Source organism: Populus nigra, chromosome 16 (assembly GCF_951802175.1).
Source record: "Populus nigra chromosome 16, ddPopNigr1.1, whole genome shotgun sequence".
NCBI classification, from domain to species: Eukaryota; Viridiplantae; Streptophyta; class Magnoliopsida; order Malpighiales; family Salicaceae; genus Populus; species Populus nigra.
Window position 1 is genome coordinate 8,609,304 of NC_084867.1, and position 60,948 is coordinate 8,670,251.

At 32.4% G+C, this 60,948-nt stretch overlaps 4 protein-coding genes across 7 annotated transcripts; 3 read left to right on the forward strand and 1 right to left on the reverse strand.

Annotated features, from left to right (window-relative positions):
• Positions 1 to 3,596: 3,596 nt before the first annotated feature.
• Positions 3,597 to 8,171, forward strand: LOC133675846 (pentatricopeptide repeat-containing protein At1g18900-like). Of its 2 annotated transcripts, XM_062097363.1 has the most exons (3): positions 3,597 to 3,780; positions 4,417 to 4,612; positions 5,183 to 8,171. In XM_062097363.1, the coding sequence occupies exon 3, from the start codon at positions 5,196 to 5,198 to the stop codon at positions 7,908 to 7,910; it is 2,715 nt and encodes a 904-aa protein (XP_061953347.1). In that variant the 5' UTR covers positions 3,597 to 3,780; positions 4,417 to 4,612; positions 5,183 to 5,195; the 3' UTR covers positions 7,911 to 8,171. The 2 variants fall into 2 exon arrangements, with proteins under 2 accessions (XP_061953347.1, XP_061953346.1); XM_062097362.1 differs by lacking the exon at positions 4,417 to 4,612 and having other exon boundaries at positions 3,598 to 3,780.
• A 3,409-nt stretch (positions 8,172 to 11,580) lies between these two features.
• Positions 11,581 to 22,810, forward strand: LOC133675110 (uncharacterized). Of its 2 annotated transcripts, none has more exons than XM_062096387.1 (15): positions 11,581 to 14,435; positions 14,526 to 14,654; positions 14,744 to 14,935; positions 15,043 to 15,095; positions 15,246 to 15,543; positions 15,739 to 15,799; positions 15,887 to 16,033; positions 17,402 to 17,515; positions 19,336 to 19,526; positions 19,669 to 19,884; positions 20,024 to 20,302; positions 20,431 to 20,578; positions 20,673 to 20,806; positions 21,822 to 21,908; positions 21,981 to 22,810. In XM_062096387.1, exons 1-15 carry the CDS (start codon positions 11,856 to 11,858, stop codon positions 22,065 to 22,067), a joined length of 4,716 nt encoding a protein of 1,571 aa, XP_061952371.1. In that variant the 5' UTR covers positions 11,581 to 11,855; the 3' UTR covers positions 22,068 to 22,810. The 2 variants fall into 2 exon arrangements, with proteins under 2 accessions (XP_061952371.1, XP_061952370.1); XM_062096386.1 differs by having other exon boundaries at positions 11,582 to 14,435; positions 15,733 to 15,799.
• A 4,490-nt stretch (positions 22,811 to 27,300) lies between these two features.
• Positions 27,301 to 28,298, forward strand: LOC133675478 (LOB domain-containing protein 27-like). The gene is made up of 2 exons (XM_062096871.1): positions 27,301 to 28,013; positions 28,196 to 28,298. Exons 1-2 carry the CDS (start codon positions 27,301 to 27,303, stop codon positions 28,296 to 28,298), a joined length of 816 nt encoding a protein of 271 aa, XP_061952855.1.
• A 959-nt stretch (positions 28,299 to 29,257) lies between these two features.
• On the reverse strand, positions 29,258 to 39,785 carry LOC133675477 (zinc finger protein BRUTUS-like At1g18910). 2 transcript variants are annotated; one of them, XM_062096870.1, is made up of 12 exons: positions 39,263 to 39,785; positions 38,252 to 38,467; positions 36,674 to 36,868; positions 36,256 to 36,599; positions 35,861 to 36,086; positions 34,032 to 35,737; positions 33,223 to 33,444; positions 32,989 to 33,126; positions 30,779 to 31,013; positions 30,636 to 30,695; positions 29,653 to 29,724; positions 29,258 to 29,572 (listed from the first exon to the last, which is right to left on the reverse strand). In XM_062096870.1, exons 1-12 carry the CDS (start codon positions 39,572 to 39,574, stop codon positions 29,471 to 29,473), a joined length of 3,828 nt encoding a protein of 1,275 aa, XP_061952854.1. In that variant the 5' UTR covers positions 39,575 to 39,785; the 3' UTR covers positions 29,258 to 29,470. The 2 variants fall into 2 exon arrangements, with proteins under 2 accessions (XP_061952854.1, XP_061952853.1); XM_062096869.1 differs by having other exon boundaries at positions 29,258 to 29,581.
• Positions 39,786 to 60,948: the final 21,163 nt, after the last annotated feature.

Here is a 60,948-nt window from a genome sequence, read left to right on the forward strand (position 1 = left end):
TTTCTTAATATGCTATGGATAGTTTGTATACAGTTAGGAATTATAGTTAATATAGGATTTGAAATATATATATATATATATATATATATATATATATATATATATATATATGCAATTTGCAGCTTTATGCATTTTTTTTCTTTTATTGCTTCCTTTATAGCTTTGCTTTATATTCCAGTTTGTTTATATTCTTTTTTCTTTTACTGTTTTTTTACTTAGCATTTACTTGAACAATATATTGTTTCTTCGGGATTGAAATATTACACATTTACACTTTATTTGATTTGTGAAATTTGTGAGGTTGTTATTTACCTTTACCTTTACCTTTACCTGCGATTAATTTTTTTTAATTGTGGTTTCTCTTTATTGGATGGAAGAACAAAGAAAATATATCATAATTGATCCATAAAATTATATGATAAATCAATAATTCTCTTGTTGATTTATGACGTGTGTGACATGTAAAGAAGTCTCACCTTGAGCAATCCTCAATGAATTTTGTTTTTTGTGATGTTCATCAATGATATATACATAAAAGACATTAAAAAAAAAACTCTCTCAAACTTTGCAATGATATAAATATATCCTAATTGTTAATTATTGTGAAAGATAATTCAACTATTTTATACGGTTCAAAAATAAACAAGCTAATTTCATTATAATCTTCAAAAATTATATAAAATTATTTGTTAATCAAACATGTTTATTTAATAATTTTTAAAATTTATTAATTTATAAATAATTCTAAACTGTCTTTAAAAAATAAAAAAAAATATTATAAATTAGTTAAATAATACACATGCTCAAGTGTAAAAAAAAACTAATATATACCAAAACATATATAAAAACAAACAATTCTTTTGATTCAGTTATAATTCCGAGTTTCAGTTCAATGACCATGAAAACCACAAACAAAACAATTATTCGGTTATTATCCATAATTCAATTATATTCATTTTTCAACTAAGAAATCTTAAACAGCCGATTTGTTCCGGGTGACGGAACCTTTCCAGAAAATCAGTAACCATCGCCATCCGCCAGCGGTGAAAAAATCCATTTGCTTTCTCAAAAGACGAGACCGAAAGTCTAAAGTTGGAGGCGTTGAGACCACCAGAGTGGAGGGAAGCTGGCTGCATATTAGCCAGTCAATCAGTGTTCCGACTTCTTCTGAGTTCCGGCGAATACTACATTTACCTAAAAAAATGTGTGGGTAAGATCGCGAGTACAATGAGGAGTAAACGTAGCAACAAAATATCGGGCCCTAGATCACGAGATTTTTAAAAATGATCTTTTTACTGTATTACTAGACAGCGGACCTTTGTATTATACGTGTCGTGTTCTTATATCTTATATTTGAGGATGATAATGGGTACACGAAATATCTAAATTCAAACATAAATTTTTTATTTAAACTCGACGAATTTGATTATTGAGTATAAATCATCAAATTCGATCTGAATAGTGTTGAGTATCCATGAATATAAAAAATCTATATCGTACTAACCCATAAGAATTTCTTTTCTGATCTAAATTGATGATATATAAAAAAAATTACACATATATTTTATATAATATATGAACCTGTTTATTTTTACGTTTCAAAAATATTTTAAAAAAAATTAAATTTTTTTTATTTTTTTACTTCAAAGTAATATGTTTTTGGTGTTTTTAAATCATTTTGATGCGTTGATATTAAAAAAAAATTAAAAAAATAAAAAAGCATTATCTTGATACATTTCTGAGTGAAAAATACTTTAAAAAGCAACCACTATCACATTCCCTTTATAAATATTATAGATATTTTATATAAATATCTTATAACTTATATATATTTATAAGATATTTATATAAAATATTAATATTAAAAAAATCTATATAAACAGAGTTTCATTTCTCTAGTTGAAGATGTGTTAAAACTCATCTTTCTAGACTTTATCATTTATATAATATATATCTAAAAAAAATAAGTCTAATACAAGATTTAAACAATGCTTAAAAAACATTTCAACTTGAAGAATATTTATTCTTCCTGTCACATGAACATATATTATATTAATTTTAAGTTTTAGAATGTTTTTCTTTCATGTGTTATTAGTTCCACCAAGTTTTCCGGGTCTGGTTTTATCTGATTTTTTATATAGGCATTACCCTAACCTAAACAGGTAAAAAAATTAATTTCCATTCAAATTAATTTAAGTTAGTTTCGAGCAAATTCGGGTGAAATTTTCATCGCTGCTGATGTATAAGCGAATATAACGGTGGTAATAATTTGAGCTTGAGCAACAAGAAACGAAACATTTGACATTTCGACTACATCTCTCAGCCCTCCACGTGTAATCGAATCTATTTCATCCATTTTACAGAGACAACATGGTAATTGACTATCTTTTATTTATTTTCTTTTTCCCGAGAGAGAGAAAATTATTAAATGAAATGGACTGGCACTCGTGGGGACTTGTTCAACCTTAGATATTTTAGAATTGACCACGTAAAAATAAATTAATCAAAGGAAATAATAATAAAAAAAAAAAAAGTAGGAGCAATCCCGCGTGGGATGCAGCCTCCCTCAACGGAATAAAAGGAAATGCCACTTGTCATAGAAAAAGGGTTCCAAATTAATATTAATTAGCTTGCAAAAATTACCCTGACATCTTGTAATTACATATATTTTTATTTTAATGAACAAAACAAATTATCCTATATTATAATATATCACCACATAAATAACAAATCAATTTCTAAACCCTAACCCCAACCCTAAATTCTCAATTACAAATCACAGCAAAGGTCTCCAAGTTAAAATTATATTTTTTAAAAAATTTTAAAATGTTTTATAAAGATATATTTGAGAGTATGGTCAAACCATGATTTTGAAAAAAAAAATTATTTTTACTTTTTAAATTTATTTTTTAAAATATTTTTATGTTGATATTAAAAATAAGTTTTAAAAAATAACAAAACATTATTTTAATATATTTTCAAATATAAAACACTTTGAAGCCTTATTTTTATCGCATTTCCAAATAAATTCTAAAAGAAATGTTTGAGGATAATAATTTTATTCTTTTATGAAGTTGAATTTGATTTTGTTAGATTTAATTTCAATTATGAAATTTTAGTTTTTTTTAAAATTGTAATACTAGTTTGATGGCAAAATAGTAATTATAAGTTTAATGAAAAAGTTATAATATTTAATATAAGAATTTTTTAGTTATTAATTGGAATACAATGAAAATATTGTAAATAATTAAAAAAAAAATTATTTGATTGAAGATGTAAAGTGTTATGTATTAATAAACTATAATTTTTTAAAAAAATAAAAACAAAGTGAAAAAAATAACCTAAAGGATGTTCAAGTAATTTTTCATATTTGTTTTTTTTTCGAACTCGTATGAATTTTATTTTCTTATGTTTATCCACAGTTTTAAGAAAAAGTAATCTCTTTCTTCCCCCATAAACCATTTCCTTATCAACGAAATTTCTGTATTTATTTAATGCAAGGTTTCCTTCACACATTAATGGGTGAAAACAAATCAAATTTCAAGGTAACTTGCCAGTCACGAGTTTCAAATCACAACAGTGCATATAAAAGATAAAATGTAGGGTGAGAAAAAAAACCAAGGTCAGTACAAAATCAAAAGGTTAAACACCTTACGCCCCCCCAACTTGCTTGGAAAAAAAACTCAGTTGACGCCAGAGGGAGCAGAGCCGCTTCTCTCTCTGAAACCTCTTAACGTTTCTCTCTCTACAACAACTCAGGAGCCTATACACCAGCTTCAGGTGCTCCCTTTTAATATGTTTTTTCTTGCCTTGCTTTCTTTACCGGGTTTCCATTGTTGTGGTTGCAATCACCCTTTGTTTGTTATTCTGGTAGTTTTTTTTATATATATGAAGGTTTGAGAACATGGGTTTGTCTTATCTTGTTTGTTTTTTCTCGTATGTGGAAATCTACTTGATGTGTTGTATTGATTTTTTTTCTGTGCTAGTATATGAAAAGATCAATTTCTTAGGGGTAAAGATCTGTTCATTTTTTCAGAAAGCAACTCTGGATGTCTTAAAGAATGCAATTTGATGATTAATTGAGCGTGTGGATTTTCTGTCGATTTATGATATAAACATTAGTGGTTTCACAGGTTTTCACGATTGTTTTTTCACTCTTTCTTTGTATGTATTTGAAATGATTGCTTTTCCCAGCGTTTTTTGTGTAAAAGAAATGAGCTTGATACAGATTCGAGACATTCGCATCATTTAAGTTGATGAATTTATTTGCTTCTTGGTGTTTTGAAGTAGCTCCGACCGTTCTGAGACAGGAAATAACTTCTAAATTCATCTGTTCATTGTTCACTTAAAGTTTCTGTTTATTTGAGGTTTGATTGTCTAATGTTGCCTTTTCTTTTTTCTGGGTTGGCTGGATAGATTTGAACAACACAGTGACGGTGGAACGAGACCCAAAATACATACACAGTTTTTGGAGTAGCAGATTTATATGCATAGAGTCACAACCTTACTTGTTTGCAGTGGCGTCTTGATTTTTATATACATTGAGTAACAAGCAAATTCGGGATCGTTGATGGTCCCCTTTAAAATGGTAGTTTTGGAGCTAATTGAGTAGGTAAAAACTGATCTTTTGTTTTCTTTAAGCAATACATCACTGCCCTTGAGAGATTGCGGGCAGCGTATTCCTCATGCTAAAGTGGTCACCACATCACTGCACTGCTTTTGTGACCCTGATTTTATCCACTGCGTAGCCTCTTCTTTTCCCTTCATGCATGAAAGCACATTAAATTGCTTCCTGCTATATTGTCACTGTATTCATGTCTGCTACAACGGCAACGTACTCATGCAGTGTGCATTGCAAATAAATTTACTTGTTGGTTTGTCAAATGTCATACATGCTTTAGAAGTGTTCATCTTCGTGAACCCAACTCATAAATTTGGTTATAAGCTATTGCATTTCCAAGATTCCTTCTTTTATTTTTTGATGGAATTTTAACTTTGCATGCTGCTCATTTTGCATATTCTATGAGCTTTTGGCTTTTGCTGATCCTTGAGCAGGCTATCCTTATATTGGTGGTACAGTAGCACACAGCAACCAAGAAATACATCCTCTTCCTGGAGATGTCAGGGTGTTAGTATCATGATATCTATTTTAATAATCCTTCATAAAAACCATTTTGTGCAGGGGTCAGCAGATCATGTTAAGGGCAAAGCAACTCGGTAATCTTTCCAGCAGTGCAAGGTTGTTTTTTCTAAGTGGTTCGCGGTGCAGTGCTACAGATGGTAGTTCTTCATGCAGTTGCTCTGAAGATGAAACCTGTGTTTCAACAAGGCAGCAACCGAGAAACAGTATTCTACTTGCACAGAAGCCATCCAATTTTGGATCTAAAACTTCAGCAAGAGTAGAAGCCTCAGTTTCAGGAGATGGAAGCAGTTTTCTACTTCCACAAAAAAGGTCCTCCATAGCATCCAAAACATCAGCAAGGGTAGAAAATTCAGTTTCAGGAGATGCCGTAAAGTTATTGGGCTCTCAAAAAGATGCAAGTGTTGAACACCCAAATTCTTTACCACAAGTTGCATCTACTCATAGCTCTTGTGGAATGTCAGGTTGTGTTAGTTATGCGATTGGCATTGATATTGCTGAAAAGGATGTAGGACACTCTTCTCCTCCTATTTCAGACCAGTTTATGAGAGTTGGTATTGCAGCAGTCAGCTTTCTGTCTGATTTAGTGAACTACAAGCTTCCTACATCAGATGGAACTGTAATAAACTCAACCATCAACTGCATGATTGACCCTACCAGGCAACTTTCCAATATAAAGTCTTCAAATGTAAAACCCATCAGGAGAGAGAACTTCACCAAGGCATATCCAAATTCATCTGCAGAGATACCAGTGGGGTCAAATGCTGCTGTTAACTACAACTCTATGAAGGATAGGGGCAACAAATCAAGTTTTGTTAGAGGTTTCAAACAAGTTTCAAGTATTGCTGCTGATAGTTCATTGGATAGTCATAGTTTACCTTCAGATGCATTTGATAAGAGGAGAACCATACCTCAGAGGTTAAAAGCTCAACCAAATCGGTTAGTGTCAAAATTTCATTCCAATGTAGATACTTCAGATGTAAATGTTGGGAAGCCATTCACTGATGGTTACAGAAGACCCTCGAGAGATACTAAAATGCCAGCTGTAGTAGCTCGAAGTGCTAGGCAGTTTGTAAGCACTGGGCATGTTGTAGAAAATGTTTCTCAGATATTAAGACAGTTAAGGTGGGGTCCTTCAGCGGAGGAGGCTCTTGTAAATCTTAATTGTCATATGGATGCCTATCAAGCTAACCAAGTTCTAAAACAGCTTCAGGATCATACTGTTGCTCTTGGATTTTTCCATTGGTTGAAACAGCTACCTGGGTTCAAGCATGATGGCTACACTTACACAACCATGGTTGGCATCCTTGGCCGTGCAAAGCAGTTTTTTGCAATTAACAAATTGCTTGATCAGATGGTCAGGGATGGATGCCAACCTACTGTTGTGACATACAATCGTCTTATTCACAGTTATGGCCGTGCGAACTACCTGAATGATGCAGTTGAAGTGTTCAATCAAATGCAGAAGGCTGGGTGTGAACCTGACCGAGTCACCTACTGCACACTCATTGATATCCATGCAAAAGCTGGGTTTCTTGATTTTGCTATGGAGATGTATCAAAGAATGCAGGCAGCTGGCCTTTCTCCTGACACATTCACTTATAGTGTTATGATAAACTGCCTTGGAAAAGCTGGCCATTTAGCAGCTGCTGACAAGCTATTTTGTGAGATGGTTGAACAAGGTTGTGTTCCCAATTTAGTAACATACAATATCATGATTGCTTTGCAAGCCAAGGCAAGGAATTACCAGAATGCATTAAAGCTTTACCGTGACATGCAGAATGCTGGATTCGAACCTGACAAAGTGACTTACAGCATAGTGATGGAGGTGCTTGGACACTCTGGATATCTTGATGAAGCAGAAGCAATTTTTTCTGAGATGAAACGGAAGAACTGGGTGCCTGATGAACCTGTCTATGGCCTTCTGGTTGACTTGTGGGGAAAGGCTGGAAATGTTGAAAAGGCTTGGGAATGGTATCAAGCCATGCTCCATGCTGGTTTGTGCCCAAATGTGCCAACTTGCAACTCCCTGCTCAGTGCTTTCCTGAGGGTGAATCGTCTGCCAGATGCTTATAACTTGCTGCAAAGCATGCTGAACTTGGGTCTAAATCCATCGTTGCAGACTTACACCTTGCTCCTCAGCTGCTGTACAGAGGCACGATCACCTTATGACATGGGATGTTATTGTGAGCTCATGTCAGTCACTGGCCACCCTGCACATATGTTCCTTTCATCTTTGCCGTCAGCTGGACCTGATGGTCAAAATGTGAGGCATCATGTGAGCAAGTTCTTGGATATGATGCATAGTGAGGATAGAGAGAGCAAGAGGGGACTTGTAGATGCAGTGGTGGACTTCCTTCATAAGTCAGGGCTCAAGGAGGAGGCTGGCTCGGTCTGGGAGATAGCTGCACAGAGGAATGTATATCCAGATGCAGTCAAAGAGAAAAGTTCATGTTATTGGCTTATTAACCTCCATGTTATGTCTGACGGCACTGCCGTAACAGCTTTATCTAGAACACTTGCTTGGTTTCGCCGCCAGATGCTAGTCTCAGGTGTTATCCCCAGTCGTATTGATATAGTGACTGGATGGGGCCGTCGGAGCAGGGTGACAGGATCTTCCCTTGTGAGACAGGCAGTGCAGGAATTGCTGCATATTTTCAGCTTTCCGTTTTTCACAGAAAATGGCAATACTGGGTGTTTTGTAGGGTGCGGAGAACCTCTTAGTAGATGGTTGCTCCAATCTTACGTGGAGCGGATGCATTTATTGTAAGCGATTGTTTGTAGTGTAGGCACAATTTTGTTGTGGCGGGAGTACCAGTGAAGCTGTATCACATGCCTAATATGTGTTGTTATTTGCAGCAGCAATTTTAGTTTTATTCTGACATCTTGGTAGCTATGTTCTACCGCAGCTTTAGCTGCTTCTGTGAGGGCTCTATTCTACCGCAGCTTTTGCTGCTTCTGTGAGGCCCTTGCGGTTGATTATTTGGAGTATTTGCATTGTTGTAAATATTTGGCTATCCTTCTATCTTCATCCTAGGACTGTAATTGTTATATCTTCATACTTCTATCTTCATCCTAAGACTGTAATTCAGTATTTACAATTAGATTATTACAATTGTATTTCATAAAAAATCAGAACTGTATTTTATAATAATCTTCTTAATATTTTATATTCACCATAATCTAATTGTAAATTATTAATTTTATTTTATTCAAATTAAAAATTATCATGAAAAAGTTATGTTGTTAACGCACAAAATAAAATCTTTATATTAGAATTACAATAAAAAGTAAATTTAACTAAATATAAAAAATAATTTTAATCTTTTGCTTGTATATAAAAGAAATCTATATATATATATATATATATTGTTCATTTTTTTTATTTTAAAAAAGGTAAAAAAAACTTGTAAAAAAAAACTATAAAAAACCTCTAAAATATGTTTTCTAAACTTGGTATAAATTTGGAAAAGTAGTTTTTTAATTTTTTATATGGAGAAATATTGTATTTGAATAAAAAAAATTCTTAGAACAAAAAAAATAAAGATAAAGAAGAAGACATATAGAATTGTGATTGGTGGTGTTATTCAAAAGAAAATGACTATCTTTGCATTATATTTGGTTATAGAGACAAAACAAAATAAAATATATAAAAATATATAATTTATTCTATCAAACTTATATTTTTTTAAAAACTTATATATTTAAAAAATAATTAGAGGTTACTGCAACTTGCAACCACCGCACTAGTTCAAATCCACCGCACTAGTTCAAATCAACGCCTGTAAAAAAGTCAAATTGGAAATTGGAAAAATTATCCATGATATTTTATTAATTTTCTTTTAACCGGACGTGCTTCACACAATTTTTTTACAGTATCGGTAGTCCTAAAATTCAGATGGTCAATCTTTTGAAGGTTTCTAGTCCAAAGGTGTTCGTGCTATGTCAATGCATAGGTAGTTTTTTTTCCAAACATGAAAAAATTGCTTAGATAATGATAGTATTTTTAAATAAATAAAAAATATATAAGATTTAGTTATTGATTTGAATAAGTTTAATAAAATTGATTATTTTAATAATATTATTATAAAAAACCAATGAAAAAACAATTATGACTAATAAAATAAATAAATGCTTGTCAATATTATAAAAAAGATACTTTCTAGATACTATTAAAAGATTTTAAGGACCTTATTTGATAACAAAAAAAGGAATTAAATGAGTATAAAATAACATCACAAAAAGAAAAATAAAAAAAATCTTAGGCTTAATTACCAATAAATCAAATACTGAAGGACGAACAAAAAAAATCAGTTTTAAAAAAGAACAATCGAGTCAGCATGCCATATTCGCAGCTCGGTTGTAAGATCAGGATAACCTCATACATAAGAAATTGAATAAAATAATGAAGGTCAACTCTCAAATAAACTAAATGATGAAAGACGAAACTAAAAAAAATATCAATTGAAATTAAAAAAAATTCAATCAACCCGAGTTAACTTGACTAACTTGCGACCTAGCACATGAGATCGAGATAACCTCATGGAAAGAAAAGTAGAAAAAATCATGAAGCTTAAGGCTAAATAACCTAATATTGAATGATATAATTAAATTAAAAAAATAGATCTTAAAAAACCCAAAGTCAAATCACAAAGCAAAAATCTTAACCTTCCAAATATTGATGGATGAAATTGAAAAAAAAATCAATCAAGAAAATGATTAAAAAAACAAAACAAATAGCAATCAAAAGAATGAAGACTGAATTTAATATAAAAATGAAATGAAATAAAAAAATAAGGACAAGATTGAAAAATAGAAAAAATCAAGAAAGGGATAAAAAAATATAAAATAACAATAAAAAATTGATAACCAGATTAGATAAAAAAAATTAAATGAAGTCAAATGTTGAGGGGATGAAATTGAAAAACAAAATAAATTTAAAAAAAATAAATCAAAATAAATAAAAAGAAAAAAAATAACCAAAATTGATACAATACAAATTAACATAACATATTTAATTTTTAAAAAGGCAAACACCAAACCCGAGACAGAGAGAAAAGGAAGAAGATAAAATAGTTAATTAGAGTCATCCCATTACTCTTTTGCCAACATGTGCCCCATTACATGGAAAAGCCTGGTGCGTCTCTCCTATAACTACTATGAAAGTTAGTATTTGGCTATCGAGAAACATCTCATGCGACGTCTAAAGATAATGGAGGCTCTTCATACATTGGTGTATGTGTCACACATGTTAGTCACTTTTTAATTTTTAATGATATTTTATATTTATTAAAATACTAACTTGCTCCTTCGTCAACTCGATTATAGCTAAAAAACCTATGATGAAAATACAAAAAAAACATCTAGATGTTAATTTTAAAAATTTTATTTTTAAAATAATTTAGTTATTATACCTTGTTTTTAAAAAGATAAAAGATTAGTTTATTCATAATCAACTTAATAATAACTAATAAATTTTAATAAAACACTGACATGCTCCAATAAGAAGTTCAATGATATATATATTTTTTTGGAAAGGAAAAGACATCAATGTACTCCAGCACACGGTGTTATGTATTTGTGTGTATAGTAAAACACTATATAGCCTCTTATTTTTTTTTTTTTTGATTATCGTGGGTGTCCGGGCCAGCTTGTGCGCACCTCGACTAATTCCACAGGTCCTGAAGTTAACGACCATGTAAGCCTTCAGTGGCCATCATATGAGCAGTCATAGGGTTTGAACCTGAGACCTAAAAGGGAACAAACCCCTTAGTTCCAAGCTCTTACCACTGAAAAAAAACACTATATAAGCTCTTAGTTTTTTTAATAATGCAGCAATTAAGTCCATGTACACAGCAAAACACTGAAATCTCTTGGTTTTTTTTTTAATAATAATAAAAAAGCAATAAACAAGAGTTTTAAAAAGAAAATGTAAATTTTAATCATAACCAATACAATTAAATTAAATCCTGTCCTTTTCTTATAAACTTCTCTTTGTGCACAAGTAAAATAACCGTTTATTTTCCTGAATAAAACATGTTTAACACTAATTTTTAGAATTTTATGAATTAAATTGAATTTAAAAATTTTAATGAAATTTCATAACTGTTAAAAATTGAATCTCTAAAAATATTATAAAAATAATTTAGAGGTAAACCCATTTGATTTATAATTTTAAAAAGAAAAAATTAATATTTCTAAAATACCCATCTAATCTTTTTTTTAGAATCATGTTTTTTTAAAATTTAATTTTTTTTATATTTTTAGATTAAAGTTAATATAAAAAATAACTCTAAAAAAATAAAAATATTATTTTAATAAAAAATACTTTAAAAATTAACAATTTCAAGGCATCCAAACACATGATCACACCTAACCTTCTTTCACCCTGAAATTAAAAAGAAAAAAAAGAGAAGGATAACACAGTTTTATTCTGTAAAGTAAATCAGAAGAGTGGGTGCTAAACAATATTATGAATACCCTTAATTACTCAATTTCCTCGTCAAAACCCATCCTCTTTCCCTTGCTCCTTCTTACTCACCCACCCTCTCCCTAGATTTCGTCGCCGACCCCGTCACCGGAACCCCCTAGTGAAATCCCTTCTTTACCCCTACGCATTTCCAAGTAAGTCTCTCTCTTTTTAACTCTATGCTCACGCATCTTGTACATTTTTACATGCATCCGTTCTTTTCGTAACAAACCCATTCAAATTTCCATGGGGAATAGAAAACGCCCACCAAACTCTCTCACCAAACACCCTCCCTCGCCGTCGCACGCGGCGGCGTCGGAAGAACCCGACCACCCGAATTCGGTTACTCCAGAATCGGACGGTTCAACGATCAAGCAAGAGTGCGGCCGCGCCTTGAATGCGCTACGTCGCGGAAACCACACGAAAGCCCTACGTATCATGAAGGACTTGTGTGCTAAATACGGCGGCGACGCCTTAATCCACCGTGTTCACGGTACGGTGTGTGTTAAAGTTTCTTCGATAATCGATGACCCTAACAGTAAACAGCGGCACTTAAAGAACGCAATTGAAGCTGCTCGTAGAGCGGCGGAATTGTCTCCGAATTCAATCGAATTCGCTCATTTCTATGCGAATTTGCTCTACGAGGCGGCGAGTGATGGGAAAGAGTATGAAGAGGTAATGAAAGAGTGTGATCGTGCTTTGAAAATTGAGAATCCAATTGATCCTGCGAAGGAGAGTTTGCAGGAGGAGAGTCAGCAGAAGATAGCTACAGCGGAAGGGAGGATCGCTCATGTGCAAGGTGAGTTGAAAAACTTGCAACATAAGTCCAACATTGCTTCGATCTCTACTTGGATGAAGAATTTGGGGACTGGTGAAGAGATTAGGTTAATACCTATAAGAAGAGCTACTGAAGATCCAATGGAAGTTAGGTTGGTGCAAACCAGGCGGCCGAATGAGATTAAGAAAGCTACTAAGACGCAGGAAGAGAGGAGGAAAGAGATTGAAGTCAGGGTTGCTGCTGCCAGGTTGTTGCAGCAGCAGAAGTCGGAGATGGGTTTGGGACAGAGTGAGGGAGAGAGGAGTGATCAAGGAGTGGCGGTAACGCCAGGGAGTGATAGGAGAGGAGAGAGGAGGAAATGTGGGAGTAATGCGAGGAAGAATGGGACTAACACCGAGAGAAAGGACTGGGTTCGGTCCTATTGGAATTCGATGACCTTGGAAATGAAGAGGGAGTTGCTGAAAATTAAGGTCAGTGATTTGAAGGGTTATTTTTGGTCATCCAAGGATGGATTGGCCAGTGACGTTTTGAATGAGTTGTTGGCTTACGGCTTGGAGAATAAGAGCTGGAGGTTTTGGGTGTGTTGTCGATGCAATGAAAAGTTTGTGGACGCAGATAGTCATTTGCATCATGTTGTGCAAGAGCACATGGGGAGTCTTATGCCCAAGATGCAGGAAGTTTTACCTCAGAGTGCTGACAATGAGTGGATTGAGATGATTCTTAATAGCTCCTGGAAACCATTAGACATTTCCTCTGCGGTTAAGATGCCTTGGAATCAAGGGAAATGCCATAATGGAGAGCTTGGTGAGGATTTTTGCTCAGAGCACCATAATGAGGACAGTGATGATTTTTTCAAAGATGCACGGGATTCTTCTCCAGAGAAGGAAAATTTGAGGGATGGTTATAACAGTTGTCCTGTGAGCAGTAGCCACTCTGACAAAGTTTACAATATTGAAGGTAAAGAATTTGATGGGAACCAGTCGTCTATTGCATACACTATTGATAGCTGGTCAATATCAGAGGATTCTGAGCGAGCGAAGCTCCTCGAAAAAATTCATGATGTATTTCAGGCACTTATTGGACATAAATATCTTGCTGCAAGCCATCTTAATAAGGTGATACATTTAACAATGGATGAACTACAGAATCTTGCTTCTGGTTCTCGGCTTCTGAACCGTGGTGTGGGCCAGACACCCAATTGCATTTGCTTTCTGGGAGCATCCCAACTCAAAAAGATCCTTAAATTCTTACAGGAAATATCTCATTACTGTGGTTTGGGCAGGTCTCCCGAGAAAAGTATTGTTGTAGATGGCTCAAATTCTGGTGCTAAAGGTCCTGAAATTAAAGAGGAGATTGTTCTAAATGGTGATGAGCCTTGTCTATGCTTGGATGAACGTTTATTGTCTTGGGAATATGCTCCTAGCACATGTCCTGACAATGATGCCACCACAGCAACTTCGACTATTGCTGCCTATGGAAATGGGGTTCAACCTGACGCTGATGCTTTGCTATCATGGATATTTGCAGGCCTTTCTAGTGGAGAGCAATTACAATCATGGATCCGTACAAAAGAAGAGAAAATGCATCAAGGTATGGAAATTCTCCAGACTCTTGAGAAAGAGTTTTACCATCTGCAGAGCCTTTGTGAGAGGAAATGTGAACATTTAGGTTATGAGCAAGCGTTGCAGGCTGTGGAGGATCTCTGTCTTGAAGAAGGTAAGAAGAGGGAGACTGACATGCTTGTTGAACATAGAAGCTATGATTCTGTTCTTAGGCAGCGGAGAGAGCAGCTTGTTGAGAATGAGCATGATGCGTTGTTCATTAGCAGTAGATTTGAGTTAGATGCTATATTACATGTGTTAAAAGAAGCAGATACTCTGAATGCCAATCAATTCGGGTATGAGGATACTTATGGTGGTATAACTTCTCAGTTTTGTGACTTGGAATCTGGTGAAGATGGTAATTGGAGAACCAAGGACCACATGCATCAAGTAGAAACTTGCATAGAAATTGCTATCCAGCGACAGAAAGAACACTTGTCAATAGAGGTCAGTATGTTAGTTCTAGAACCACTTGTTTGGTAAAAAAATAATTGATAATGATCCTTGTGACTTTAAATCACCTTTATTGTTGCGCAGCTCAGCAAAATTGATGCCCAAATCATGCGGAATGTCTCTGGAATGCAGCAGTTGGAACTCAAGCTCGAGTCAGTTTCTGCCCTTGATTATCGATCAATCTTGCTACCCTTAGTGAAGTCCTACATGAGGGTTTGTATTGGGCAGTGATAAATAGGGTGTTTCTCATCTCTTGTGGTTGTAACTTTGCATATTATCTCATGCTAATCTCTCTTTTCCAGGCACACTTGGAGGATCTAGCCGAGAAGGATGCCACAGAGAAGTCTGATGCTGCAAGAGAAGCATTTTTGGCGGAGCTTGCCCTTGATTCTAAGAAGGGTACCCAAGGACGCAGTGATAATTCAAGAAATACATTAGAGAAGGGGAAGGATAAGAGAAAGAACAAAGAGTACAAGAAAACCAAGGACTCAAAGGTTTCTAATTTCTTTTTTTGGTTGTGTTTCTTTCTCTTCTGGCTTCTGACTTCGTAGAAGACATAGACACAGTCCATTGTCCCAGTCTAATGTGTTTTACTTTGTAGGCTGTTGCTGCTAGCGAGCAGCAATTGCTTCAAGATGCGACTAATGGGAGGGGGTATGCCTATCTATTTGTGTTGCTTTGCACTTCTATATTTCTGTTTCTACGATAAGTGCTTCCATTTTAATTTGTGCCATTTTGTTGTAAATACAAATAAGTAATGCATACTACTTGTTTTTATAATGTTTTATTCATTCCTCTCTGCAGTTCCTTTCCAGATGCATCTGATGGCAACTATCCAGATTCTCAGAGTCATCTTTCTGTAAGCGATGATGATTTGAAACAACAGGAAGAGGAATTTAGATGGAAAATTGAGATTGAAGAGGAGGAAAGAATGCTCGAAGAATCTTTAGAGTATCAAAGACGAATAGAGAATGAAGCCAAACAGAAGCATCTTGCTGAGCAACAGCACAAGAAATCTAATCTAACTTTTCCAGAGAAGTTGTCTGCGGGACTACACGATTATTGCTTTGATCCTGCTGCTGCTGATTCCCGTGAGCCATTGGTAAGCATTAGTAGTTTGAGATTTATTTGTTCATGATATTGTAAAGGGATTGAGAACCAATATTAGGTTCATATCCATTGGAAAGCGCTTCTTGAATAGAGAAACAGAGGTTATTCTAAGAGTTTGAATGCCGTGTTTAAAAAATTCCTATGAAATGCCAAATGTAATCTTATCAAATTTCACTTTCAGGAGCAGTTGACGCAGAAGAGGGGGTTGCCCAACAATTTAGAAGGCATACCCATGACAACAGCCAGTGGTGGGATAGCATTATATTTAAGTTTCTGAATGAGACTGGGGTTGGCTGTAATGTTTTTAAATGATTTTCGTTGTCTTTATTTTGCAGAGCTATCTACTGGAGGAAGTGTGGAGGGTGGTCCTTCTGATCGACGGCCAGGAAGGAGAAGTAGGCGGCAGAAGAGTTCCTCTCGATCTTCTGATGGAAAAAATCAACCCATGTTATCTGAAACAGAAAATACTGAAATCGGAAGCAGTATGTGCTTATCCCCTTTGATTATTATTTTTTTATTCTTAATCAAGCGCCATCATGCATGGAAGCATGCATTTACAATGGATTTTAATCTTCTAAATTGCTTTAATCATGGTTGTGGATTTAAGATTACCCAAAGTGGATGACACATTATTATTTTTTTCCATCTAATTTATGGTGATATCTTTATTTCCCTCTACCTTTTTTACAATGTCACCTCACCTCATTGAAGCAGCAGCTTTAAGCTGTCTATTTCTTTCTTAGATCATTTTATTGTTTACTCCAGCTTTTATTAAAATGACAATACATGGAATACTTCCTTGATGGCTATTGAAACTAAAATTTTAATCCAAAGACACGATACCCTTGGAACTATACTGATGGAATCTGCTACTAATTTTATGATTACTCAACACTTTTACTCATTGATAAAAGTTCGAACTCATTTACAAGAGAGTGATTCATTGAAAAACAAAGACAAGAAAGTGCATCTACAGAATTTATTAAATGAAAAGACAATCTTCCAAATATTGCTCTATACAACTAAAGTTAATATAGAGTTTTAATCCACCTATTTAAAGTGGCAGAGAGAGGAAATACTCTCCTTCAGAAGCCCTCTTGCTACATTGCCTTGCTTGAGCCAAAGAATTGTTGGAAGTAATTAAGGCTAGATTTTTCTTCCCCCTATTAGTTCTCTCCAAGCCCACACTTCTCCTTAGTTGAGCCATTCAATAGATCCCTGACATTGAAAAGACATGCTAGCATAAAATCCAAGTGTGGTGCAAAAGGAAGTAGCGAACCACTTTTACAAAGAGAAGATGTTGTGGGTGTAGACCAAGATAATTACCCTTCTTTTTAAATATGGTATTAGTAAAAAAAAATCTAGTGTTGATGGTGTGCTGTTCTCTTCCTGCATATCTCTGTGGAAAAATTGTTCATGACTCATGATATCATAAACAGACTAGGTTTAATTTCACATATAAAATTTGATTATGCTAAACAGTATTGGTTTGTTGAATTGGGCTTATTGAGAGGTTTCTAGTTTGTTGGAGTGAAGTCTGCATAACTTAATGGATTATTTGTGTGTTGTGCTTGATGTCTTCATATGAATGTTAAGTGTAGCATACACTTTTTGCTTTTGAGTTGTTTAACATTCTCTTCTGCTCTTGCACTTTGCTGGGATTTTTAATTATACTCTCCAAGATATAGTAGTTGTGTGATGATCGCTTTGGCCTCTCATTCTGCTTGCTTGCTTGCTTTGTACTAAGGGCTTCCTTACATGCTTGTCAGCCATTATACCTTGAGCAATTTTGTGGTTGATTATTTACATGTTGTACCTAATTTTATATGGGTTTCCATATGTTAAACCAGTTACTTCAAATTTGGGAGACAGTGCAACTAAGACACTGAGACAGTTAAAAGTAGAGGAGGAGGATGAGGAAAGGTTTCAAGCTGACCTTGAAAAAGCCATGCGCCAAAGCCTTGGTAAATTTCTTTTGATCATTTGCTTGCTTTCATTTTACTTCACTACATTTTATGATTGTACATTGTTAACTATACCAACTAGATGAGCCTTAAGGGAACATGATATACTGTCTTTGTTGGATGCCCTTTGTCCCATGAAACTCCACTTATCTACCAGTTGTGCTTTTCAATCTTCTTTGATTTTGTAGACTTCTATGTAAAGCTCAGATAACTTTTTATGTAAGAGGATTTCTGCATCTAGGTTTAAACCCTGCAATTATATATATATATATATCCTTTTGATAAAGGATATAAATCCTGTAATAGATTCTGAATTTATGTATTATCTATGCTTCTTTAAGGTTTTTTAACATCACTGTATGTCAGACATTGTATAGTTGCATATATTCAACTTTGTCACACATATATATATTCTTTTGATAAAGGATGTAAATCCTGTAATAGATTCTGAATTTATGTATTATCTATGCTTCTTTATGGTTTTTTAACATCATTGTATTTCAGAAATGGTAGAATTGCATATATTCAACTTTGTCACGCATATATAATTCTTATTCATCTAATTATTTTAACGGCAAGTTCAGCTTCCTGTGCCAAAAATAAAAATTGCACTTTGTTTCTGTTGTGGTCAACTAAATCAAAAATTGGTGTCACATGTGGGTCAGTCTATCCCCAGGCTTTATTTTCCATTGAAGATATTGTTGTATTTGGTTCTGCCTCTGCCCATTTGGTTCAGGGTATAATTTCTTTGAGAATAGAAACAAGATGTTCTAACAACAAAAACCTAGAATTTTATGGAGGACGTCTATGTTCACCAGAATGGGTTCCATCTACAAAACCTAGATTCTCTTCATTTGTTTTAGTGTGTTTGATTTTGTGGTGCAAGGTGTTTTTTAAAAGTGCTTTTCGCTTGAAAATGCATTAAAATGATTTTTTTTCAGATTTGTTTTTCATTTTTGCCATTAGCATATCAAAACCATTGGAAAGCACTAAAAAAACATCAATTTGATGTTTTTCAAGCCATACGCACTTTTGAAACACAATTTCAAACATGAAAACAAACAGTCACAGCTATATGTAGACAGGAGGAATGGTGTCTCCAACAATCTTTTTTAAGTGAATTTCTTTACTTCTTTCACATACATTTCACACACCACTACAAAAAGAAGGCCATAAGGCTTCCTCTGTTTATTGGGTTGATTGGCTTTGTCAAATAATCAAGATTATATGTTTTGTTTACTTAACTAATTATTTGTTGAAAAGAGAATGGTTTCACATTTAATTTGCCTGCAATTCCCCCCCTGGTTGGGTTTCTGGGTATGCTAATAGTCACACTAGGGAGCTGGGATGTGAGTTGATTAATTAAAAAATTGATTTTCTGAACTCAACCGTGCATTTGTAATTTTTGCTAGCTTATGTAAAATAATAGTTATTATTATGTTAGTGTATGTGTCGGCACCGTACCAGTCAGGTTTAGAAAATTATGTGTGGCTTTATTTGAGGTGGGCACTATGAGCATCGAGGTCAAACAAATATTTTATTCATATGATGTGATAGTATTTTGCAATATTGTCTTACTCAATATCTAGCCATCCCTCATCTTACTGAATCTGAATCAAATGGGTTCTGACCTAGTCTTTAGATCAGTTGTTTGAGTTTGGATGAATCATGCCAGGTAGCATTTGCCTTAGGCAATTGAATGCATTTACCATCATGTTCAGCACTTCTTTTCCTTTCCCTAATCTCTAAAGTGAAGTTAAAAACGTAATTTGTATCCATTTATTTGAAACTCTATTAATCTATTTGCATTGATTTTCCAGACACATTTCAAGCAAATCAGAAGATACCAATGATGTCAAGTTTGAAGCAAACAATTTCTTCTGAACTTGGTAATTCTGGTACTTCACCATATGAAGTTGCAACTGTAAATGTGGATGGAACTGATGTATTTGGCACTGGCTTGAAGAATGATATTGGTGATTACAATTGCTTTCTGAATGTTATCATACAGGTATTTTGAGCACAATGCCATCTCTGCTGTTTCACTATTCTATTTATATATGCTTTTCATTGCTATTTCACCATTTAATCTGCGCTTTTCATTTCACTATTCAGTGCCTAACTGTTTCTTGTTGCTTCTTTTATAACTTCAGTCCTTGTGGCATTTAAGACGGTTTCGAGATGAGTTCTTGAGTAGATCACGATCAGAGCATGTTCATGTGGGAGATCCATGTGCTGTTTGTGCCTTGTATGATATTCTTGCTGCTATGAGCATTGTATCCATGGATACACGAAGAGAAGCAGTTGCTCCAACATCACTGAGGATAGCTTTGAGCAACTTGTATCCTAATAGTAATTTCTTCCAGGAGGTAATTTTTAAAAACTGTGTTTGGCCCCCTTGGTTTTCATAACTTTTTACTTGACTGATTTTTCATCATTCACTTTTTACAATACAAGAATTTGTATATGAGGATGTCTTTGCTGAGTTAGTTGGAATTGAATTTACAGGGACAGATGAATGACGCATCTGAAGTTTTGGCTGTGATATTTGACTGCCTTCATCGAGCATTTACCTCTGGTTTGCATGGTTCTGATTCTGAGGCAGTGGAACACAGTGGCATGGAGTCTTGGGAATGTACAAAAAAGAATGCTTGTGTAGTGCACTCTCTTTTTGGAATGGACATTTCAGAACAAATGAATTGCCAGAGTTGTGGTGTGGAGTCTAGACACCTGAAGTACAGTGCTTTCTTTCATAATATAAATGCCAGTGCCCTCCGAACAATGAAGGTACGTGTTGCTGCTAAATAATTTTATGCAACCTTTTATTTCTCCTTACTTTGTTTTTTTTTTAATTTCAATTTATATGGTGTATTAATTTACTTTACCCCTTGAATTTTTTTTTTCTTTCCTTCCAGGTAATGTGTGCTGAAAGCTCTTTTGATGAGCTTTTAAATCTTGTCGAAATGAATCACCAGTTAGCTTGTGATACTGAGGCTGGTGGTTGTGGGAAGCCCAATTACACCCATCATATTCTGTCAACTCCACCACATGTTTTTACAACAGGTGAATATTTTTCTGAATTGTTTAGAGATTTTTGCTTAGTGAGAGTGGCACACTCTTTTAGAAACCCAAATTTATGTACATCTTTGTCCTGCAGTTCTGGGCTGGCAGAAAACCTGTGAAAGCATTGATGATATAACAGCAACATTGACAGCTCTAAATACTGAGATAGATATCAGTGTTTTTTATCGTGGTCTGGATCCAAAGAACATACGCAGCTTGGTTTCAGTGGTACGTAAAGTTGACAGACCATTTATCATAACTTGGATTCAGTCATACATAAATTTGACTGACCATTTATCATGTTATCTTGATGGAGATATTGATAATCAAGACTTTACATATGCAGTTAATTAGGAAAGATTGGTTTGGTTGTTCTGTTAAATCATGCCAGAAGGAAAGATGAGTTTTTTATACTAGGGTGAAAGATAAGTACTCAAAAATACTAAAAGTGACAACATGCAAGCACCAGTTTACTAGAGACTACAGGAGAAAGATATAAAAATCAAATGCATCAATTGCTAACATGGGGAAACCTTGAGGGTGTAGTTGTTGAAAATTTCATAACTTGTGGAAAAATTTAACTAGAAAGCACAACTGTGGAAAACATGTTTACCAATTAAAAATGTTCACTGTTTTTTTGAAAACAAGTATTTTATACTTTTTGAGTTTCATCGTTAAATGAAAACTACAAAGAGTCACTTTACAAAATTTTCTGCTTTGAAACGAAGGGCCCTGTATTCATCAATTTCTTTTTTTTCTCTTTTCTTTTGTTGTCGTAAATGCAAACCTAAGGAGGCCTTGTTTTCTATTTTAGAAAACAAAATAGAAAACTAATGTTTAGTAATTGTCTTGTTATTTTTCCTTAGAGAAACATTTTCAAAATACAGATGAATTAGAAAGCTGTTTTCTGAAAGCAAATACACCCTAAGCATTTGATTAGGAAGATAGATGTGGCTCATCAACTAAAAAAAGAAACAAAATGACTATATGCAAGCTGTGCATTTTTATGGCAGTTCAAGGAATCAAATTAAACTCTTTATTGGGAACACTGGGGAAAATTCTTATAGAACTTGAATGTTTTTGAACCAGTGGGGAATATGAGAAGAGCAGTAATTGTTTAATTTTTTTTTAAACTGGAATATTCTTGCTACTCCTGCTTATTTTCTGGATGTCTGATTTAGTCATTGGTTGCTGGGATATGAATTTGTACTATAATCATTCCTCATGATCCTTGTATCTTCAGGTGTGCTACTATGGGCAACATTATCATTGCTTTGCCTATAGTCAAGATCATGATCAGTGGATTATGTATGATGACAAGACTGTTAAGGTACCTTTTGATTTGTGTCTGGCCATTGTTTTATCTGCTATCTTGTCTTACAATTTATTCTTTGATTAATAGGTAATTGGTAGCTGGACTGATGTTCTTGCCATGTGTGAAAAAGGACACTTGCAACCTCAGGTTCTATTCTTTGAAGCTGGAAACTAGTTATTTTGGAGGAATTTGTGGAATTGTTTGTTGACCCAGAGAGCATCAAGTTTACCATGGCTTGCCATTTTTGTAGTGAGGAGTTGTTTATAGTAATATAATGCAATTGAACCCGATACTGCAGCATTGGTTTTGAAAACAATAAGATTTTGACAGGAGAGACGCGGCATGTAATCAAGAGTCTTATGATACAGTCAGGCGGTTTTTGTAGGAAAAACTTAATTTGTGCAGGGAAAAACCATGTATACTTCATTTGTGCAGGGAAAAACCATGAATCAAGAGAGATTTTCTTTTCCATGAAGAATAGGTTAACAGAAGAGCTTGAAGGGTACTTTTTGGCACCGCACCCTTGAATCTGAATATTTTTGTCAGGGTAATTTGGGTTTCTGTCCATGGAATTTTCGCATGGGATGGTGGCTTGGTACATAAAGAGCAGTAATTGCTTGGTTGCTGGGAGCAAATGCATTGAAGGAGCCATATGATACCATAATGCAGTGGCTAATACTGTCCAGTTGCAGGCAGAAGCATATATTGTGAAAGTTGTAAGCGGGGAATTTCTGTTAGATGTAGTTTTTCCTTTCTTTTCAAAAATTAGGATTCCCCTTTGAAGAGTTTTTGTATAGATCACATCTTGATCCCAGGGTCTTCAACACTAAATCTGCCGCTTATGGTTATTGTTTATGATCTGCATGATGCATAATGTGCTATAATGCTGAATTTCCTATTGCTGATTTTTGTTTTTAGATACCTTGCTGGATATAACTTGCACCAATATATATATATATATATATATATATATATATATATATATATATATATATATATATATATATATATATATGATGATAAATTCTGCCAGAAACTTGGCCGAGCACGACTCAATCTTGCTGTAATCTGATGGAATTTATACTTTCTGAATTCAAAAGATTCCGCGGCGTCTCTCTCGATCTCTTCTTCTTTATTTACGGAGATTCTGCTGCAGTAGAGGATTTAACTCTTTTTTGTGCTCTGATGTGTTCTAACTTGTAATACTCTGTATCTGAAATGTTTCAAGTCACTGCATAGTAGTGAATTCTGCGAAGCAGGAATGTATTTGTGACTTATCAATTGAACCATTGATGTAGGTTTTTTTATGGATGTGATGACAACTAATTATTGATTTTCATGTGTATTAGATTGTGTTTTTTGTACTAGTTTTCCTGTTTGAATATATATTTAATATTTTTTTTAGGAATTGATTTAATGATTCATAATTAGAAAATACAAATGTCATATATATATTTGTTATAGGAACTCCTCAAAAGTTATCTTCATAGTTTTTGTATATTTTTCTTAAGCTTAGTTAAAAATTTAAAAAGCACTCGTATATTTCATGTCTTGGAAAAAATAGAAACTGAGTTTCATTTTTTCTTGCAATGCACGTAAATAATTATTTTAATTAAAAAAATCATGCTATCATTTTTATTTAAGACTAAAGTTATTTAAATTATGGAGAAAAAAATTTAGCAAGAATTTCTCTTTCCAATTCGTGCTTTTTTTGGAAAAAATATATTTTATTAACTTTTTTATATAAAAAAATTTAATCCTTGGTAAAGGTAAGTAGCATCTTTGTAAAATCAAGTGCAATGTAGGAATACTTACCACCAAATGAAAAAAGAAACATATAGAAGAAGAAGAGACGAAAACTATAGAAAAAAAGAAGAAACAAAGGGTACTGAAAAATAATGAATGTAATAAATAAAAGTAAGATAGATAAATTGAATGAAATTAAGAGGCTGGTGATCATTTACCATAATTGTATGTTCCTATTTCTATTGTCATAAGTTTTTATAATCCTAAGTAATCTCTTAAGCCTAATTCTAGGAAGAGAATTCATATTAAGTAAGAAATTTACATGTTGAATCTCAAAACAAAATATATTCAAGATAATCATATGAGTTCTAATTTATTACATAACCCTAACTTTTCATACACATTGATGGTTCCTGTTCAATATAGATCCAGATACTCTGGTTGATTAAATGAACTTTTCCTTCATGGCCGATAATTTTATCTTGGTCGATTACATAAACTCTTTTTTTATGGTTGATTAGTGTTATGTTTTCCTTGTCTTTAGTTGATTTTGAACTTTTTAATTAATCATACTATTTATAATTAATTTTAACTTATCTTTCTTGTATGAAAATAAATAATTAGTGTTCTTATACTATGATGACATGTAGATATTTATTTTTAGTATAAATAATGCCCTCATGTTTATTTATTTTTTCGAATGACGGAATATTTTCCATGTTATATTTACGCTGAAATTAATCTACCACGTTGATAAAATATGACGTGGCATGTGACATTAGTCATCTAACATGTCAATCGTTTTAGTTTCAGCTAGTCAATTCACATTTCAAACAGTGCGTGATTTGCCTCTTAAGCGCTAGGTTTAGGTTTCCATAACCTGCAACATTCTTTACAATTAATTCTCAACACACTCATTCCTTCTATAAAAGCTTCAATCCCCTCAATTAGAAATCACAAGGACTCCGCAGAGAAATGAACCAAAAACCCCGAATTCCCCTTTCTCTAATCCCTGTAATGACATCTTCAAATTTTACTCCCACATGGCGTGCTGTCACTATTCTAGACTAGATTGGCTGGCCGAACAAAATGTAGCAATACTCTTGACATTGGGAGATTTTTTAGGAGATTCGACTGTCTAGAATCCCTAAAGACTGTTTGCTGTCATTTCTCTGTTCTATGTTTATATGCACAGACTTGACATTTTGCTAGATCTTCTTGTTGATGGAAGATTATAGGCATTTGATCGTATTCCAAAAGGTTTGCTTGTCTTTAATGTCGTCGTTACCACTATCAAAACCCATTTGAAGATTGTTTTTTAACTGGGACTTCACGGTTGGCTTGATCTTATGACCCATTGACATTACTGAACCAACAAAGCGAGAAATTTGTTTGAAAACCAGATTCAAATAGAAACAGAAACCACATAGAGAATCTTTAGCTTTAGCAATAAATCTTTCCTAGCCTTTTCTACGAGGAGAATATTTTATCTTGGTGTATTAATTCCTGGATAAAAAAACGCCTACAATTTATGAAGAAAGCTGTTCGTTCAGCTTTAAATAACTGGTCATACTAAACTAGCAACTCAAATCCTTCTAAAGGTTCTTTTTTTCGAGCATACAAAGAGAGCAGGTCGCAGAAGTCACCGCTTCAAGGCTCTATCTTTAAGATCAAGATCTATCATCAATATCAAAACTATGAACGGGAGGTAGCAATCCGTACCGTGTGTCGATTTAGCAAACCAATCCCTCAAGCCACTTAGCCACCCCTTAACTGGATACCGCCTGATAATTCACTGTTAGTATCCAGTAGTCTCTGACTTGGTCGTGAAATCCTAAGCTGCTCGCTCTAGCTGCCTGCTTCCATGGCGTGCTTGAGGGCTTGGTGGTCTCAAGAAAGGTTCGGGTGGAGTTCTATTAAGAATAAAGAGGATGAATAGAAGATAATTCGTCTCCATGCTAACAAAAGAGCAGATCCAATAAAAATAGGGATTCCTAGTATGGAAGCCCTGCGCGAGAAGGATCCCAACCCAGAAGATTATACTGGGCAAAATGCTAATGCTGGTTTAGAAGCACCGCCTGATCATTTACGCCGCCATAATCATGAGCCAAATCAATTTTGCCCCTATCGGACGGTGAATGCAGAGGCCAGAAGCCAACCAGTTTTTCGTCAGATACCATCTTAATCGTATAATCTCTTTAATCGCAAATACTTTCGGTCTTTTCTTAGCGAATGCATTTGAACGTTATCTACAGCGATAGATTCAGAAAGAATCGCTATAATGATTCAGAACTGTACCAAATCTGTGTGATTGTGTCTTCTAAATCAAGAGGATATTTACTCCTTGTTAAGGATATAGATTTTAACAAGTTGGGATACTTATCGATAGAGAAAAATTCAAGGGTCTGGCAGAGAATTTGAATTAAAAAACTAAAAAAAATTAAGTCAAACTCTACTCGAGCTAGAGCTCAAGCTCAATTTATTTAAATGAACATTAAAAACTAAATTTAAAATGGCCAATTAACCTTACCTTAACAAAGGAACATTCTGAAGTGTGCCCTTGACATATATATATATCAACTGAACTTGTAGTAGCTCTTTGTATTTGTTTCTCAAGTCGTGTAAGCTGCTTTTCCAAAGTATTGAGGTTGGTGTTTGTAAAGTTGTTTTGGTTATTGATGTGTTTTGTTTTGGAAAGGGTATCATCAGTGGATAATTTGTAAGGGGCTGCCTCGACAGTCTGGTTATTATGGATTATTTGGATATTTCTCAAAGGTGGTTGTTCAGACTCAACTATAGGTCCACTGGTGAAGTTCCATACAGGGGTTTTTGACCTTGATGTGACCGGGCATGCATGTTTAATGGATGCAAAAGGATATGAAATGTGATGTTCTAATGCATAATATAATTCGAACCAATCAAAGAATAGAATCTGTATTTTATGTAGCTCAATGAAATTATAGAATTGTTTTCGTATTTCAATATATATATATATATATATATATATATATATATATATATATATATATATATATATATATTCAATTGCAAGGCTTCCTATAGCAGAGCTTTATAACTCCATGGCACCCCCATGACAACCTTAAAGACGGGAAAGACTTTTGGACAGGCCAAAGGATTCCCCGCACCTGGTAAAGCAGTCCAAACCTGCAGGCATGAAGAACTATTACAGGCCACGTAAACAGTACACTAATTAAGAGTAATCAAGTGGCAGAGTTGACCATTCCATTCCATATATAGTGATAGAAAGATGAGGCAGAAAGATAGGAGCGGTGGAAGCTAGAATTGCTACGGTTGTCCCTCCCCGTCATATGATAACAATAATAATAATATATGCTTGAAATTAATTAAGAAAGGAAAAAATAAAAACCAACCTCCGCCATAATCGCTCTCTTTGATCTTCGTTAATCTTCTCTTTTTACCCAGTCTCTTCACATCCAGCAAATCCGCTCCTATCAGACTTGTTCAGCACCAAAATGTTTTACGTTTTAACCATTTCAGTTTAAACAACTACTAAAACAATCACACGTCTCTCTCCCTCTCCCTCTCCCTCTTCCCCACTGTTATTAATAAATTTCCTTAATGTAAACCTTCTCTCTCATTAACCATTCATGCTCCTATCATCTTCTTTGATGTTCACAACATGACTCTTAAGGGAGGCACCAGCCAAGCTTGTGCTTCGTGCAAGTATCAAAGGAGGAAGTGCTCCTCTGAGTGTCCTCTAGCGCCTTACTTCCCTCCTGACCAACCGAGGTTGTTCCAAAATACTCATAAGTTGTTTGGTGTGCGCAAAATCCTCAAGATACTTGAGAATCTTGATCCTCACCAACACGAGGAAGCAATGCGTTCTATCATTTACCAGGCCAATATTCGCGACAGGTTTCCTGTTCATGGCTGCTGGGGCATCATCTGTAAACTGCATTTCCAGATTCGGCAGGCTGAAGAAGAGCTCCGTGCTGTCCTTGCACACCTTGAGATGTACAGGCAGCAGCAGCATCAACATCAGATTGCAGCTTTAACTGAGGATGTTCCATCCCAATTAGAATTAGGAATGGCGCCTCCTCAGCCTTGCTTGGCGCAACAATACTCCTACTCTATTGTTGGTAGTAATACCGGTTACAGCTCTAATTACTTGGATTCTAATGATAATGCTGGGAACTCACTTTGGGGTCAACATCCTTATGCTACTAACTATAACATCAATTCCATGCCAATTATTCAGTCTCAGCTAGCTGCTTCACAGCCACTAGCCACCCAACAAGAAATTGTTCAAGATTATGATGAGATGCATCCATTTTTTGATTCTATTGATGACAGGCAATCGTATATTGAAACTAAAGAACCATACGAATCAAGGTTTGTTATCTCTCTTCATTATTTTTCTTCTTTCCTTCCACGGGCTGCGATTCGAGAAGAGAGTTGTTTCGATTAAACTTACTGTGCTAAAAGCTATTCGATCTTCACACATGTCTTAGTTTAATATCATACTGGTTTCCTGATTAATTTATGGTGAAAATTTTATGCATGCATGCATGCAGCTCAGAAGAATCATTGAAGGACACCGCACCATCTATGGAGCATGCTGCAGAGAATGAATTGAAGAGTGCTGCTGCATGTTTTAGTCTTACCAGTATCAATTGATTAGGAACAAGATAAGAGAACTGAGATAGCTTTTTATTTCAATTACATTACTGCCCCCCCCCCCCCCCCCCCCTTCTAATTAATGCCATAGAGTACATTCCACAATTTTGAGGTTCTGTTTTCTTTTCACTGTTTAGAATGCATAACTTGATTTTATTTTAGTCAATTATATAATCCCTCAACGCGTTAGTTTTCAGTGATCAAATCCATGGAGAATATGTCGATCAGGTTTTTGTGGATCAATATATTATGAACAATGACGGCAAACCCTACCCGGATTACTTCAAAATTTCTTTACTAGTATGAATTTATTCTTATACGAAACCCATTGGTTGTTGAAGCACTATGGAATTACTAATTTGCAAATCAGGATATGAAAACATTAAGCGGCACAATTTCTACAGCAGCGGGCCACCGATTTCTAAATCAATGACCGAGTTATCAAGATCTTTGAGAAGGGTGTCGTTGAATGGGCTAGTTCAAGATTTTCAGTATGTGGTAGATGGATAATATAGTGGTCGTTTTGATTGAAGGTGTTCTGGTGTAAAGTTCCATGAAACAGATTCAAGATGAACAGAAGTAAAAGCAGACTTCGTTGATTGACATTTCATTAGACAGACGATGGAGGTATTGTTAGCATCCAGCAGGGAGTAGGAACAGGATGAGAAAATACAATGGAGGTGGCTTAGCTCTTTGTGCTTATTTAAACTTCATGGCTCCACTATATGACGTTCTAGTCAGGAAGGGGTACATAACTACAGAAGGATCTAGTCAAATTATATGCTGTATCAGTATATAAACATAGTTTTTTTTTTCTAAAACAAACAGGAAAAAAAAAAATCAAATGCGATTATGTCAAAAGAAGTTTCAACTCTTCTTCTCATTACTGTAGTATGTATGAGCTATATTTAGAAGAACAAGAGAAAAAAGAAAATCCAAGCAACTTCATAAAAGCAGTCTTGAAAAAAACGGCTATTCTTTTTAGCAAAGAATTTTGGATTACTACATATCTCATCGAAGAAAGACTACCTTAGAGCAAGTTATGAAGCTGCAACAAAATTATTATCACTCTCATCTAATGCAAGTGACAGAAACAATTATAAACAAGCTCATCATTCCATGCGGTATCTTGAGGAAAGAAATTGTTGACACTCACTTTGCATCAACAAGAGTCATAGAAGCCTGGTGTTGTATGAGCCACAGTATGGGCATTTGCGATATAGCCAATGGAAACGAGCAGCTCCTTTCTTCTCACAGTCATTACAGAGTATAAACTGCAATCCCTTTAACAATCCATCAAAGGATATATTTTATAACATTTCTCAAGAATAATGAGGGAAGGAGATCTATAAACCTGAGTTTGTCCAGAGTATTCATCTGGAATTTTTTCTTCAGCCAGTAATGCATCCAACATCTGAAAGTACACCTGAAAGATATTCGAACAATTTAGTGAATGAAATTCCAGACGTCCCACAATAGCAAAGCAGCTGAATAAAACTAGCATGTGAATAGAATATTCAATGGCTTACAAAGAAGCCTGTTAAGCAGATGACCTTTCATAAGATCACAAAATTGTCAAAAATAAATGCAGAGAAATTCAAGACTGTCGAGAGAGCCACATCTATGTACACAGAGAGTTGTTTCTCCATAGAAACGCATGTCTGGAGCAACAATGAAGATAGTTTCTTACATTAAAGTTGAATCAGAACTGAATACAAACTAGAACCTTGCCTGATCATTTATTCGCTGATAGGAATTAATTCATCTTGGAAATTATACACACTGATCCTTAAAGTTTAAAATGATATCACTTGAACAATTTCACAGCAATTACTGAGTTGTACTGATTTATCAAACTTAGCCACAGAAACAAGAGTTTTTCATGGTTATACCACTGCCCTGGTTCTATCCTGAAATTCAGAGATGAGATGAGCCCTAGAAGACAGGTCATACTAAATTTTGACCACTTGATCCTCAAAAGTGGTCAAATATATGTTAGAACTGCTTTAGCTTGAAGAACTTATTGTCAATAATCATGAACTTTTATATTCAGCAAATCAGTTTCCTTCTTTTCCAAATCAGTAAATTTTATTCAAAGTAAATTTCAGTTTTAGCATTGAACAAGTCATCTTTCAGAGTGCATTGATTACTTATGGAAAAACACAATAAAGTGGAAATGATGATGAAGAATATGTTATAAGAATATGATATTAGTACTTCGGCAATACTTCAACCATCAAAAATACAAACTGCTTAAGAGAGAATGGAATATAACGAGAAAGAAAAAACAAGAAGAAACTGACTACGAAAAAGACAGAAAAACATAAGGTAACTGACCTGCATGTCTCCAAGTGACTTGCTACAGATTGGGCAGGTGTAGTGAGTACAAGTATATTCCTAGCAGAAGCATAAGAAACACCAGTAAAATTATATAAATATACATTATTTGAAGAAAATGGCAGGTTAGCTTAGCCAGGCACCTGAAAACATGTTGAGTGCATCAAATGACCACAATAAAGGGCTTTCACAGGAGTGCTTGATGTGAAAATGTATTCATGGCAAATTGGACAGTTGTCCTCCAGACATTTTTCTCTGCATACATGAACGGAAAGAGACCTTGCCATGCAGGCATTGCAATTCATGCAGTGAAAGTAATCGATGCCCAATCCCTTCCCCACTCGGCAGAGGTTACAGTAAGGGCAGTGGTAGATTTCCCTATTGAACATATTCCATGTTAAAAGTTTGACAGTTTGGACTTTACAAAAAAAAACTCAAATAAAATATATAGACAGAGACCTGATGCAGGTGAGCACTATTACCTTATATAATTGTCAACATAAAAGGAAGATGATGAACAATAAAATAGAAAATGTTGGAGTAAAGATTACAAATATTGAAAGCACATTGAACTTCCTGTTTAGAGAAGAGACACAGATTGCCTAAATAACAAGGAAAGAATGTCTTTTACTATATGTTTTGAGATTATGTGGAAGATCAAAATTTGGATAGATCTGAACATTGAAGGGGAGGGTATAATTTTGTTATGATGAATTATGATGGGATTATCTTGCAATGTAAGTCCCGAATTATGATAATATACTGTAATGAAATTCTTGTAGAAATCTAGCCACTGAGAAAGCAGACAGGATATAATTGTTTCTTGCTGCACATCCATTTTAACATCTGCATCTCAGCTACATTTAGAAACATGGAGCATATCTGAATGGGGACCAATCCAAATAGAACTACAATTCTTTTGTGTGACAGCATTTGATGAGTGAAAATTTAAGTTTGGCATATCTGAATTAAGGTTCTGCTACGCCTATATCAGCTTTGTTGGACAGTGTTTGATATATGAAACATTGAGTGTGGCATTTCTTTCCTCTTCTAGATTTCAGGAATCCGAATTTATTGTGAGCCGAAGAACCCTTTGTGGTTTTCAAGGTTTAGCCTAGTGGATTCTGGTCAGCTAAGTAGATTCAAGGTTTCATATCTTTTGCCATTCCATCTACTTGTTCTATATCAATGTCTACTAACAGGTTTATTAAATTCACCTTTAAACTATTAGGATTTTCTATGCATAAGATTATAATCTCATTTCTCCATTTAATCCGCCTATCCAACTAGGGCACCCGTAATATCCTCATCTTTATTCTCCTCTTGTTTAGTGACTAGTTGAAAATGATCAGACTCTATCGACTTTACTGTATATTGGTTAATAACCACCACATAACCATGTCATTGCTAAAATTGCAATGCATATACTTTGTTTTCAAGTTATATACTAGACAGGGTTCCTTATTTCTCCAACACCTGCCAAAATATTTCCTTCGCATGCTTATCATAAACATTCTCTAAATCATGAAGACCATAGGAAAGTCTCTTCTTCCTATATGTCTTATTCTTTTTTAGAGAAAAATAACCTCTGTAGACAATTTCCCAAGCATTAAACCTAATTTATTTTTCAGATCCTGTGGCATCTCAGTTAATCATACTTAAGCACCCTTTCGCAGAACTAAATACAGTATCTATTAAGTTTAGTGCCCAATATTTTGTGCAACTTTGTAGTTTGCTCATCCAACTTCTTTTTATCTAAGGGATAAGGGAGTTCCTCAAATTATCAAGTATCTTACTCGTTTTTAATATCTTTTTGAATGCTTTCACCAACCACACCCCTCCCACAGTTCCACTTTCACTTAGCTTTTCCAAACTTCTATAGGAATTCAGCCAGGACTGTTTGCTCTCCTTATCCTCATCTTCTTCGGAGCCTCTCTCACCTATGACATCCAAATGCAACATGTATATTCAGAGTTTCTTGCACCTAATGAGGATGTAAGATCTCAAAGATTTCCCCAGAGTGACCACTATCAAACAACTAGTCAAAATAAGTTCTCTTCCTTTCCTCAATCTTGTGTCTCTGACCAAGATTTGCTGATTTTCATTCTTGATATGCTCACCGTGTTTCTTCAAAAATTGGAGTTGATAATGCCTGATTCAGTTAATTTTAAGGAAGATTTCTGACTTCTAGATTATCATACTTATTGCATATCTACCTTCTGGCTGAAGAAGATTTTGATAACTTTGGGGAAAAAGAAAAATTAGAAAGCTTATCATTGTTTGAAGATTACCAATTCAACAAGATAAATTATTGTAAATTTGAGAAAAGTTCAAGTTTGTAAGGATGCATCACCTTTCATCATCAAGCAATTTGCAGATCCTGCAATAGTATCTTCCCATCGATAAATTATTACAGGAGACAGTTGAGCATGTTTCTCCAATTGGCTGTATAATCAAGCATTTCATGCACATCATCTTTGTAATAGCTCTCCTGCATAAGTAATATAAACATGTAAAGAACTGAAGGAAAAAAGGCCAACAAATTCAAAGGGCCACAAATAGAATGTTATTCAAAGTTCTGTCATACCTATCAGTTGAATGATCAGCCAACTCATCATGGCAACGTATGCACGTATAAATCTTGTTACAACAAGGCATGACAAGCTTACAGTTTCTTTTATAGTGTTTGCAACCCAGGATTGGTTCAGGAGAATCCCGATAAGATGGATGCTGACCTGGAATTTCTTCCCCACCATTACTTGAGATGGTTACTTCTGTATGAGATATCTTTTGATGAACAATCCAACGGCTGAAACAATATGGAGGCTGCTGTTAATATTCCATTAGCAGATAGGGGCAGAGGGGTCACAAAAAAGAAAGAAAAAGAATGTAGTGCCTGAGCTTAACAGTATCTGCCAACATTGATGACTGTAATTAGCAAACATCAATAGATGTGGTTATATGTTTGCAATCATGGACAACTTCAAGTGTCATTAAGTGTTTGAATCAAGTTCTTTTTTATTAATTGTAAAGTAGCCATATACTATTGATGTTTGACTGGGGTTAAATAATTCTTGCTTACATCATCTTTTTTTGGTTTCTTGATGTACCAAATAGCATAAATTGGTCTGTTGCTCCAACCTAGTGCACTAAATCTTAAAAGTAATTGATCAGACAGAATATTATCTTTTTCAATCAAGGGAAGTAAAGATTCTGGTTGAAATCAAAAGCATAAGTTTTATTGGTAGTCTTTCCTCAGTATGGAATGGAGGCACTAATGATGCCGTGTAAGCCATTTTTCTGGTAGACTAACACATTATGCTTATTAAGTATCATAATTTTTTTCACTATGGTAAAATTCTAAAATTATAACAATAAAGACAAGCTTAAACCCACCTCATTATCAGGTTCTGGATTATGAATGATTTCTTCTGATGATCCAAGGATGATTCGCGAGATACTCTTCTTATTGCTGCCTCCATATCGTCCTGACTCATTTTCAGAAGCCGCTCGTGATACTTGGACTTCAGAGTTAATTGAAAAGGCTGGCCTGGTTTATCAGTCTTATTTGTAAGATTAGAAACTTCATTAAATCTCTCCTTGTCACCCTCGCAAAGTAGTTTTTTACATTCTGAACATTCATCATTGTTTCGATCTCCATTATGTATATTTACTTTATCATCGAAACTTTCTTCTTCTTGCTTCTCAATATTAACACTATAAAAGTCTCTTTGTGAAAACTCAATGGTATCATAGAGATCATCAACTTGTTTGTCAAGGGCTTCTGTTGGCAGATATCTTGCAATAATATCCAGAGGATCAGTAGTACATGAAGTATTCAACTCCGTTGCCACATGAGCTATGTCATACCCTTCCCACCATTCTCGCAACCAGTCATCAAACATTGTATTTTTTGTCACATTACGCCATAAAGACATCATTTCACGTTGTTCCTCAGGTGTTAAAGAACCAAGAAGCCAGGGTATCATATCTTGTAACGTTTCGGCTTTAATGTTCCCTAGCATGCGTCCAATGATCTTTTCTTGCTCTTGGATGGAGAAGCATTCTCTAAACATGGGCCAAAGTTCAACTTCTTCTCGATGAACATGGTCAGACAATAATTTATGCATTGACTTGCATGTATAATGGAGTTTCATACATAGTCGATTGTGTTTCACCAGTATCCGATCCTGCTTTTCCAAATCATCAGTAGAAGCGGAAATGTGCAATTCAGACATCTTATCTAACAAGTGGCTAACTTCATTAAAGTATTCAACTTCAAGCTTGTGGTCAATGGTGTAGGAGCGGCTAATGTTTCGAACTTCTTCCTTAGCTTCCAGGGCTGGAAAGACAATTTCATCCTCTGCATCACTATGGAATTGATACCAAAACTGCAGGAGATGGAAGTGTCGGTGGAACTCTGTTAGGAATCCGATGTTTTCAGCTAGTTTAACCGAACCAAAGACAAGGTCTTCCAAGTCTTTCATGAGAGCCTTGTGGAAGAAAAAAATGAAATCCATCGGTATTGGTTGATTGATAGTTGGAGCTGCAGAACTCTCTCCACCAGGCAATTTAAGAAAAGCATCCGATGCCCATAATGTTCCAGGAAAAAATATGTGCAGATTTATTTCGCTAGTGTAGGATGTGTCACATGCCTTAACTCTGTGGGAACCAGGAGATAAAGCATAAGAAATAAAATTTTTACCCTTGTTCGCAGAGACCGGTTCTATATTATTAGATTTAGATTCTTTACAAGTCTGAGTCTGTGAGGATAAGGAAACTACATCCTTGATTTGCTCAGGTAGAATAGAATATCTGCTCCTGAACACTTTCTCCAAATCCTTGCAGAAATTTTCCATGGAGGTTTTGCCTGAATAACCAATGTGGAACCACTCAAGTAAAAGGAAAGTGAAAGATTTGTTGGCTAAAACATCCCCCAAATTCATGCTATCAAGAATGGACCTGGATTCATTTTTAGACAAGTGAATTGCAAACCAAGTGATTGCACACTTCAGTAACCCCAGTGGCATAACATGAAGGCTCATGTACAAAATCTGCAGCTGTGTTTCAAGGCTGCAGTTGTTGCTAATAAAGGGAAATACCTGATAAAGACAGGAATCTGTCATTTGACAATGTGGTGAGTGGTATGTAATGACTAATCACTGACTAGTGTTGGATCAAGACTTCTGCAACATGACAAAGAAAAGAAGATAACAAAACAGTACCTCGGTTTCATAAAAAATAAATTGTTTGGTAAGATCCATCGCCAAAGATTTCATTTCTTGGCAAAGCTTCTCTACAAACTTGCACGATGGTAAGCCCTTTTGACAATACAGCAACTTGTGTAGGCTTTCTATGTGATTTTCAATGGAGGACTGCTCACTGGAGGAAGGGAACATGTGTTTGTTCGCAAGCTTTAACACAGGGTAAAAGAACCTCTTCAATGCAATGCTGTTTACAAGAAAACATCCCGTAAGAAATATATAAAATGACCAAAAAGATGATAGATATTTGCAAGAAAAAAAAAAGAGAAGAAAAAAATCAAAATATACAACCTGGAACCTTATGAAATTGAGTTGTCTAGTAAAACTGAAATTTCTGAGTTAGCTATGATAATTACCTGTAAAAGATAATCACATCAGCGAGAAATTTCAGCCTGAAGAGTATTGAATCTACAGTTAAAGCACTGATTAAGGTTCTAATCTGATACAACTCTTCCAAAATTTCTTTCCACTCTTTCTGGATGGCAACATGCCAAAGATGTAGATAATCAACCAGACTTTTTCCAACGTCAGTTTGGACACAATGTTTCCTTCTTTGTTGATTTTGTTCCAAAAGCCTCTTAGAGGATTGCAATTGCAGTGTGCTTTTCATCTTGTTGGTTACATCCTGATTTCCTTGTCTAATACTGATGCAAGCCCTAGGAGAGGATTGATCATTTTTAAGGAGCCAAGAAATTACCACCTTCAACACCATATGAGGTAATCACAGTCAGAGAGTTGATTTATACTAGGAAGAGAAATTAGCTCAGGATCTACCTCTTGCAATGATTCTTCCTTGGGTACCATTTGTCTGATGCATTGTACAGTCTCCACTTGTTTTTCTGGACAAAAAAAGGAGTACATCCATGGCAACAAATCCTCCAGCACAATCACAGGGACGCTGCAAATGAACTGCCACACAAGTGAAGCCTGTTCACTGGGAGAGAACTGCTGCATAAGCAAAGGAAAAACCTGTACCCCGAGGCATATACATACACCATGGTTATGATATTTCTAATACAAAGAACAAAAGCTTGAATCATGTCAAACATGATGTGCAGTGCATGAAATTATCAGATTGAATGTTGTTCAGAGAATTGGTTAGATAGCTAGTTTATTTTGAACTCATCCTAGTCTTGCAATTCATTGTAAGATCTTCCAAAGAACTCCTGGATGGATTTAGTTCAACAATTATGGAAGCTAGCAGGAGGCAACATCCTGTTGGACATCAGTTGTGGAATGAAGACTAAATGGAAGCTGCATCATGAAAGAAGTAAGTAGTACAATCCTTTTTCCAGGTTTTTTTCTAAATTGAGTCCTTCATCTTCCTCGCTTAAATGAAAATGTACAGTTGGAGCCTTGGATGACCCTCAGTTTTACCTAGAGAGTCTCTAGCATCACAACACTGACTATTACTTTATGTGATAAATTATTGCAAAATTATTTTTTATGTTTCCAAATAAATTCCAAAAGGGTAGGAATAATCTACAGTTGCAGAAAAGGAAATGCTTGCTCTAATTTGTTGTTGATAACAGGTAGGCTTAGTTGGTATGCTCGTCCATTAGTGGTACATTGAAGCACATATTAAGGTGGTTACTAGGTGTTGCATCTGACATGAGGCATATTTATGAATTAGTTTAGTATAATGTTGAAGGCAGTAGACCAATTGTTGTAGTACCAAAACCAAGAGCAGAGAACTGCATAGGAAGCTGCATCATTTTTTTGCCCCTTTCTTTTGCAATTCTTGCATGTCTTCTTCATCTGTCTTTAGGATGCCAAAAAAAACAAACTTGGTGCCCAAAGTTGGCCTCTCATTCATTTCTATTTTTCACCATAGAAATTCAAAATTTTATTGAATATAATAGGAGATTTAGCTGCCAATTAATGATCCAGATGGCGCACCATGGTGTTCAAGAAGCTTTCTGGTCCACGCGCAAAGGTTATTCAAATTTAGAATAGAGGTATATTAGACAAAAAGCAAATTCTGAAAGCTTCATGAGTGATTATTGACTAAGCCAAAAATGTCTGAAATGCAACGATAGTAATTTCAAGTGATTGCTCTTTGACATCCAAAAGAGGCCTATCCTTTTCCATGCAAACCGTTCATGTACAGAAATGTACCCAAATGGTATAGCAATCAGAATTTTTTTTTTATTTTAGAACCGTGTTTCAGTTCAAAAGCAAAAAACAAAACATGTTAGTGCAGTACCAGTGAAAGCAATTGATAACAAAGTGAAGAAGAAAAATTCTGCACGTTGTCTGGAGAGTGCACCAGGAAAAAAAAAAAAAACCATTGTTCATGGTGAAACACAGTAATTCATGTGACTAACAGTATCAGGAAAAACAAATGGTTACCTGCTCTTCTTCTTTCAGCATATGCTGACAAATGGAGGACTGCATGGTGCCGATGCAAACTACAAGTTCCTGGAAGGGCTTCAAACCACTTTTATTTTCCTCCAATCGGTCCAACCAATGAAAAATAGTTCCAAAGAGGTCATGGATGCTTTCATGCTCAAGCGAATATGTACGGGCAACATTTTTAATGCAGGTATCTAATGCAAGAAAGATAACCTGCCACATGAAAACAACTCATAATTGCTAAATCATAGACATGAACAAGAAGCACAAACTTAAGAGCATGAAAGTCAAAGTACATGGCGTTTTGAATTTTAAGAGATCAAAATCTCACTCCCCTGGTTTCAAAATTATGCCCCAAGTAAATATCGTTACTAACGTGCATCAATCAAGCAAATTAAAACTCTCTTGTTCATTGGGTACATAATATAAACATGTTTAATATGAGGATTAACGTATCTTTCCCTTCAGTTATACAATCTGTGGAGTATTTACATATGTTGACCATCTATCTTAACAAACCCAACTATGAAGGGATGAAGCCCGACTTATTAGCATTCCTAAAAGCTTTGACTTAAGGAAACTTCTCCGCAAATAAACTGTGGTGGCTATGAAAGTCAACTTCATGTATTTGTTAGCTCATATTCTTTGATTAAGTAATTAAATAATTATTCAGAAATGAGAGAGGCTGCTTACCTGAATTTTGCCAAGTAAACATTACAATCCCCCCCCCCCTAAAATAACCAATTGCTCATCGGATTTAGAAATATCACCAAAATTCAATTGCATGTTCTGCTTGTTTGCTTAGAAATCTAGGGCACAGATAATAAATTCTATCTCGATCAAGCCTAATTCTGACAAGTGCTAGAGCTAAATTTTACTTTGCATAACTAAAACGAAAAAAAAAACCTTTTTCATTTATTTCTCTTCTTCAATTTTCTCAGCAACCACAACAAAAAAAAAATCACAATAGATAAGCTTGTGGTCTGTTATTCATACACACACACACACCTCATCTTCGGTAGCTGTGTGATACTTATACGCAAGTTTGAGAAAATCGAATCTTCGACGGAGCTCAACTACCAGCTCGGGTCGACGAGCCTCACTCTCAGCCTCGGAGGCCGTGACTGCCAGACGGCGGAGGTCAGCTATCTCCGCCCGCAGTGCCTTGTGGAAATGAACAAGCAAAAGTATGGGAGCGTCTGTGAGCCGGACATTGGAGAAACACTCCGCCTCCTCCACGGCCGGCGGCCATGGCGACTCCACATCTCTCTCCTTATCCGGCGGTAATTTCGGAGAATCGCCGACGCCGAAGCTGTCCATATAATTGTAACATTAACGGAGGCGATCGAGAGAGGGGGGGGAGGTTTGGCATCGGAGAGGGAGAGAAGGATATAGCTGCAGGAAAGTTTGGGATTAGGGTCTCTCTGTAGTAAGATTGATAGATTGATTATTTAAAAAATTATGATGATGTATTGATGATTTGTATATTTGTCTGCCACGAAGCGCGATTGGGACGTTATACCTAGCAGCTTTGTTTTTTCGCTATTGACTTTGGAATCCCAAGCGCGCGCCAATTCTAATTTCTAAATAAGTTTGTAGAGATGTTTAGGTATTTTCCAAGCATCGGTTTCTCACGCCCATGATAGTAGGATCCATTGTGATCATCATGGTGGATCTCTCTTTTGTGCTTTTGGAATCGGACCACCGCATGGATACCTAACAATTTCTCATAAATGTAATTCGTACCAAGTTCATAGCGTTAGAGGATTAAGGAACTGTTTTCCAAAAAATTCAAAATTTTTTTTATTAAAATTTAATATAATTTGTATGTTTTGGATCGTTTTGATGTGCTGATGTTAAAAATAATTTTTAAAAAATAAAAAAAATATCATTTGCATGCATTTCGGTACGAAAAATTATTTGAAAAGCAACCACTACCACACTGTCAAACATACTCTAAGCTAGGATCGAGTCTCTGGTTGAGAATGGATTTGGAATTGAGCTAGTACCAAGTCTAAAGGTGCTTGTAGATCGGGTCGAGTTAGGGTTAGTGATGGCAAGGATTGAATAAAAAGCAAAGCGTTATTGAATCGAGATAGCAGGGGTTGAGCTATGTTTGAGTACGAGACACTAGAATATTGGATTGATTAGGTTCAAGGTTCCTGGGAGTTGCTCAAGAACTCAAGGTTTGAGATGGATTTGGATTTATGTATCAAGTATGGAACGCCAAAGATACATTCAAGATCAAGTTTGTGGCATTTGAAGTCAAGTACGAGAAACTTAGGTATTGATTCCTAAAAGCCTAAGGGGCAAGTTTAAGGTGTTGAAAGGTCAGGCAAGGACTATATCATGAGCAATAACAAGGAGGGTCGAGCTAGGACTAAGAGTGTGTTTCAAATTATAGTAGATGTTGCATTTTAAATTGTTTTTTACTTGAAAATATATTAAATAATTTTTTTAAAAAAATTTATTTTTAATATCAGCACATCAAAACAATTCAAAAATATTAAAAATATATAATTTTAAGCCAAAGAAATCAAAATTTCTCAAAAGACAGGTTAGACCGCAAAAACAAATATTATTTATGTCATGAGCAGTAATGAGGCTATTCAAGTTTGAATATAGGGCACCTTAGGTTTGAGAGTGGATCAAGTTCACAATGTCCAAGGATTGGATCAAGTTCGGATTAGGATGATGTTGGAGCAAGAACATCTCAAATTGAGTTAAAAAATGCTTCAAATTAGCAAAGACTAAATTCAAGGCATCTAAGATCAAGATCGATGTATTTTTAGATTAAATAGAGAATGGGTAACGAACTCTTGAACTTCAAATAACATAAACATCAATATCAATAACTTGAATATTCAATTAAGACTATATGTGTTTTATAAATAAAAAAAATAACTATCCAACCAAACAAGTTTTCAATTTTTGAAAAAACAACTTAAAAAACAAAAACAAAAAATGGAAATGATATAAAATGCTCAATTTTTTTAATGTATTTACTTCTCGCATTTTGGATTTTGGATTTGAATGAAAAGGAAAAGGTTGGAAAGAAATTTCTTGGAAATTGTTATAAAATTTATAATTATATATATTGAATGCTCATTAGAATCTCTTGAACTTCATGATCTTGGGTTTAGTCTCTTGGTTTTTCATGACACTTAGGTTTTCTAGTGTCCTTTAATGTTCTCATTTTCTTCTCTTATAATAAGACTATTTGTCTTGTATTATGTGTATTGAAAAAATATATAATAAAATATATGAATTTCTCTTTTAAGTTTTATTATAAAACATACATGTTTTTACTTGAAATCTTGGCATGCATGAAATCCTATGTTACGTGGCTTGTATCAATTTTCATATATATTTTTTTCATTATTGTTCATACTTTATGAAATATATTTGGTTATTGTATATTATTTTGGCAGATTTTCTTTTCTTTTATTCATCGAGATTTAAAGTTCTTGAAGAACTAGTATTGTATGTCCCTAAAGAATTAAATAAATTAAGTACAATTCTTGAAGAACTAGTATTTTGAAAAAATTAAATAAATATCAGTCTTAAAATATTGATTTTTTTTTCTTTTTATATTCATGATTTTATTTTTTATATAAATAATATCTAATTTGATGAAACTTGAATTTACCGCTCTTGATATCTCTAAGAATGATTATTTGTCATGGATTCTTGGCATTGAGATTCATCTGGAAGCTATGAATCTTATAAAGACCATCAAAGAAGAAAATAACACATCTTTGCAAGATCGCACAAAAGCAAAAGCAATGATTTTCATTCGCCACCATCTCCATGAAGGATTAAAAGTTGAATATTTCACAATAAAAAATCCTCTTATTTTGTAGCAAAATCTAAAGAAAATATATGACCATCAAAAGTTTAACATACTTCCTCAAGCTTGTTATGATTGGTTGCATTTAAGGTTGCAAGATTTTAAATCGGTTATTCTGCTTCTTTTAAAATTATCTCGCAACAAAAACTGTGTGGTGAAAATATTACAGAAAACCAAATCTTAGAGAAAATATTCTCTACTTTTCATTCCTCAAATATTATCCTGCAACAACAATATAAAGAACGTAATTTCAAGAGGTACTCAGAACTAATTTCATGTATTCTTGGGCTGAACAAAATAATGAGTTTTTGATGAAAAATCATAAATCTCATCTCACAGGTTCTAGACCATTCCTTGAAGTGAATAGAACCTTTGTCCAAAAGACAAGAAAGAACCAATGGTATAGATATGGAAAAAATAAATAGAAATAGAGAAGAGATAATCTGTTAAAAGGCAACCCACCATGTAACACCCCACCCCACTAGTAAGATATTGTCTGCTTTGGCCCATATACCTCACGGATTTGTTCTTGACAGCCACGCATGACCTCAAAACATATCTTACTAGTCAAGGTGAGCATGCTCATATAAGCCTCCCCCAAGTCTTCACCTGCCGATGTGGGATATTACAATCCACCCCTCTTAAGGAGTCCAACGACCCCGTCGACACTACTAGACAGCGAGTGAGTCGGGCTTTGATACCAATGTAACACCCCACCCTACTAATAAGATATTGTCCGCTTTGGTCCATGGACCTCACGGATTTGTTCTTAGCAGCCACGCATGAACCCAAAACACGTCTTATTAGTCAAGGTGAGCATGCTCATATAAAGCCCTCCCCCAAGTCCTCACCCGCCGATGTGGGATATTACACACCATTTACCAGAAGTGGAGACATAATGAACCCAAACAAGAAAAGGGAAAGAATCTGCATAAACCTAAAGATAAGTGTCATAGGTGTTGTATGCATGGTCATTAGTTTCGTAATTATCGCATGCTAAAACATCTTACAGATTTATATCAAGCCTCTTTGAAACAAAATGTAGTTAAGACTAATTTTATTCATAAAGATGATTTTGAATATCATAATGTTTATCTTGATGTTAATGCTTATCTTGATGTTAATGCTTATCTTGATGTTTTTTTATTTCTTTGAAAACCCAAATAAAACATATAACATGCTTAATGGTGGAATCCTTGAGGATGATTAATATTCTTTATTTGCATTAGGATATTTATTTTATTGTATTTTCAATAAACAATGTTAATTTTATTTCAATTAAATAATAAACTTGAATTATATTTTGAATAGAATGGAGATTTATGTTTGGTAGACAGTGCAACAACACACACAGTTCTCAAGAAAAAGAAATACTTTGAATATTTAACATTAACCAAAGATAATGTCAATATAATATCAGGTCCAACAAACATGATTAAAGACTTTGGAAGAGCTAATATTTTGTTACCAAATAATACAAAACTGGGCATCAAAGATGCATTATATTCACCTGAGTCTAAAAAAAATTACTCGGTTTTAAAGATGTACATATTAATGGCTATAATATTGAAATAATAGATGAAGATAGAAAAGAATATATTTATACTATTTCATGTATTTCAATCCAGAAGCTTGTTCTTGAAAAACTGTTTGCTTTCTTTTCTGGAATTTATTATACGATCATGAAATCTATTGAAATAAATGTTGTCATATATTAGTAGTGTTCTGATTCAAAAATATTTATGTTTTGGCAAAATCGACTTGGACACCCAGGATCAATAACGATGAGAAGGATTATTGGACATTCATATGGGCATCCTAAAAAAACCTAAAGATTCCTTTTACCAAGTGAAAATACATGTGTTGCATGTTCTCAAGGTAAATTAATTACCAATCCATCTCCATTAAATTTTGTTATAGAATCATCATCTTTTCTCAAAAGAACTCAAGGATACACACACACACACACACACACTTTCCTTACTTGTGTTATGCTTAGAGAAGACTCCAACCAGCCCTTTTGAAAAAAAAAATTCCTTGCCAGTCTGCTTATATATTCATCCACCATGCAAACCTTTTAGATATATTATGATATTGATTGATGTATCAAGTATATGATCACATGTTTGTTTACTTTCTTGTTGAAATATTGCATTTATTAAATCAATAACATAAATTATTAGACAACGGGTGCAATTTCCTGACTATCCAATTAAGGAAATTCAATTGGACAATGTTGGTGAGTTTTATTCTCAAGCATTTGATAATTTTTGCACTTTTATTAGAATTGATGTTGAACATCCTATTGCTTATATACATATTCAAAATGGTTTAGCATAATCATTTATAAATCACCTTCAAATAATTGCTAGACTATATCACATATTGCACTGTTAGTTAGAATTAGACCAAGTTCTTACCATAAATATCCTCATTTGCAACTTGTTTTTGGTATACCACCAAATATATTTCATCTATGAATCTTTTGTTGTATGGTATATGTGTTTGTAGCACCCCTATAAAGAACTAAAAGTTCATAACGTTAAATATGAATTATGTTGGTTTTGATTCTCCATCTATTATTAGATTCATTGAACCTTTGACTGATGAAGTTTTTCAGGCATGTTTTGAAAACTGTTATTTTGATGAGAATATTTTCTCGTCATTAAAAAAAGAAAAGTTAGTGTCTGAAGCACAACAATAAATTACTTGGAATAACCTAAAGTTATCTCATTTTGATTCAATGACAAATCAATATGAACTTCAAGTTTAAAAGATAATTCATTTATAAAATAGTGCAAATCAATTACAGGATGTTTTCATCAATAGTCAAAAAGGTGGTTAAGTCCCACATTTCAGCTGCAAATGCTCCATCTAGAATTGAAATCTCTAAAGAAAAAAAATCCAACATAGCAACAAATGAATGTATACTAAACCTGAAGCATGAAAGACTTATTCGCGCTAAGGATAAAAATTCTTGAAAAGAAAAAATAAAACAAATAGATGATGTTACTTTTGAAGAGTCCTCGTCCACAAAATAAACAATAAATATTATGTTCAAACCATCTCCTAATATTGATCTTTATGAAGAGAGACCTTCTGAAGAGGCATCTCCTAAAGAGATTAAGGTGCATGGAAATAATGAGATCTCCATAAACTATATTCATAGATGAGAAATTTTGGATTGAATTTCTTTTCCATAAATGATGTGTTTGCATTTAAGGTTGCTTTTGGCATCACCAGAAATGATGATGAAATTAAACCACAAATTGTGAAAGAATATCAACATAGAAATGATTAGCCAATATAGAAAGAAGCAATCTAAACAGAGTTAAACTCGGTTGCAAAACTGAAGTATTTGAACAGGTAATTTATATACCTAAAGTTGTTATGCTTGTTGAATATAAATGAGTTTTTACTAGAAAACAAAACGAGAACAATGAAATTGTGTGATACATAATTGAATTCTTGACTAAGTCTGATAAACAACCAATAAGACCATTACAATAAACGTATGACGCATACTAATTATCAAAAAATTAAATTATTATGTTGTTGCCAATTTTCTACTCTAGCCCGTGTGTGGGGGGGCTGGTTTTCGGACACTGGCTACTATCGCAACCAAATTAAAGTTTGAGAGGATTTAGTTTTTCTATTGTAGCCTTGATTACTCCTTTAAATCTTTAAATCAATCAATCAATCTCTTATTCACTGAGTATTAGGCACTTCAAGATTTATTTAAATAAAAAAATATAAAATATAAAATTCCAAATAATAATGTCATATTATTACCTTTAGACCTTGTCAAAATTATTTAAAAGAATATGAAAAAATCAAGGACCCTCCATTGTTTTTTCACATATCATGTAAAATGTAATAACCCATTGCAAACAATTTTACCATCAATCATTTAGTGATTGTTAGTTTAGTTAGAAAATAACAAATTGTTTACTCTCAATATCATAATATTATAAAACCTTATATAAAATGGATTTTATTTGGAATTAGTTTTTTTTTAACTATAATGATATTGTTTCTTTAATTCTAAAACAATATTATTTTAGATTTTTTAAACAAATTCATAAATTAGTTTGATCCACCAACCCGTAGTTCAACTTGCCAATTCCATTAAAAAAAATTTTGAAATAATAATCTATTTCCCCTTAAAAAATAACCCGTTAGAAGTAATCAAGAAAATATTTTGAAAATTTTATTTTGATACTTTATAAAAGTAAAATTGATTATATTGTATAAATCTGAATATTATTTACTAGCATATGTATTAAAATTTGAACCCATCTCAATATGTTAGTGGTAAATAAACCTCCCACTACAAAATCAAAATAAGAGCAACATTAGAAAGAACCTTTAAAACAAATAACATGACATGCAATTAATTACATTTTATTAATCTTTGTGAAAAGTCAAATGCGGCAATAACTTTGGGACAAAAGGAGTATTATTGTGGATTTATAGGGATATTTTGAGAATTCTTCTAGAAATATATGTAGTCCATGATAGATATTCATTCGTGTAATTTCAATTATTCTCACTATTAAAAAATTGCATATTTTAATTTGTAATATCAAATTAATGATACATGCGGGAGTATAATTGATGAATACATCAAAAGAGAATGAAGAAATAATAATTTAACATTCTTATGGTATTTCCCTTAAATCCTGATAAAACAATAAAACAAATTAATAACTTATACATCACATATCGTAAATTAACATTCTTTTTACACACACACACATATAAGACCACACCTATACTTTCATCGAATCTAATTCAAAGATACAATTAAAATTACCAAAAAAAAAGTTTCAGTAATAATTCATTTATTTACTATAAAGTAATTGTATTGGAAAATAAATTCCTGAAAAGTAAATTATTTTTTTATGTTTCATAGTTTCATAGAAAATGAATTAGAAAAGATTTTCTGGTATTTGATTATGTCATGGAAAATGAGCTGAAAAATAACTTATTAATGCTTTAATTTTTTAATTTTATTAAAAAAATAAGGATCAAATGTTGTAGATAAAAAAGTTAGAGGATGAAATTAAAAAAATATAATTTTTTAAATTATTTTAAATAAAATAAATAACAATTAAATAATGAAGACCAAATTTGATAGATAAAAAAGTTGAAAGATGATGAAATTAAAAAAAATTATAATTTCATAAATTATTTCAAATAAAAATAAATAACAATTAAAAGAATAAAGAACAAATATGATAGATAAAATTTTTCAATTAAAAAAATAATAAGAGAAAAACAAATAATAATAAAAAACGAGGACTAAAATGTATGTAAAAATCAAATTAAATCAAATTTTAAGGAATAGAATTGAAAAACAAATTCAAAAAATAATATACAACAATCAAAATATTGAGGATCAAAATTGATATAATCAATAAATAAAAAGATATTTCTAAATTTTTCATAATTTTTAAAAAGTATTTTTTACTCAAAATAAAAGAAAAATATTCTCTTGCAAACTAAATAATTTTTTTAACTTAAAAATGTTTTTTGTTGATTAATTTTTTTAATAATAAACAAATATAAAAAAAATTAATTTTTTTTTAAATTACTTTTCATAAAACAAACATTGCCTTAATTTTCTTGCTTGACGAATACAGTTTCCTTAATTAAAAAAAAATGTAACGAATAAGGATAGTTTAAGTTATATTGTTCTTTCCAATTAACTTAGAAAAGATACTAGACGTTTTGGTGACCATTTCGATTTTGTTGCTGGAACAAATTAACTTTGAAAATCCAAAAATATAGAAATATTCATTTAACAAATCCAAGATAAGCAAAAATATAAAACTAAGATTATATTTACTTCATTTTGTTTCATTTCTAGCGAAAAGAAATAATAGAGAGTGTAATAATTATTATTATTTTAAAAAATTATTATTATAAAATATATTAAAATAATATTTTTTTTATTTATAAATTACTCTGAAATGATCAACATTAAAGAGATCCGTCCGAAAGATCAAGTGCTCAACTTTTTCTCTCTCTAATCGAAGGAGTGCAACTTACGCCATAATTAAGAGCGTGGTTTATAACCTTTATCTCTCTAATTAACAAAGTGATTATCTTAATGAGCTTTTGAAAGAATCATAGCCTTTCCACTTCTTGCCAAATTGGTTTTGGTCAGACTTCAGAGAGGGCTTTGTTCACGCCGTCCGTACATTGTCTTCGCCTGTGCCCTGGTCAAGCGTAAAGTTTTTATTTTTTTTTGCCAGCCTTAAATTTTAGTGTCGCTATTTGTGCACGTGTGAAACTTGGGCCCGCTGCGTGCCATACTCATGCCTCCACGTTCCTTGCCCCTGGTCCACAGAACCTCCCGCTCCTCACCTGCCTAATTAATTAATAACTATCTAAATGGTGACTAAATAATAAAAATTTAGGATTAATAAATTTATTTTTTCTATAATTTTAAATTCGAATGGTTACTTATATAATAGCCACTAAAAGTTTACATAGTCGTTAACTTCAGGACATATAGAATTAGTTAAGGTGCGTGCAAACTGACCCGGATACCCACATTAAACTAAAAAAAATTAAAGTTTGAATAAATTAATATATAAAATATAAATTTTATATTATACGGACTTTTCAATTTTTCAAGTTATTTGATGAGTACCAAAAATCTATTTAATTGCATAGCTTTGATTTTCCGGTTCTGTAGAAACTAGTGCCTTCATATTTTGGAAAGGCCTGGTCTATTATCATAATAAAAAATGGAGGTTCATTATGAACATTTTAGCAGTGAGGTGAATGTCGGAAAAAGATAGGGAAAAAAAAAAGAGATTAAGAGTAAAATAAAATTTTTACATTTTATTACATCTTTCTGCCATCAACCAAACATGATATATATAGATATTCACATTCTTTTATACACTATTACTTAACATAATTCTATCTCTGTTTATTATTTGGTCTCATCTCATTTATCTTGCTTATGTCTTTTTTATTTCAAAACACTGACCAAACGCTATTTAAAATAGCATTTTGTTACTATCATGGGATAGAAAACATAAAAACAATAGGGGAAAAATATGAATGGGTGAAGAGAAAAATATATAGACATAATAAATCCAAGTTAACTTGATTGGCCCTTTACTCGCAACATGAGATTGGAATAAAAAATAAACTTTCAAAAGAAGGACCGAACAAAAAAAACTGAAGTTAAATAATAAAATATTGAGTAAAAAAATGCAAGTTAACTCGGGTAACTTAAATAACAAATACTCAGGACATCCCAACAAAAAAAACAGTGAAAAAATCACATAGCTCAATGACCAATAATTTAACATCAAAGTATGAAAATTGTTAAACAAAAAATCAAGGGAAAACAATATAAGGCAATCATGGTTAACTTGAATAACCTATTACTCGATATATGAAATTGTGATAACTTAATAAAAAGAAAAACGCAAAAAACAATGGAGCTAAGGGCTTAATAATCAAATATCAAATGATGAATTTGAAAAAACAAAATTCAATAAAGAACTATTCTATTGGAAGGTAACCACAAAAAAATAACAAGGTAAAATATTCAACTGTAAAATAATTCAAAACCCAAACAATACAAACCAAACATGGTATAAAAAATGAAAGAAAATAATTAGGGGTTAAATTGAAAAACAAAAAAAAACTAAGAAAATGATAAATAAAAAAGTTATTGAAAGAATGAGAACCGGAACTAGATAAAAAAAACCAAATAAAATTAAATATTAAGGGACAAAATTGAAAAAAAAAAGATAAACCAAGAAAAGGATAAGAATATAGCAATCAAAATAATGAAGATAAAAAATAAATTAAAAAACAAATGCAAAATAATGAAAATGGATGAAATTGCAAAACAAAATAATAAAAAAAGTATAAAGCACAGAAATAGAGCAATTAAAAGTAGAGGGACTAAATCGGATAAAAAAAATCAAATTGAATAAATTGTTCAGGGATGAAATTGAAAAGAAATCCAAACTTTAAAAAGAATTAAAAGCCAAATAAACAATAATTAAAAGAAGGATGACTAAAATCGATACCTAATTGTTTTTATGGAAGTTCAGACGTGTTTTTCTAGGAAATGAGAGAGAAAAAAACATTCACCACAACCCAACTGGATCTTCTTTGTAAGCACGCGTTACACCATTAGAAAAAAATGAAAAGACAAAAAAATAATTTTTGTTTTTTAACAGTCTGGGGAATGAAAGTTGAACTTCCTTTTGGTTCTCTCCGAAAAGAGCTTTTACTTTTTGAAACCATTTTAAAAAAACTAAAAAAAATTAGAAAGTTGAAAAAAAATGGTTTTCTAACTCTAACAATTTTAAAAGAAAAAAGAAAATTATTTCTACATTTACCAAAAGAAACAAAAAGCTAGTTTATCAAAGGTATTCTATTTCTAAAAGAAATAATAAAAATTTTCCACTATATGTGATTAGTACCGATGAATAGGATAGAATGGAAGACTCCCCTTCACTATCAAAAATGAAAAAAAAAAAGGATCTAGAATATACTTCTATTGTGTATCAAATTTATGATTTCTATTGGTGCAAATTCAATTACCTCAATTTTCAATTGAAAATGCGTAAGAATTCCTCATTGGTAGCAAGTGATTATCAACACCGTGGTAAAAATAGGACTTTGGCCATTGCACGATCTCTCACACGCCATTTGAATGACACATAGACCATTATGTGTTAACGAGTGTGCATTAATAATGTTTTTTAATAATATTTAAAAATTTAAAATTACCAAGCAATCCCTAATAAAATCTAAAAGTTACAACAAAACTAATAAAAAAAAATCAAAACACCTTCGTAAATAGCTTTTGTTTTTTCAAATTGTAAGGTTAATTCCACTATTTTACTATTTAAAATAAAGGAAAAGATGAAGAAGCCTTATATTTTGTTCTCTCTTTCAAGGGCATAATCATAACTCTATTGCTTATTTTTTAAAAAGACAAAAGAGTCCTTCATTCAAAAATCTTTTTTTGCTTTTGAAGGAAAAATAGTCAGTACAGTATAATAAAAAAAACGTGTCTGGACCATTTTATCTCTAATAAATTTTTGTAATGATGAATATATTCTATGGAAAAAATATTTTTACCCCCGAAGGCTTAATCATTTTTTGAGTAAGGACAAATTATATTTACACTACTTTAATCTACAATTTTTTTTTTTAATGATTAGAGCTATAATAAAAAATTGAACTCATTTAGTTTTTTATATATATAATATGAAGCTCATCATTTTATTTCCTTTTTCTTTTTGAATTTTGTATTTAATAAATCTGAGCCCATCACGTTTGCTTCGTTAGTTTTTAAAAATTAGGTCCAATTCCATGTTTAATATGACCTCTTTTGTGAAAATATCTGTGTAATGATCTTGAACAAGTACATAGTCACATCGGTGTAGCTATTGGTTGAAATTGAGCAATGAACACGACAATTAGCTCTCAATCAAAGGGAAAATGATTGTTTAAAAAAAATTGTGAAAGGAAAATTAATAAAAATCATTAAAAAAAGAGAGAATTTTATTGTACTTCTTCTTATAAAATATTATTAATTATAATAATAATTTTTAGTTTTTTTAATTGTATTATTTAATATTAGATTTATTGTAAATCAAGTTTTATAATTTTATTTATTTATTTTTTATGAGATTATTTTAATCGTATAACCTGAACTATGAGGTTTGACTAGTTGATCCGAATTTTTTTTAATTAATTTTTTTAATTCATCATTTAATATTAGATTATTTAAGAACTAATCTTTGTTATTTGTTTTAATTTGCTTTATATGAAGTTATTATTATCAACAAAAAAAACTAAAAGAGAATGAGATTTTATTGTACATCTCCTCACGAAATACTATTAATTGTAATAGTGTTTTTTTGTGGTTTTTTTTAATTTCAATAATATTCTTCAATATTAGGTTTATTGAGAATTTGACTTTATAATTTTTTTTAATTTACTATTTATGAGATTATTTTAATCTCATTATCTCGACTACGGATTTGACAGGTTGACTCGAGATTTTTTTTTTCTTATTGATTTTTTTTTCTCGAATTAATCTTTTAATATTGGGTTGATTGACAATTAAGCTTTATTATTTGTTTTGATATCAATGTCTCATGAATCAGGTCACATGTTTAGTGAGTTAACTCAAATTGTTTTTTTATGTTCTTTTTCTTAATTGATTTTTCAATTTCAATTTCATGCTTCAACATTAGGTTTGTTGGGGGTTGAGCTTCATAATTTTTTACAATTTACTTTTTATGATGTTATCTCAGTTTCATGACCCAAACTGCTGGTTCGACAAGTTAACTTGGTCGACTCCAGTTTTTTTTTCCCCTTTTGTAATTTACTTTTTTTTTCAATTTTATCCTTCGATATTGGATTAATTTGTTATTTTTCTCTATTTAATTATTATGAGGTTATTCTTGTCTCATGACTCGGGTTAGATGTTTGGTGGTTTAAATTGAATTGACTTGAGTTGTTTTTTAAATAATTTTTTAATATATTTTTTTAATCTTATTTTTCATAATTTGTTGCTATTTGCTTTATAATTTATATTGAGTTATCTCGGTCTCATGACCTAAGTTACGATTTTAGTAGGTTAACTCGGGTTGACTCATGTTATTTTATTGTTTTTTTAATTGAATTTGTTTTCAATTACATCATTCAATATTAAATTTATTAAAAATTAAATTTCATAATTTGTTTTGATTTTTTTTATGAAGTTATTATGATCTTATGACCCGGCATGCTAATAGACAAGTGAACCTAAGTTGATCCAAATTAATTTAATATATTTCCGTTTTAATTTTTATAAAAAAAATATCTCATATCTCATATTTATTTTGAATCAAACTATGTTTTTACTGGTTATGTAAATTATCTTTAAACTTATAAAATCTATCTAATCAATTCACACATAATTTAATTTTTTGTCATATTAGAATCATTTAAATATTTATTTTTTAAAAAATATAAATGGACTCGATGCACAACTTATTATCATCGGCAAAAATCAGTTCGAAACCTAAATTTCATAGGTTGTACTCAAATTCTATCGTTACATCCTCTCTGGTAGGTTACAGTCAAATACGTCAATCTTCGTGTTTATACTATTGCATAGTTTTTCTTGACAAAAAAAAAAGTATTTCCAAATTATCCCATGAATCGAAGGTCTCGTCATTTCTTTTCATGTCATCTTAGTGTTTATACATCACATCATCTTGCAGAAAAAAAATACCTTATTTCAATTAATGTCCCTATAATTTTGTAGCACAAATTAAATAATATCTCTAATTAAAAAAACTAATTAATTAATCATTTTCCCTCTTTTCATGTTCTTTTCTAAAACTAGAAATACTAATTTATAATTTACTCCCCAATTCATCTAACCATTTCATATGAAAAAAAAATCTACTATATGCAATTTCAATTAGGTCCCAAACTTTAAGATTTAAGCAATTATATTCTCAACTATCAAATTGCAATAAATCCTCTTCATCCTAAAAGATATTAATATAATTTATTTATTATGTAAGTTTTTGCACTAGCCCCTGAAATCAAATCAAATTTAAGCAAAATATCTTCCATGTATCTTGAGTCTCTCAAAATTAACCCCCGCCTGTGAAATCAAACGTGATGATCAACTACTATCTTTTTTTTTGAAAGCTTTAAGATATCATTTGTTTGCTGAAAAATAATTTTTTTTGAAAAATAGTTTTCTTAGAAAACAGATTCCTAGAAAGTAAAATATTTTCTGATGTTTGGTAGAATCATGAAAAATAAATTGAAAAATACTTTACAACGTTTGGCTGTGTCATGGAAAATGAGCTGAAAAATAAATTGTTAATATTTTTTTTCAATTTTATCAAAATAGTGAGGAACAAATCTTACAAATTAAAAAGTTGAATGCGAATAAATTTTAAAAAATATAATTTCATAAATTATCTCAAATAAAATAACTAACAATCAAAATAATAGAGATGAAATCTAATAGATAAAAAAGTTGAAAGATGATAAAATTAAAAAAATATATAATTTTATAAATTATTTCAAATAAAATAAATAACAATCAAAAGAATGAGGACCAAATCCGATAGATAGAAAATTTCAATTAAGAAAATGATAAAAGACAAACAAATAACAATCATAAAAATAAGGATCAAAGTTGATATAAAAATCAAATTCGAAGGGATGAAATTGAAAAAAAAAAGATTCAAAACAAAATATATAACAATCAAAAGTTTGAGTATCAAATTTGATATAATCAGTAAATAACATGACATTTTTAAATTTTTCACAACTTTTAAAAAGTGTTTTCCGTTCAAAATAAAGGGAAAATACTTTCCTAGAAACCAAACCAAATTTTTCTTTAACTGAAAAGTGTTTTTCATTGACCAACTTTTCTAATAACAAACAAACGTAGGAAAGTTTGGAAAGTGATTTTCAGAAAACCACTTTTCATGAAACAAACGGGACCTAAGTAATCAACTTTAAAATCAAAATATGTCTAGTATGATTATACATTTAATTCTCCTAGACTTAGTGTCTGGATAAATTTCTTCCTCGATTAGTTCTTTACTATGAGACCATGAGTAGCCAACATATTTGATAAAACCAATGTTCTCCCAGTTCCCTGACTTAGAGTTTGTTTGGGAACGCGGTGCAAACCGCATTTCTTCAAATTTTAAATTTTGTTTTGCTAAAAATATTTTTTTATGTTTTTAGATCGTTTTGATGTGTTGATATCAAAAATGATTTTTTTTAAAACTAAAAAAATATTATTTTAATGCATTTCTAAACGAAAAGCACTTTAAACCGCAATCGCTACCACAATCCCGAGCAAACCCTTAATCAGTTTATGAAGCAAGATTAGGGAGTTTGATTTATGTTTTAACAAGTGGATGGTGCGTATGTTAAGATTGTGAAATGTGGTGGAGGGAAATTTACAATGAAATCGATGGACAAGATATGAAAAGCATAGTCATACAAAAAACCCTAGAAATTAAATGATGGGATAAATTCTACAATTTCTCGAAAAACATGTATATACTAGTTATTTCATCAACACTTCATCAGGGTCGAATAATTTATTTTTAGAAAAAAATAACATATAGGCTTTTCCAACATATTTTTTGATATAAAAAATTCTCAATTATAAACCAAAATGTTTATACATGCATCTAATTAAATCAATATATTTGATCTCGCGACACGAGACATGTACTCAATTATGTCTGGTAAGTTTGTTCCTTAGAAAAAAAAATTTGTTTAATCAAACAATTATCCGTGCCAATAAAAAGGTAAAAAACAAATCCATAAGTGAAAGCTAATTGAATAAAATTGTGAAGCCCAACTATCAAACAACCTAATATTGAATGATAAAATTTAAAAAAAAAAAAAAACTTGGTTAGCCTACTAACCTTGCGACAATGGACACATGATTAAGATAGCTCCATATAAAGAAAAGTGAAAAAAAAAGTCAAAAATCAATTCCAAAAAAAAAATAATATTAAAGGATTAAATTGAAAATAAAATAAATTTTCAATACAACAAATGTATGGTTAACCCGTTATGCCACCGCGAAAAGCAATGTTTGACCACCAAATACATAAAGAGAACGCTAACACATTTCTAATGCCACCGCGGAAGGCAGTGTTTGACCACCAAACACCACTGAAGATGTCGCCTAAAGAGCGTCTGCATGGTATGTGCTAGCCATCTTTTTTATTAATATTTATATTTACTAAAAGACCAAAATGCCCCTTAGTCTTCCTAAGTATAACAAAAAAGCCAAGAGTAGTAAAGATGGAAAAGCCTTCTGTAAGGAAACTTTAATTTTTTTTATATTAAGGATGGTTAAATAATCTTACTGTGCATAAAAACAAAAATCTTCATAAAGCCCCTCCACCAACCTGATTGTATAAAAAAACCATTATGAAAATATTAAAATGTATTTGACCACTAGTGAATGAGATTTTACATTTTTGTGGTAATTTAGTCATTTCACTATTCATAAAAAGTTGAAAATACAATAAAACCCTACACATTACATTTAAGAAATTTTATTCTAGAGATAATAAAGTTATTTTACTATGCATAAAACATGTGAAAAGACCGATCTACCCCATCAACATGGTAATAACCAATGAACCCTTTTGATAAGAGTAAAGTTAGCAAAACACCGTGAGTTGCTACAGTATTTGACCTACATATTTTAGGTTTTTTTATTTTTATATTTAGTATAAATTTCAACTTCAGTAAATTGATAGCGTACAAGTATGTGCCATAAATAACTAATAAATAAAAAAGAAAGAAAAGGCATAAGAAGATCATGTTGACGATGGTTATGTGATACATTACTTCATTTGCCAATAATTAAAGTACTACCAGATTTAATAGTTTTATCAATGAAAATTTTTGTCAGTATTTACATTAGTAGTGCATCGATACGTATGTTACCGACGGACTCATGGACAGAAATAGTCTGTTAGAAAAAATCTTGTCAATAATTTATGAATTGTAGATGAGTCCGTCAATAATAAATATACCAATAGATTTATAGACAAATAAAGCACGCTAAAAAAATTACCCAATTTATTCCATCGGTAAATATAATATATCACCGACAGAATATCATCTATAATTCTTGTTAGTGCATTAACAATAACAATGATATTTACAGTAATTCTTTTTCAACTCTTTGGTTTTATCGGTAACTCTATTAGTAATAGTGACATTTACAATAATTATTTTCCAACTCTTTGGAATATAATGACAGAGTTGTGTCATCGATAACCCCGTTAGTAATACATACATACATAAATATATATATTGAATAAAAATAAAAAAAATAATTAAAAAAATAAATTTATATAAAAATAAAATATTTTTTAAAATTTAAATATTTGTATGTTTAAATACAATAAATCTAAAATAGAGACGATGTTGGAGGAGGAGAATCCTGGCTATCATCGGAACTGCGATGCTAATTAGAGGGTGCACATAAATCACTCATCTATGATTTCATCTCCATTACCAATCGACAAAGTTCTTCATAATCAACAGTGAGTTGTTCATATTTATCATTAAGACATGATGTCTGATTTGATACCTATTAGTCTAAAATCATCACAAACTCCAAAGTTTAAATGCTTAGAATTGATTGCGAGCATCCAACTGTTGGAAGCACAACGAGTCGTCTGCAAGTTATCAGCCGTAGTGTTAGAGAATCCATACACCCAATTTCAAACGGGCCTATTAGACGATCCTGCCTCCAACCATAAATCCAAATCGATAACTAGATGGATCAAATGATCATCCCCGTAACTTGCAATGAACTGTTGCATCCTTTTTTAGTGGTCATGGAAAGAAAAAATAAATTCATCAAATTCAAGGAAATAATAACTTAAGAAAAAAAATGATTGAAAACCAACATACCACAAAATGCAAAGCTCAACAATGAACTATTGCATCCTTTTTTAGTGGTCATCACTCTACACATGCGTTTCAAGAAAAAGCTTCATCGAGTTTGGTTCGCGTCCAAGAACCATAACTTGCAATAAAGAAAATGTTGTCAGTAAAATATATTTATAAAAAACAACTAATTAAAAAATTAATATAACAAAAAAAATCCTACCATTTGCTTTGCATGCGAAATCAACAGAATGGAGTTGCAGGTGTACGTGGTAATGGAACCGTGAACACTCTAGTTTTAGTTATCTATATAGGATTGTGACTATCAAATTAAACACACGGATGTCATGTGCTGAATGTTTTTCTCCCATACAACCTTTGAGACGTACGACGGTTTGAAATCCTTCCAAACCGCCACATCATTCCATCCTGAAAGCTCTCTTTCTTTCATATGTTTTTTGAAGTGCTTTTGCGCCTCATACTGAAAATCACACGAACTATATGGTACAAATTAATTATATGTTAGTAAATAAAAAATAAAATTTTAATATTTTTTAAAAAATATCCTTTGATCATACCTAATTGTAGCGTTATTCTCTCAAACCCTCATCGCAAAATTATTATTAGATCTCTCTCATTCAAATTTTTCCTTGAAGTAAAAATTTATAAAAGGAGAATTTCAGTAATTTCAATAAACGATCCAAATTAACATAAAAAATATTTAAGTTAATACTAATATTGAACCTTGAACATCATGCATTGCCTTGAGGTTTCCATTCAGGATGTTTGGAAACCTTGCTCCATTGAAACAATGGAATTTTCATGTCGTTGTGAAAGCAAAACAAACTTATGTTGAAAGATCATCCTTCTACGAGGCCTCGTACTTACGGGTAAATGGATTTTGCTGTGAAGGGACCCCCTTTGACACTGCGACATCGCACTCGATGAGCCAACATTCTATTCTTATTTGGCATATAATGACTCATGGTCATCAACATTACTGTTAGAAGAACTACAATGATCATATCTTCGCGACATGCAATATTCTTTTCCTTAGGCATCTACACAAATAAAGGATAAAAAAAATTTAAATGATTCTTATTTTTTAAAAAAAGTTCAGCAACATCTCTCATAAATATGAGACCACCTAAAATTTTTAAACTTGCAAATACACAACATATATGCTACAAAGTAATTGATTTTATTCAATTTCTTCTAACAATTTAGCATAATTCAATTTTATAGATAATTTTTATTCTCTACATGATAATATTTTTAATCATAAATTTATTACAAATTATTCTAAATTTACAAAAAATAAAAATAATAATTAAAATTAATCCTACACAATTAATTGAAATTGAGCAACAAAATTGAAAATAAAACAACTAAAATTCAACAAAATAATGAAAAATTATTACAATAGCAACTAAAATTCAACACGTTTATTTTTAAGTAATAATATTTTTAATCCTAAATTTGCAAAAAAATATTCTAAATGGCATAAATACAAAGTAATAATTAAAATTAATCCTACGCATTTAATTGAAATTGAACAAAAAATTTGAAAGCAATAACTAAAATTCAACAAAATAATACAAACATTATTTCAATAACAACTAAAATTCATGTCATTTATTAATTCATGAAATTATTAAGAACACAAAATTGAACAAAAATAGTGCAAAAAAAAAAAGAAGTAAAAGGAATGAGAACTTCCTACCTTAATAACGTGCTTTATTTTGACTTTTAATTAAAAAAAAGATATTGTTAATAAACTTAAAAAAAAATAAAAAAAATAAAGACATCATACCTTAGGATGAGAAGAGAAATGAATGTTTGATCTCGGGTGAGAATGAGAGAGAGAGAGAGATAGAGAAGGGCAGAGAAAGAGAGAGAAACGAGTGTGTAAGAGAAGAAAAATGAAGAATTTGAAGCCTCGATATGTTTTTATTCTGGTCTTTTATTTCTGTTTTTACTGTAAGGAAATTAAATATTAATATTTTTAATATTTTCATTGGTGATTCCATTTATAAATTCAAATGAAAATTTTAAACTTGCATGAAAATTTTCAGAAAGCCACTCAAAATACTATCGACGACTTTTCATTTTGTCTGTTTATTCATATGTAATGAATATCGTGAACTGTGTTAGGGTAAAGGGGAATAATTCCTATGGTCTCTAGAATATACCAACAGACATATTATGTCGGTATACTTTATGTAATGATCACTAGAATAGTGTCAATGTAAAGGGACATAGTTCTCATGGTCTCTTAAATATAACGACAAACATATTCTGGTTGTATATTTGTATGTAATGAACACCATGAACAATGTCAGGGTGATGGAGAATAATTCACATGATCTTTAGAATATATCGGTGAATACATTCCTTCAGTAAACCCGTATGTAATGTACAGTCTATCGGTATTTCTATCGGTGTAAAAAAGTGTCTGAAGTCAAATTATATATGTATTCCTAATCTATCAATCATGCAAACACTTAAATTCACAATTGCATACACATCACAATAACACTAATTCACATCACAACAATAGAATAAATATTTACTTGTCATTCAATAATAAATTAACATCATTGTCATTACATTAAAGTGAATTTTGTCCATAAATATTAAATTATAGTTTATGGCATTACACATTCGTGTTGTGCAAATTAATCAGAATTCTCTTCTTATTCATCAATTGACTCATCCTCATCTCCATCACAATCTTATACTTTAATTTCATCGCTATCATATTCATTAATCTGTGTTTGTCCACTAGAGCTTAAAACATCATTAAACTCTTCAATGTTAACATCAATAAAAATCTTCTCAGCGATGTGAAAATTTAAAATTTTTTCTATGTCATTAGACGAAGAAACTCGATATGGATCAACTAACTCACCAAGTTGAAAGACATCATCTCCCATAGTTAATTCATTGTTGTCATCCTGAACAATCTCGATATGACCTTTGGGTTTTGTTTTCACTACAAATAACCAATCAGCTTTTAAACAATCCTTCCTAAATAAAGGATTGTATGTGTAACAAATGTGCTAGCATTGCTTGGCAAAAAACAAAGACATTGTCGACGTTGCGGAGTCTAGCCTTTAAATTAATTTTGACCAAACCATAATGAGGATTTACTCTAATTCCTCTATCAATGGTGTCATACCATTTGCATTTGAATAAAATAAACATATCCTGCTCACTATGATATTACAATTCAATAACCTTTTCCAACTTTCCATATTAGTCAACTTTAAACTCATTTGAAGTCGATTCCTTAACAAAAAAAACCTCCATTGTTATATGTCTTTTTGCTCAGCCTATATTCTTCAGTATGAAACACATATCTATTGATGGAATACCCATTATAACACTC

Excerpts from the sequence above, each read along its gene's own strand:
- LOC133675846 (XM_062097363.1), top strand. The coding sequence starts at position 5,196 with ATGTTAAGGGCAAAGCAACTCGGTAATCTTTCCAGCAGTGCAAGGTTG.
- LOC133675110 (XM_062096386.1), top strand. The coding sequence starts at position 11,856 with ATGGGGAATAGAAAACGCCCACCAAACTCTCTCACCAAACACCCTCCC. Across the intron at positions 14,655-14,743 it reads TAGTGAAGTCCTACATGAGG|GCACACTTGGAGGATCTAGC; the intron begins GTTTGTATTGGG and ends TCTCTTTTCCAG. Across the intron at positions 15,544-15,732 it reads CTGATTCCCGTGAGCCATTG|GAGCAGTTGACGCAGAAGAG; the intron begins GTAAGCATTAGT and ends TTTCACTTTCAG.
- LOC133675478 (XM_062096871.1), top strand. The coding sequence starts at position 27,301 with ATGACTCTTAAGGGAGGCACCAGCCAAGCTTGTGCTTCGTGCAAGTAT. Across the intron at positions 28,014-28,195 it reads AAAGAACCATACGAATCAAG|CTCAGAAGAATCATTGAAGG; the intron begins GTTTGTTATCTC and ends GCATGCATGCAG.
- LOC133675477 (XM_062096869.1), bottom strand. The coding sequence starts at position 39,574 with ATGGACAGCTTCGGCGTCGGCGATTCTCCGAAATTACCGCCGGATAAG. Across the intron at positions 33,445-34,031 it reads ATCCAGAACCTGATAATGAG|CCGTTGGATTGTTCATCAAA; the intron begins GTGGGTTTAAGC and ends ATATTGTTTCAG. Across the intron at positions 29,725-30,635 it reads AGTCACTTGGAGACATGCAG|GTGTACTTTCAGATGTTGGA; the intron begins GTCAGTTACCTT and ends AATATCTTTCAG.